The sequence below is a fragment of the Monodon monoceros genome, unplaced genomic scaffold (assembly GCF_005190385.1).
Source record: "Monodon monoceros isolate NGI ecotype Baffin Bay Population unplaced genomic scaffold, NGI_Narwhal_1 Super_Scaffold_3, whole genome shotgun sequence".
Taxonomy (NCBI): domain Eukaryota; kingdom Metazoa; phylum Chordata; class Mammalia; order Artiodactyla; family Monodontidae; genus Monodon; species Monodon monoceros.
The window spans coordinates 14816013-14880876 of NW_021703780.1; the positions used below are offsets into that span (position 1 = coordinate 14816013).

Below are 64864 nucleotides of genomic sequence, written 5' to 3' on the forward strand. Positions count from 1 at the left end.
ACACATAAATTAACATCTTCATTCATGCACCTTCTCCTGCATTTTGTATTACTAAACCCAGGAAGGATTCCCAGAATGTTGATTACCAGATAGGAATGTATTTATACCTGGTGAAAAATTGCTTCCCAAACGAAATTTATAAAAAATGTATTGCCATCAATATAAAAGTGTGGCCATTCTAATGCACCTTTTGTGTTATCGTTTTCTATCAAAAATGCAAAATGATTTTTTTAAAAAGAAATATATATTTTGGTGTTCATCGTAGTTCCTGACTCACAGCTCCTAAAACTCTTGTAATTACGTAAGTGATTAGAGCATAGGAGCATCTTTCACTATAATATTTGGTTTTAATCCTTCATTCCTGAAATAGCTCCAGAGCATTAAAGGGGAACCGAGGTGATTTTTGTAAAGATAACCACAGGATGAGGGCTGGTTGCCAGGGAAACTGACCATGTGCTTACAAGGTTGGAACTTAAAGCTCACCTACCCCCACCACCCCTATCTCAGAGGAGGGGAGAGGGGCTGGAGGCTGAATCAAACACGAAGATGGGGTTTGGGAAGCTTCCAGGATTATGAACATATAGAGGCGCTGGGAGCGTAGTGTATCTGTGGAGGGCATGCAAGCTCTGTGCCGCTTCCCACACACCTCCCTTCCACCTGGCTAACTGAGTTGTATCTTTTTATAATCAACAAGTAATCTAGTACGTAACCTGTTTTCCTGAGTTTTGTGAGCTGCTCTCCAAATTATTGAACAGAGGAGGGGGTCATGGGAACATGTAGGATGACCTGGACTTGGTATTGATATCTGAGGTGGGAAGGGAGAGCAGTCTTGTTGGACTGAGCCCTTAACCTGTGGGATCTGAAGCTACGTCCAGGTGGATAGTGTCAGAAATAGTTAAATTTTAGGAAATCCAGTTGGTGTCTCCTGAAAATTGGAGAACTGCTTGGTAAGGGGGAAACCCCCACACATTTGGAGTACAGACGGATTCAGTGAGTAGTGAGTAGATGGAAAACAAAGTGAGTTTTTTCCTTTAAAGAAGGGCTCCAAACCATCTACCACAATAATATTTATATCTCACAATAGCTCACAGTAATGAATATTTATTCAGCATTGCCTACTTCCCAAGCACAGTTTTGTTATTTAATTCTCGCAATAACTCTCTGAGGTACACACTATTATTATTATCCTTCATTATATGATAGGTAAAAAATAAAGAGAAAATTTAGGTAACTTGTTCAAGGTCAAATATCTGGGAAGTGGTGGCCTTGGGATTTCAATGCACATACAAATTGGAACATGCATGTGAGTGATTTTCCTAAGAAGGATAATAGATTTGCCCCGACTCACCTATATTTTTCTGGCACAAAAAAATAAGATAGGCAATATAAATAATAGTCTGTTACTATTATGCTTTACAGTTTAATGCGTTATGCAGCTTCCATAAAAGAGTCATAAGATACTATGGGAGATAGAAAAGTGGGTTATGATGGGGCATTATTAGTAACATTGTTCAGTAATAATGTTCAGTCAGGACAATGCTCTTGTCAATGAACAAGCACTGATACATTTGTTTGAAAAAAAAGCAACAATTTTCTTTTAGTCAAATTAATATCAAGACAGACTGAAGGCAGTGAGAATTCCATGGGAAATTAGCAAACTAATCTTGTCTGGAGTCAGTTAAAGCCATCTGCAATCCATTGGTTTGATTGTTTGTCTCCCTCTTGGATTGTGAACTCCTTAAGGAATTAGAATCTAAGAAGTGATGGGCACTTCAAAGGAACCCAGTAAAAGGTAGATAATTTTATTCTTACTGTTGTTCAAGATGGTAGAAAACTTGCCCTGCTCATCTGATTATGGCTAGCCCATGGCACAGAACCTGACACCCAGTATCTTCTCAGGGGTGTCCATTGAATGAATGAATTGAGTAGTGGGATCTCTGTCCTTTGCAAAATAGCATGGAAGTAAATGCACAGGTTATCGTGATGTTTTTAAATTCTTTTCCCTTCAGAGGCTGTGACACATTCTTGTGAACATTCTCAGCATTGTCAGGTCTTCATTTGTCACCTGGTCCTGGGATTTTCCAGCTGGAAAGGATCTGCGAGATCATTTAACCCAATTACTGCCTTAGAAAAATGGGCACCTGAGACATTAGGTGGTGTGACTGAAGTCACACAGCCGGTCAGTAACAAAGCCAGGAAGATGGGCTTGATTTTTTTTTTTTTCCAGTTCTATTGAGAAATAATTGACATACATCACTGTATAAGTTTAAGGCGTACAGCATGATGGTTTGGTTTACATGTATTGTGAAATGATTATCACAAAAGGTTCTGCGAATATCCATCTTCTCATATAAATACAATCTTAAAAAAATAAAGAAGAAAAGGAAACAAAATTTTCTTTTTGTGATGAGAACTCCTGGGATCTACTCTCTTAACAACTTACCTATATAGCATACAGCAGTGTTAGCTATAGTCATCATGTTATACATCATTTTGCATCCCTAGTGCTGATTCATCTTATAACTGAAAGTTTGGATGTTTTGACCACCATCCTCCAGTTCCCGCTCCCCCCACCCCCACCTCTGGTAGCCACAAGTCTGATTTATTTTTCTATGAGTTTGTTGTGGTTTTCAATACAGTTATTTATTTATTTATTTATTTTTGGCTGCATTGGGTCTTCTTTGCTACACGAGGTCTTTCTCTAGTTGCGGGAAGTGGGGGCTACTCTTCATTGCGGTGTGCAGGCTTCTCATTGCGGTGGCTTCTCTTGTTGTGGAGCATGGGCTCTAGGCACACGGGCTCCAGTAGTTGTGGCTTGTGGGCTCTAGAGCGCAGGCTCAGTAGTTGTGGCGCACGGGCTTAGTTGCTCCGTGGCATGTGGGATCTTCCCAGACCAGGGATCAATCCCATTTCCCCTGCATTGGCAGGTGGATTCTTAACCACTGCACCAACAGGGAAGTCCCTGTTGTTGTTTTTTGGTTTTGTTTCTGTTTTTTAAATCCCACATATAAGTGAGATCATACACTATTTGTTTTTCTCTGAGTTATTTCACAGGATAATGCCTTCAATGTCTATCCATGTTGTCACAAATGGAAGGATTTCCTCATTTTTTATGGCTAAGTAATATTCCATTGTGTGTATATATATATATATATATATATATATATATATATATATATACTACAACTTCTCTATTCATTCATCCATTGATGGACACTTAGGTTATTTCCACATCTTGGCTATTATAAATAATGCTGCTAAGAATATAGGGGTGCAAATGTCTTTCCAGTTTAGTGTTTTAGTTACCTTTGGTTATACTCCCAGAAGTGGAATTGCTGGATCACATGATAGCCCTATTTTCAATTTTTTGAGGATTCTCCATACTGTTTTCCATAATGGTTGCACCAATTTACAATCCCAGCAACAGTGCCCAAGGGCTCCCTTTTCTCCACATCCACATCAGCAGTTTTTCTCTCGTCTTGCTTTGATGATGGCCATTCCAACAGGTGTGAAGTGATATCACATTGTGGTTTTAACTTGCATTTCCTTAATGACTAGTGATATTGAGCATCTTTTCATGTGCCTGTTGGCCTTTCTTATATCTTTGGAGAAATAGCAATGTAGCTTCTTTGCCTGTTTTTAAATTGTGTTATTTGGTTTTTTGCTATTGAGTTATATGAGTTCTTTCTATGTTTTGGATATTAACCCCTTATCAAATATGATTTGCAAATATTTTTTCCCATTCCATAGGTTGTCTTTTCAGTTTGTTCATAAACAGCTTAAGGTCATTTGTAGTTAAGTCTAGAGGTAAAATGCGTGAATCTGCTGGGTAATACTGGTTGGTACAAAACCAAAATATAAGTGAAAATAAACTAGTCTGCTTGCTCTCGTGAAAGTGATGGCAATTCCAAGAGATGAGACCCCAGAGTGCTAAGATGTCATCACTGGAATGTGTGAACTTGTTTTGAAGGGGACTGTCCACCCCATCTCCACGCACTCCCTAACACCTTTCAGGATGTTAACCCTTGGCCAGGCCACAGGTTTTCCATTCAAAACTCCTTTTCTGTGAAGCTGCAGGCCTGGAGAGTCTAAGGTCTTACTTGACCTCAACTCCAGACGTTGTTTCAAGCCTCTGCCTGGCGCTCTGCCCACGCCTTTTAACTTGATGCTTTGTAGACTTTCATCAACCCAGGTTCCTCCTCCGAACCACAGAACACAGAAAATGATTCCAGTGACTCTTTAATCATTTCTCCCAAGGTTAGCACAGAACTAGCCCTGCTCTAGATGCCTGGGAGAAAAGTTAATTCAGTACACACAATGGATGCCTTGGGGCATTGGGCTTAATTCCCTTGCCGAACCCAGTGAAGAAACGGTTCCTATTGGCTTTCCCTGTAATTCCCGTAATGTGTCAGACTCCAGTGTCTTTGCCTTACGCCACCAAAGATACTAATTCACCCTGTCCCCAGCCCCAACTCCCCCAAACCCCTGCCTCCTTGGGATGTTCAGTAAAGATGATGCTCTTGGCAATGAACAAGCACTGATATATTTGTTTAAAAAAAAAACAAAACAGTTTTCTTTTAGTCATGTTAATATCAAGACAGACAACTAGTTGTTAGCTATGCAATTCTAGACAATTTAGTTACATTCTCTGAACAATTATTACTTCAATTGATTAAGATAGATGTAATATGCCCTTTGTAGAGGACTGAGTAACTTGTGTTATAATCCATTTAAAACACTTAGCATTGTGCCTAATACATAGTAAATATTAAAACATAAAGTATTAGTAGTGATTTAAAATAATAAAATAATATTTATTATAATAGTAATTATTTAAGATACGTATTATAAATTCAATAATTCATGTACACTGAAACCAATAATATGGGAAAACAGATCAGAATAGAAATGCAAGAAACAGAGTCAAATATAAACTAAAATATAATATGTATAATAAGGGGGTTTTATAAATCAATAAAAAATAATTGTTCTAGAATTGTGACAATTATATATTTGAGCAAATTAATACAAGTTTTTCATATTAAAAAAAAAGACAGATGAGTGAAAATTCCATGGGAAAGTCCCAAACTAATCTTGTTTGGAGTCAATTAAAGGCAGCTGTAAATGAAGTAATATTTCCCTCCCTGTGGAAGTGAAAAAACCCTTTTTCCTTCACTGAAAGATTCAGAATATGTGTCTGCTCCTTTGACTATAATTTCTAACCTCCTAGGGCCTCTTAAACACTTCTATAAATCTTTGCTGGCAGGGATTGTAGTTGTCTCCAGAAGGTTTTTAAGATGGAAAGAAAAGAAAAACCTGCAAAATCTTTCTCCAGGGAAGGTGCTTTCATGGGAGCTAGGAGGACTTCAGGTTTCCATACGAAGCCCTTGCTGAGGGATGGTTTATTCCCTACTCCCTTGCTCTGCTTTCCAGGTAGCACTGCTGGTACAGCTTTGTAATTTTAGAAAGCATTTCCTAAAGACTTTGCCAAAATTCTGAGACAAATGGAAGAAATATGGCTCTAAAAATGACTGTTCCCTTTTGAATAAGAAAACCCCACATTTCTGTGGAGGAACTAATGCACTGTAGTGGCCGTGGACAGATGTGTTTCCAAAAATAGATCGTAAGGCAACACTTGTAAGGCTGTTGAGACCCTCGCTGGTTATGTGAATGCTTTCTCCACAAGAGCTCAGTGAAGTTCAAGCATCTATTGACCTTGAAAAGGCTCTGGATACATATGTATTTATTGCCTCCACAGTCTATGAAATCATTATTATAAAAGGTCAAGTATCTTCATATGTTTGACAAAGGGAGAAAGGAGTGATAATAAATTTTCCTGTAAAAGCCTTTAAAACAAAACAACCAAATCCAGTGTATGGAGCATTTGATCCTGATTCAAACAAATCAACTATGAACAGATATTTTGGGGCCAGTCAGTGAAATTTCAATATGGATTGGTTATTAGAAGATAATTAAGTAAAATGTGCTTAAAATTGTTACTTTTGTGAAGTGATAATAGTATTTTGGTTATGTAATTAACATCATTTTTTAAAAAGATGTATGCTGAACTAGTTAAAGGCAAATATCATGATGTCTGGGATCTGCTTTAAATATTTTATCAAATATGTATCACAGATGATACAGAAGTGGCTTCACGTCAGTTAATATAAGTGCTTGTTATGTTGGGGTTTATTATAATATTCTCTTGATTTATAATGTTTAAGAATATTTCATAATAAAGTAGTCTAAAAATAAATACAAATAAAAAATTTCTAAAGAAAGGCTCTAATATTAGAAACAGGTAATTTCTCACAAAACAAGTAGATGCATTTTGCAAATGGAGATAATAATGAACATAAAATAGGTCATTTGCAAACCTAGTGCAAAGCAAATTAGGTTTTTTAATGAACTTTGTCAATAATTCATGATCAGACACAATGATGGTATTGAACACAGGAGCATGACCATGATAAAGAAATCAGAAGGTTAAAATAATACAAAATGTTTCACAATAACCCCTGACCATCTGTCTTAAACAGTTACCTTTCTCCAGGCACCTTCTGTCCTCTTACCCTGGGATGTGCCGCCTTATTCCTGGGTACCTGAGACCCCTGACCTGGGTGCTCTGCTTTAAAGGATGGCCCTGCTCCAGCCATGCCCATTCTCATAGGGTAAGAAGTCCACAGGGCCAAGGGGATGTGACCACTGAGCCCACACCTTTGAATTAGGGTTCAACCTGAGAAGCAGAATGACTAAGGGATGTACATAGCTACACATACACACACACACACACACGCACACACATTTGTGGGGAGGGTTGCAGGGAGAGAGAGTTGTTGTAGGGCTTTGACCTTGCACAGTAATGGGAGTGATTAAGCAGCCTCTGTAAGGCTGTTGTCATCATGTCTGATGCTGTTGCTTGAAGTCCACAGGGCAGGCAGTGAGAAGGGAAGATGGACATAAGTGGGAAGATCAAGGGCAAACTGGAGCCCAGGAGCCCCATGAAGATAGACTGAAACCCATGTCAGTTCTTGTTGACTCTGACCTTAATGGTATGGGTGTCCTGCAAAAGCCAGGGCCCCTGTCACGGAGCTAAACACACACATGCCTGCACTAGGAGTCAGAGAAGCTTGAGGAGGACCCAGGGGGAGATGCAGCGTTTGCAGGCTCCTGCCCCGTGGGCGTGAGGTGAGGCAGCCTACTAGCAACCGTGCACGTGACTTACACAATGGCTGCTGTTCCTTTCACCCACCAAGTCTCCCACAAGACACCCAGGTAAGGGACTTCTGAGAAATAGCATCCAGCCCAGCCAACCTGACACATTAGAAATCCACCCCCCCCAGTTGTTGTCTGCTCTCCAGATACCTGATACCTTGAAATTCCCAAATGGCCTCAATGCTGCTTCCAGAATGTATATGCATCTCCTTCCAGGTTCCATCTTTCTTTGGGCTGCCCATGCTGCTGCCCTGAGGGGTGGTCAAAGGATGAATGTTTTCAGAGGTGTAAATGAACTGTGAATATGCAGACTGGTCCACATGTATGCGGGAGAGGGCGGTCATGATTCAGGATGGAGTGGGACATGGCAAGAGAAGGGGGAGGTCACCGGCCAGCTCTCTCCCAATATTACATTCCTGAGTGAAATCCTGAAGGATGCAAAACTCTGAAATGTGAACACTGCAGACCATTGTGAAGGCATATTTGTCAAGGTTGATGGATAAAACACGTTTTATTTAAGCTTTTTCTATTGATTTGTAAATTTTAAGTATTTAGACTTTGTGAGGGGAGAGTTTCTATGTCAGTAACTGGGAGGCTGACCCAAGCGAACTTATGCTGAGTAATTATCCCCTAGGGACACAGTATCCACTTCTCATTTCTTGAGGATAGTAACAGCATGCATCGTCAGGAAGACACATTCTTTTTAAATTTGTATTTATGCAAATAAATTCGTATTTATTTTTTGAATTCACATCATTCAAAACTCAAAAGGAAAACATGATAATCAGTGAAAATTGTCCCTCCCATCTATGGCCCCCAGTAGCCAGGTTCCTCTCCTCCGGACAAGGAATGTTTCCTGTTTCTTGTGTTCTCCAGAGATATTCTCTGCATTTATAAGCAAATTTGTACATCTATACCCCCCACCTAGAAACTCTGAACCCAAATTTTCACATACTATTTGTACTGTTTGTCACCTTGCCTTTGTCACTTAACAGTGTATCTTAAGGATTGTTTCATATCAGTCCAGGAAGAGCTTCCTTCTTCTTTGGTTATAGCTGCATGATGTTTTATAATTTATTTAATTAGTTCCTTACTGAATGCACATTTAGGTTGTTACCAATCTTTTGCTATTACAGACAATGCCAAAGCGAATGTTCTCAAACACACATATGTCTCTAAGAAAAATTCGTAGAAGTGGGATTGCAGGCTCAAGTGGCTTTTTGTACATTTAAAATTTTGAGATGTGCTGCTCTTCTCCTCTATAGAGTTTATACCAAGTTACACTCCCATCAGCAGTGTAGAATGCCTATTTCCCTCTACCTTTGCTAACAAAGCATGCACGATGGCCTTGAATATGCACCACTCAGACTTCGTGCTGCAGAAAATGTAATTATTACTGCAGTGTTTGGAATCCACCACTGCATGTGCATTGAAGCCAGGCTTCCCATAGGCTCCTCCCAGCCGGTGGCTAAGCGCAGCCAGTACTTTAAGGAAGGTCCATTCCTGCAAGATGTGGGATTCCTCTGTAGGTGACTTCAGCTCAAGGACTCTCTATCAGCCTGGGCAAACTCTCTTAGAACTGCTGAAGCCTGAGACTCTCCCTATCCAACCCTCTCTCCTCCTTCCTTCTCGCCTTCCCAGGGGTCAGATCAGCATCATTGGCTAAGGCTCTCTTTTGCCTTCACTGGAAGGCCCCTAATCCACCTCTTGCATATCTAATCCCATCTTGGTCCCTGCTTCTCAGGAGACCAAAGCTAAGGTAGCATGCTATTCCTCTCTGCCAGTATGATAGTGAAAAACTAGCATCTCAGAAAAATTCTGCTTTTTCACTTTTTAGCATAATTTTAACTTCCATTTTTCTTATTATGAATGAAGTTACATGTTTATAGATTGAAGAACCATTTATATATTTTTTTCATGAGATAGCTCTTCATCTGCTTTGCCCATTTTTCTATTGGTTGATGGTCTTTCTTACTGACTTATAGATGACTTATCTCTTTATATTTTAGGGAAATTGGGCCTTTGTATAATATAAATTGCAAAAGTATTTTTGCGGTACGCGGGCCTCTCACTGCTGTGGCCTCTCCCATTGCGGAGCACAGGCTCCAGACGCGCAGGCTCAGCGGCCATGGCTCACGGGCCCAGCTGCTCCGCGGCATGTGGGATCTTCCCGGACCGGGACACAAACCCGTGTCCCCTGCATCGGCAGGCGGACTCTCAACCACTGCGCCACCAGGGAAGCCCGCAAAAGTATTTTTATAGCTTATGTCTTCCATTTTTATTTAAGGTGTTTTTCCCCATGCAAAAACTACTCTTTTATTGTCAGATTAATATTTCTATTTTTCATGGCATGTGGGTATTGTTTCACATTTTGAAAGTCCTTTGCCACTCAGAGAGGATTTTTAAATTCTCCCAAGGGTACTTTTATTTTATCTTAACATTTAAATGTTTAATCCATCTTGACTTTATTCTGGTATAAGATATGAAGTAAGAATTCAAAAAAATATTTTTTCCAGATGGCTACCAGTTGTTCCAACACAATTTATCAAATTATCTTTTTCCTGCTAATTAGAAATGCCAACTTAACCATGTAGTAAATTTTCATTTGCACTTGGGTCTTTTTCCATATATTTCATTTGATTTGACTGATCTGTCTCAGAGAGATGCTTTGGCCTGTATTTTATTAGTCTAGTATTATTCAAAATAAACAGGCAAATATCCAAGATTCTGGTATGAATTTATTCCAACTCCATCCAGAGCAATATATTCAACAGATCAGTTGTTCTTTGGGGAAAATATTCTAAAATCCAACATCTGGTTAAATCCAATCTTCTTCGTCTTTTGAGGCTAAAGTCCAAACCATAACAACTGTCAGTATTAGTCAATGAATGTTGACTTTTCTATAGCAAAATAGCTGGCTAGTGTCAGTTTTGTTTGTTTTTGTGGGTCAGGTTAGCAGGTTAGTAGGCTATGCTCATAGTTAAGGTAAGAAATTGATCCTGCCGTTTCTCTGCTCGCCTTTTACTTCCTCCCAAAGCTTGGTTCTTGGTTTTCTTGTTTTGTCTTGTTTTTGTTTTCCATCAGCTGCCTATATTCACAATCTGCATCCTTACCCAAACCACCCTTTCGTCGGTACTAGTGGGGTTTTGATTTGTAGGCAACTTGGAGACAGCTCTGAGACTGGGCTTTCTAGACCTCCGGTTTTGGGAAGTGTAACTAAGAACCCCAGCCCTGTGCTCTGAAATCCACTGGTGTGTGTGCTGAGGGGATGCCCCCCAAGGGCTGCCGGGGACTGAGGGAAGCAAAGATGCTAAGGCAGGCCATTCTGTACGACAGGGGATGCCTCTACAGCTGACTGTGGTTTGGGGCTACCCAATGGCTTGCTGAGCCTTCCTTTAATTGCACAGCAGTTGAGGACACTTCTACCCGATCTTCCTTCCCTCTCGCCTTCCCTTAATGTTAGATTTGCGTGATACTGATGGTCCTACGAGCCTTGTGTGGCTTTCTCCTCATTTTCTCTCACATAGGAATTTTTCCTGCTAAACTCCTTGCACATTTAATCCCCATTTGACATGTGACTCTTGGAGAACCTGTACTAACGAGCTTCCTGTTCTTATAGCCATGAAATGTATGTATTTGGTACTTTCCCTCCATACCTATCATAACTGTAGTTGTATGTTGGATCCTTATCTCCTGGCCTCCTGCTTTGGGCTCTGGCTGTGCATTAGGAATCACTCCTTTTCTCAGTTGAGCACATCATCCTGCCTCTGAACTACAGAGATCATTAAATCTGTATGGCAGTAAGTTAGGGCTTTCAGACTTTAGTGGTCACATGGTAAGGATGAATGAAATACTCATCTTAAAAACAATTGGTGGCTGACTAATAATACAAAGAAGTAATTTCAACCTGGGCTTCATAGGGGCTGTACCCAGAGGACAGAGCTGTTCCTAGGGTCTGAGATCACCCTGTTGTCTGTAGGTGAAGCAGCACTAATGCATTATCTTGATCCACCCAATGAATAGACACACCCTTGAATTTAGTTCAACATCCACCCATCTGCCTTTTTAAAGGAAGTTCAGTGTTTCCAAAGCTATTATTTGACTGCAAACATTCTTCCTCTTTTTCGTCTTCAAGGATTTGGATATTCTGGAGAAACTAAGTGTTATCTGAAGGTTAAACCTCCATCATTAATCTTTTCTCTGAGTTCCAGGATAATGTTATTAGTTTTTAAGCATGAAATGCTTCCCAGAAGAACTGCTGACTCCTAGCCTGACCAAATCCTTTCACGTTGTGGCCTGTATGATGCACAATCATTTTGGAATGTCTCTGAGATGACGTCTGCAGGTGAGTCTTCCCTCTGAGTGTCTTTGGGGCTAGATTGGTCATGTCCATTTCATTGCTGATGAAGTGTTGGTATGAAAAAGAATTTTTTAATGGTTTACTTAACAGCTCTGATTAACATTTACTATTTGGATCCTAGTGTGTTGGTTATAGACATTTAATTTATCACCATTAAAATTCCTGCCTCTTTCACTGTGCAGAGAAGAATGTATCTAAGCAACATATGGGTGGGGTTAACCTGAGAAAGAACTTAGGGAGGATAAAATTAAACAATCTCCAATTTGGGGGGAGAGCCTGAATTTTTACTAGGCTACTTTGCTAATTTTTACTAAGTTTGCCTCAAAGGTTCCTATCTGTTTATGGACCATCCCAGTTTGGTACTCAGGCTGAAATGATGTGCAAATCAATCCCATTTTTTTGTTTCCTGGCGCTTCACACTCCAATGTCAATGGGATGTATTCATCCCAAATTAAATTCTCTGGCAGGCCCATAGCACAGGGAGATCAGCTCGGTGCTTTGTGACCACCTAGAGGGGTGGGATAGGGAGGGTGGGAGGGAGGGAGATGCAAATGGGAAGAGATATGGGGATATATGTATATGTATAACTGATTCACTTTGTTATAAAGCAGAAACTAACACATCATTGTAAAGCAATTTTACTCCAATAAAGATGTTAAAAAAAAAATTCTCTGGCAGGTTACTTTTGACATGAGACCTCTTGAGAAGCCAGTGCTGTCATGCCCAAGACTGGCACTGCTCACTGGGGTGAAGAGCCATTGCCACCTATAGATGAACTTGAGTATTAATGAAGAGACCCACCATCTAGAACTGTCTCAGAACTTTAACAGTCCACCATTTCACCAATTTTAAAATGTTGCAAAGAAGAAACTCTGATAAAAAAAAAGAGAGAAAAAATCCCCACCCATTCTCACACCACTTTAACTTTGCATCTATTTTCTAACTATGAAATCCATTCCAACCTGTATTGATATATGCATGTCGCTTTCAAATAGTTGGACCATAGTCTATACAGAATTGTAGCCTACATCTTTTACTAGTTTCAGTGTTAAGACGTAACCATCACATTTATTCTTTTCAGTAGCTACATAATATCCCATCATTCATATGTAATTTACTCCATCACTCTGAACTGTTAAACATCTAGGGTTTTGGTTGGGGGGTGTCTTTGATTTTTTAAATATCCTACTGGACTTCCCTGGTGGGGCAGTGGTTAAGAATCTGCCTGCCAATGCAGGGGACACGGGTTCAAGCCCTGGGCCGGGAAGATCCCACATGCCGTGGAGCAACTAAACCCACGTGCCACAATGACTGAGCCCGCGAGCCACAACTACTGAAGCCTGTGCACCTACAGCCTGTGCTCCACGAGAGAAGCCACCACAATGAGAAGCCTGCGCACCTCAGCGAAGAGTAGCCCCCGCTCGCCACAACTAGAGAAAGCCTGTGCACATCAACGAAGACCCAACACAGCCAAAATAAATAAATAAATAAATACCCTGTTTTTATAAAAAAAGAAACATTAAAAAATATATATATTCTATTAATGCCACTATAAACATCATTATATGTCGCTTTTTCAAAACGTATTTCCCTTGTGATCAATTCCCAGAACTAGCACTAGTGAATTAAAGAAGGTAAATATTTTAATGACTTTTGAGAGGTAGACAAACAGTCCTCCAAAAAATACAATAGGTTTACAAGTCTATTAGTATGAATAGCATATGACATATATTAAAAAAAATAAATCAATATGTGTTGCTATCAAGTATAAAGCAGAATGTAATAAACTGCCAATGAGTAGTTCAAATTAGCAACACATAGGGCAGGCAAAAGGCTTGGGGGGGGCTGCTGTGTCTTGACTGAGGAGGCTCTGAGGGTAAGAATGTCACGTGTGAGGTATTAACCAGGCTGTTGGCAGTTTCCTTTCGAAAAAGATCATGGCTCGATTGGAATTGGGAGAAGGTTGTGGTAGTCGTAGCAAGGAAACTCATATCAGGGGAATTAGAGCAGTGGAGTGTAACAAGGATGGGTTTTAGATCCAGACAGACATAGGTTGAAATCCCAGATCCATTTTTTTAATTGTATGGCCTTGGGCAAGATACACATCCTTTCTCAGGCTCACAGAGAGCTTTGTAAGATGACAGATGGTATATGTGAAGAGGAAACATCTGATGACTGTGATCATCATCATCAAGAACAGTCTGACCTTGTTAGCGGTAGAAGACGGAACAATCCAGAGACTGTCACAACTTTGATTATAAGATCAGAAAGCATACAAAGGGCTGTGGAGGATGAGGAGATGAAGAGGAAGAAAAAAAGGATGAGACAGAAAAAGGAGGAGAGAAGGGGGTGAAGGAAGAGGAGGAATAAAAAAGATGGAAGAGGAGGAAGTAGAAGAGGAACTAGAAGAGGAAGCAGAAGAGGAAGCAGAAGAGGAAGCAGAAGAGAAGGAAGAAGAACGATGATCTGGAATGGGGTGAAGATAAGCCAATGAACTGGGCTCTGAGGTTTGTTCTTTGTGATAGCCCTCTGCTCATAGCCCTGCAGAGGGTGTTCTAAAAGTTGTGGCCATTTGAGTTTAGTGTCGTGCGATATCTATATCTGATGTGGGGAGAATAATCTTGAGCCAGTTATTAAATAATCTTGAGTCAGTTATTAAAAATCTTGAGGGGTTTTTAATAACTGACAGGTCTGCGTGTGTGATAGGGCTCGCTCCCCAGAGTGGATCGTGGTGGCTGGATAAATCCATTACATTTTCAGGAATCAGACAAGGGGACTGAAACTCAGGCAGACTTCAGTCTCAAGAGGAAACTGGGGAATTAATTAGGAGGCTAGGGCAAAAATACCCAGGTTTACAGACTGGAAAACAAAGATAGGGATTAGGGAGAGGTAGCAGGTCCTAAGCAAGAGGATACCAAGGCATTGCCCCGCACAACACACTGGTTAAACATTGAAAAACTAATTTCAGACATTATCTGCTAGTTCATTCATTCATTTCTTCAACAAGTTTTGACTGAAGGCTTAGTACTGGGAATATAAATATGAAGAAGTAATTGTATCACATTTAAGGAGATCTCTGGTGCACGAGACCGATATAGAAATACAGAGTGACCAGTGCAAGGACACAAAAGATGCTATGGTGAACTTAAAAAGTAAGGGAAACTTATTATGGATCTCACTATATTTGTGTTGTATACTCTTTCTGGCTTTTTTTTTTTTTTTTTTTTTTTGGTTGTTGTATGTGGGCCTTTCACTGCTGTGGCCTCTCCCATTGCGGAGCACAGGCTCCGGACGTGCAGGCTCAGCGGCCATGGCTCACGGGCCCAGCCGCTCCGCGGCATGTGGGATCCTCCCGGACCGGGGCACGAACCCGTGTCCCCTGCATCGGCAGGCGGACTGTCAACCACTGCACCACCAGGGAAGCCCTCTGGCTATTTTTTTAAATGAAATAACTATTAAACTCATCTTGTTACAAGAAAAAAAAAAAGAAAAAAAAAGATGCTATGGTGAGCTTTACAATGGAGATGAAGCTTGAGCTGAGTCTTAAAAAAGAAAAAATAGAACAGAAAGAAACTAGAAACCTCTTACACTGCTGGTAGGAATGTAAAATGGTGCAGCCATTGTAGAAAACAGTTTGTCAGGTCCTCAAAAAAGTTAAACAGAATTATCATATGACCCAGAAATGCCACTCCTAGGTATACACCAAAGAGAATTGATGTCTACACAAAAACTTGTATGTGAATGTTTCTAGCAGCATTATTCATAATAGCCAGAAAGTGAAAACAACCCAAATGTTTATAAACTAATGAACAGCTGAACAAAATGTGGTCTATCCATACAATGGACTATTCTTCAGCCATAAAAGGAATGAAGTACTGAAATTATGCTAATTGATAGAAGCTAGTCAAAAATGTCACATATTATATGATTTCATTTACATGAAATATCCAAAATAGAGACAGAAAGTAGATTAGTGGTTCTAGGGGCTGAGGGGAGGCGGGAAAGTAGAATGGCTGCTTACTATGTATGGGGTTTCTTTTGGGATGATGAAAAAGTTCTGGAACTAGATAGAGGTAGTGGTTTCACAACATTGTGAATGTACTAAATGCCATCAAATTGTATAGTTTTCGGGTTTCCCTGGTGGCGCAGTGGTTGAGAGTCCGCCTGCCGATGCAGGGGGCACGGGTTCGTGCCCCGATCTGGGAAGATCCCACATGCCGCGGAGCGGTTGGGCTCGTGAGCCATGGCCGCTGAGCCTGTGCGTCTGGAGCCTGTGCTCCTCAACGGGAGAGGCCACAACAGTGAGAGGCCCGCATAATGCAAAAAAAAAAAAAATTGTATAGTTTTCAATGGTTAATTTTATGTCATGTGAATTTTATTCCAATAAAAAATGAACAGAGATTTGCCGAGTGAACAAGGTGAAGGAGGTTCATACCATATGCTAAGGCCCAGAGGCACAAGGAAGCATGGATTATTTAGAAACACGAAAAACAGTAGTGTGGCTGGAACACACAGGACAGAGGAGGAGATGAGACTGGAAATGTGGGTGGAGGCCAAAAACGAAAGGGGTATGGGGGCTTTATTTTGAGGAAATAGGCACCTCCCAAATTAAGGCTCAAGAACTGGGTGGGGCTGAGACTGCAGGTGAAACACTCTGTCCAAAGTTGGGGTGACCAAATGGCTGCTTATCGTTGTTCACAGAATGTTAGAAATGGAAGGGACTCAGAATATTCAGCCTAGTCTTCCCCAAGGTGGAGTCATGAGACCCTGGTCTTGTATGCTACTCTGGGGGAGAAGAGGTTCTGTATCATGTCATTCACCCACTGCTGTGTCCCCAGCATCTAGAACACTGCCTGGCACATAGTAAGCACTCAATAAATAATTGTTAAATAGAGTAAGCTTGGGAAAAGCTGCATGCTATATTTCCCGCTTGGAGGGCAACTCTGCACGTTAGCGAAATAAAGCCCCTGAAGAGACCAGTACTAAAGAAATCAGTTTTCACTTTCATTCATCCAGCATTTCCAAGCTAATGTGTCCACGCGCCTCTTTGTCACAATGCTTGTACACATCCTGTGGGTCTAAGGCTCTGAGGAAAAGTTTGGGAAAAGATAACCTGGTTCGTCCTCTTTATTCTACAGGCAAGTCACAGAACATCAGATATGGAATTTTAAACCAGGCCCAACCGCAAAGAAAGTCAGAAATGTCCAAACTGCAAGGACCTGAACCCCAAGAAAAACAAGACCTAAGATCGTAATAAATGTTTCAAGGGGTCATATTGTCCCCTGGTTTGGATGGAAGCAGAGATGTCTGGGCAGTATCTTGTTTCTCCTGCCAGCAGGATCTGAGCCGTGCCTTGGCTGAGGAAAAGCTGTTTCCACCTGCATACCCTCCGGGCCTTGATTATACTTCCTTGGATCGAGGAGCAGTGGAATGCTTAATCTTACGGACCCCAAATCAGACACTGGCTCATGCAACATCAGTGTTTTTTATCTGTAAAACTGAGATAAGACACTACCTACCTCCCCATCAGAGGATTTTCTATGAAACATTTGAGATGGGTTTTTCACTCAGATAGGCCTCTTTTACAATTTTTTGTAATTTCTATATTCATTCTAAATAAATATTTGGCATGGTAAATTTATATTCTCTTTCTTTCTTTTTTTTTTTTTGGCTGCGCAGTGTGGCTAGCAGAATCTTAGTTCCCTGACCAGGGATCGAACCCGCACCCTTGGCAGTGAACAAGCCAAGTCCTAACCACTGGACCGCCAGGGAATTCCCCCTATGTTGTCTTTCTTAAAGAGCCGCTCCTCCCATTTCTGACCCCAAGCAACTTGGATTCCACACTCATGAGGCTGTTAAATGACCAGACTGGAAGCTCCATGAGGGCAAGAATCCCCTGCACCCAGCACTCAAAGCCTATCAAGAAAGATTTGTTGAGGTTGACTGTTTAGAGATCATGTACATTAAGCATTTGGCAACTGGTCCTAATTACATGGAGTTTTTTTTAAATGAGTGTCAAACAGAGGCAGAAAGGAAAATTGCACCCAAAGATATTTATACGCAGAAATATGTAAACATCATTGGTTTTGAACCAACCCACAATACTTCTGAAGAATATTCAACAACATAGGAACAAATTGCAGGTTTGGAAATGTAAACGTATCCCTTTGCTCCAGAATTTATTTTCTCTTTCCATCGTTTACTGTTACATAGTCTATCCCTTCTCCTTTGGAAGGTAGCTGCTGCAGGCTGCCCTTATCTGCAAGAGTGTGACAAAGGGCACTTTGATGTCACATGAATCATATTCTAAGCTCCATCCAGTGCAGGTGAAATCATTAGAACAGCAAACACTCTGTCTGATGTTCCTGAAGAGATGGGTGATTTTCTCACTCAGTAATGATTGACATTCTTTATAGTAATGATGGGCCCTCCCGTCTGAGGGCTTCCAAGGAAGCCAATCAGGAGAGAGTTGGAGGAGTAGGACTAGTGGCGTGTGTGTGTGTATAGTGTGTACAGTGTGTGTGTGTGTGTGGTGTACATATGTGTGTGCCTTCTTTGTTAGAGCTGCCTCTGTAAATGGAAACTCAGCTGAACCCCCTGGGAATAGCAATTAACAGCAGCAGTCAGTGCCTGAGCTGTTAATATAGTGAGCACTAAGACAGTGCAGGCATGAGAGGCTCTGCTCTCTTTCCTCCTCCGCGCCTCCCACCCTCTCCAGAATCCTTCCTAGAAGGCACTCACCCTTCTCATCATTATCCTAAAGAATGGCTGGCATGCGAGGATGGCTGGAGCTAACCCCCGCCATTTATGAGTTCTTAAACACTGCTCCAGTCTAGTCAGAGGAAATGAAAGCAGAGGGACAGCCCAGCTTATAAACACTGAGGACAAGACGTCAGTGCCATCCGCTGCTGGACTGAAACACTGGGTTATTTATCACACAGAGCCCCATCTGTTCAAGGCAGAGGAATGCTATTTGCTTGGGGAGGAAAGGAAGAATTGATAGCAATATTCCCCAGCTTTTTCATTAGAGGGTTTGAAAAATAGCCTTTCAAATGAGAGACGCCTTTAAAAAAAAAAAAGAAGAAGAACTATTCCAATTGAGTTATGAATTTAAAAGCATCACTTGGCTGAGGTTTGTCAGCTGCTTTAGTCAACCCTAACGTGCAACAGGACTCCAGACCTTTCCTTTGAGAATTCTGCTCTGTGAATGAGTCCCCCGTATATTTGACAATTTTCTGCTGGCACATAAAAAGAGATTTGGCTTATTATTTTATGGTGAGCAGAATGCAAAGGGCAAAAGGAAGGAAAATAATAATGGCTTTCAATAAGAGAAGAGAGCATTGGCAGAAAACACAGCATAACCATCTCAGTCCTCAGCAAGGAGCGTATCTGAAGATAATTATCCAAAACTAACTAAGTCCTCCCTTTATCCCCAGTTTTCAGAAAATTCATGATTAAGTGCCTTAGTGTGGGCCTTATTATCACCCTCATCGTCATCTTCGTTATTATGCTGGGCTTTTGTAGTATAGTAAACATGTTCTTATTTACCAGTATCTTTCCTTGAAGAAAACCACCTTACTCTACTCTGTGTAGTACCAGCGGTGGTGTCCCCTCCTCCCTGACTATAAGGGTATATGGACTCCATCCAGCCACAGTGACTGTCTCAGGGATGGCTTGTGACCCCAGCTTCACTACTCAGAGTCTCTCCTGGAGACAGAAGCTTGTTTCACTCTGGAGTTGTTAAGCTAGAAAGATGTGAGCCTGGGGTGGCTGTGTAAGTTATTTTCTGTTGTGTTTCTGACATCACAACGAAAAAATTCTGACAAATACAGTCCATTTGATAGATTCAGAAACAATGTTCAGAGATACCAGAGGATTTGACTAAGGTCCTATAATGAAGCAAGTATTTAGGTTCTTACTGTCTAACCAAGATATTTTAAAATTGAGCAAGCTAGTACCCAGTGTCTTATTCTAATATAGGCAGCTTTTCTTGGAAGTGTTGGGAATAGATCACAGGTCACCAGATTTTTACTCCATGTTGACCTCAAGGGAGAGTTCTTGGATTCTGGTATGAATGGTCAAGGCCAAGGTTATTTTATGGCTCTGGTGTGAGGGAATGGAAATTTGGTGGGACAGACAGTAGAGCTGTTCAAAGTAAGTGGCAGGTCCTTTTCTAGGATTGACCCATTTGGATTGGTTTCCCCTAGATAGCTGACTGGCTCGAGGCTGTCTCCCACCTGGGGGACCCAATGGATAATTTGGGGAAAACAACTTAGATAGGTTTTGCTCAAGGCTTTAGATTCAAGTAGCTCTCTTCTTTCATTGATGCACTTTCCTTAGGCTTGTTTCTCCTTGTCTCTTCTTGCCACTAGAACACTAAGATTTAGAGAACTGATATTAAAATGAGGGCTTGGGGCAGGGATGATAAACGGGTTTCAACTTGTTTATCATCCAGTCATTTTTTTGTAGTTACGTAGAGGGCTATTTTGAGGACCCTTAAGATTTATCCCTGCTCAGCAAGAAAAAGCAAGCAACATGATTGATTAGTAACATATTCCGAAATGGCCACTGTTCTAGGTGGATTCCACAAAAACTAACTCTGAGATTCAGAGAGTTGCTTGCAGGAAGCATCTTTGAGAACAACACTGGTAAGGAAATAAGGGAAGCAATATGAGACGTTGCAGTGGCAACAAAGGTCTTAGCCAATTTCATGGGGGGATCTCTGGACCTAGGTTGTCCCAAATCAGGCAAAGTGATAGGCTTGAACACTACTCCCTTTCTCCAACCCTCCCTAACAGTGACCCTGGAGGGCTGTAACCTTGGGTAAGGCCATTCTTGGAGAAGGATGCAGTTGTAAGCCATCAGCGGCCAACACTCCTAGCACTTGGGAGAATGCATGCATGGGTCCTGAAAGGGAGATCTGGGTAGCATACCACAGTAGCCACTACAGCCACGGAAGTGGGAGTGGCTATGCATGTGAGAGATATTTGTTCATTCTGGCCTAGGGAAGAGCCTTAGCCAGAGAAGCAAGATAAGACAATGCAACAAACAAGGTCCAGTTTAACTCACTAGAACACAATACTGACGCTCAGGACCCAAAGTCGTTTTCATAAAGTGTTCCTGAGCCTGTGCATATATGTCCCTTGAAAAACTCACATGGGAGGACAGCTGCTCAACTGGAGAGGACTTAGGAATTTGGGGCCCTGAATTCTGGGGGTCATTTGAAGCCTAGAGGTTCTCTCCAATTCTATTTATTCTCAATTCCCTCAACATTCCTTACACCCTCTCCCAAACTTTTTTTTAACTAAAAGAAAGTCCAGATATAGCTTGTCTACAGGGCCAGAGTTAGAATCAGAATGGTCTATACACTCACAAGTCAAACAAAATAAAGAACACTGTGCTTATAACAATATTTTTAAAGGAAGAAGGAAGCAGTTTCTAAAACTTAAGTGAAAATATTACTCTTTCTTCAAAAGGAGTACATTTCTAGGTTTTTTTTTAACATTTAAGTAACTGTTTTCAGTGTTGGCTACCAATAGCCTAATACAAGTAAAGGAATTACAGCTGATCCATTCTTATCATTTATGTTTCTAAGAGTTAGGGATGTTAACAGGAGTGAGAGTAACTGACACCCCTGGGAGTCAGCTTTGATTCCCCTCCACCCCTTGTCTCCCATTCCAAAGGGGGTTGGGAAAAAGTCCTGATTTGCAGCATTTGCCTATTTCCGTGGTGTAAATACTCTCAGCATCACGACTGATTCCAAGTAACAGAACAGAGCTGGGAAGCGATGTACCCAGTCAGTCCTCTTGAGCTGGTACTAGCCGACTCCAGCTCAGCAGCACGGTTCTGACTCTTCTCCTTTCCCTCTGCTACTGGCTTTGCTTAGGCTCAGACTGTTGGCCAAAGAAGAAGCCTAAAGAGGTATTTTGTTTGGCTGCCACAGTTTTGGGTTTTTTTTGCGGTAGGCGGGCCTCTCCCGTTGCGGAGCACAGGCTCCGGACGCGCAGGCTCAGCGGCCATGGCTCACGGGCCCAGCCGCTCCGCGGCATGTGGCATCTTCCCAGACCGGGGCACGAACCCGTGTCCCCTGCATCGGCAGGTGGACTCTCAACCACTGCGCCACCAGGGAAGCCCTAATTTGTATACTTTTAAAAGGGTGAATTTTATGGTATGTGAATCAAATCTTAAGAAAGATGTCATTTTTAAAATACAATGGTGGGAATGTAAATTGATACAGCCACTATAGAGAACAGTATGGAGGTTCCTTAAAAAACTAAAAATATAGCTACCATATGACCCAGCAATCCCACTACTGGGCATATACCGTGAGAAAACCATAATTCAAAAAGCCACATGCACCCCAGTGTTCATAGCAGCACTATTTACAGTAGCCAGGTCATGGAGGCAACCTTAGTGTCCCTCGACAGATGAATGGATAGAGAAGATGTGGCATCTATATACAATGGAATATTACTCAGCCATAAAAAGGAACGAAATTGGGCTGTTTGTAGAGATGTGGATGGACCTAGAGAGTGTCATACAGAGTGAAGTAAGTCAGAAAGAGAAAAACAAATATCATATATTAACGCATATATGTGGAATCTAGAAAAATGGTAGAGATGATCTTATCTGCAAAGCAGAAATAGAGACACAGACGTAGAAAACAAATGTATGGATACCAAGGGGGAAGGGTGGGTGGGAGGAATTGGAAGACTGGGATTGACGTATATACACTACTGAGACTATGTATAAAATAGACAACTAATGAGAACATACTGTATAGCCCAGGGAACTCTGCTTACTGCACTGTGGTGACCTAAATGGGAAGGAAATCCAAAAAAGAGGGGATATAAATATATGTATAGCTGACTCATTTTGCTGTACAGCAGAAACTAACACAACATTGTAAAGCAGCTAACCTCCAATAAAAATTAATTAAAAATAAATAAATAAATAAAATACAGTGAAAAGCCATCATCAGAAAGGTTTAAGCAGGAGAGTGGCATAACTTGTGCTTTTAAAAACCATGCATCTATGTGGTAAGGAGAATGGGGATGTAAGAGTAAAAGTGGAGAAACCAGTCAGGAGATTAGAGCAACAGTCAGTAAGAAACTAAGGTGTCTAAAACGATAATAGCTATAGCAAGGGAGACAAGTGGAAAAGCTTGAGATATATTTTGAAGGTTGAACCTACTAGATTTGTTTTTGGATTGAATGTGGAGAGTGAGAGAGCAGGAGGCGTTGGGAATGATTCATAAGTTTCTTGCTTGAACAATTGAAAGGACAGCAGTGCTATTTACCACCGAAGAAAATTCACTTATGTCTCACCAAAGCCCTGTGACTAAGTCATACTCTAAACATTTCTTAAAGAAATTGAGGATCAGAAGTTATTAAATGAAAATTTCCCCAACCAAACAGCCAGTAAGTCTCTTTACTATACCTGAAGACTCTCATTAACATCGGGAATTTGCATTTAAGAAGATAACATTTGGGAGGGGAGGGATAAATTAGGAGTTTGGGATTAATATTTACACATTACTATGTATCAAATAGAGAACCAACAAGGGCCTACTGTATAGCCCAGGGAACTCTACTCAATATTTTGTAATAACCTATAAGGGAAAAGAATTTGAAAAAAAATAGATATATACGTATGTATGACTGAATCACTTCGCTGTACACCAGAAACTAACACAACATTTAAAATCAACTGTACCTCAATAAAAAAAATTTTTTTAATTTAAAAAAAGGAAGATATTTTCAGAAGATAAAACGAATTTTTTAAAAAATAAATTGAGGTACATCTTTGGCTTTTACGGCAAAAAGATGAATGTGCACGCATTTGGAGCCTGATTTTGACTAAGTTGAGGAACTTTTCACCGTGAAAGAAAATAAATTAGATTTTAGCATTCATATTTGAAAAAAGAAAACAAGAGAATCATCATTTGTTGAGTTCTGACATTTCCAGTCACTAAATGTTAGAACTTAGAGGACAACTCCATCGTTCAGTGGGTGAGAGACGCAGTTCTTGTTTCTTTGACAGCTGAAAGTATCTGTTCTCTCTAGACGCTGGGTTTTTACTGCCTCTTTGGGTATGTCACAACCAGCTTCTGTTATTAACCTTCGCAAGCAATTTTGGACAAATATTTCATTCTTAGACTAATCAATGTCATTAACATAGAAGAAAGATCGTGCAGATGCCCTAATTTTGCTCCCCAATATCAGCCAAAGAGAGAGGCATCCATACGGGAAAATAAGGGTCAGGATTCAGAGAATTGATAAGATGAGAAGAAAGTGTAGAGAAAGCATCACACAGAAGCAACTGCACAGAAGCAACTGAAGTAAGCGTCCACCATGTGAGGGTGTTTGGAGAGGCCAGAAAGACCTGGGACTGTACTGAAACTTGACATTGCGACATCTAAGTTATACCACTTAGGTTAAGGTAGGGTTTCTCGATCGTTTCAAGCCTCTGCTCTCTTAGATAAAACTCCACTTCCATTTCTCACCGTCTCCATCCTGTACTAGCCGAGATTCTCACATAGACTCCTGGGGTTTATCATACTCAGTGCTTTGCCACCAGCCAAGATTAATTGAACTTCACCACTGGGACTTTGAATTACTTAAAATTTTTTCCAGTATAAATGTTGGTTATAATATTTAATATGCCAGGCTTCCCTGGTGGTGCAGTGGTTAAGAATCCACCTGCCAATGCAGGGGACACGGCTTTGAGCCCTGGTCCGGGAAGATCCCACATGCCGCAGAGCAACTAAGCCCCTGCGCCACAACTACTGAGCCCGTGCTCTAGAGCCCATGCGCCACAACTACTGAGGCTGTGTGCTACAACTACTGAAGCCCGCATGCCTAGAGCCCGTGATCTGCAACAAGAGAAGCCCATGCACCGCAACGAAGAGTAGCCCCCGCTTGTTGCAACTAGAGAAAGCCTGCACACGGCAACGAAGACCCAGTGCAGCCAAAAATAAATAAATAAAATAAAAATTTATATTAAAAAAAAGTGACACGTCACTTAAAAAAAAATTTAATATGCCTTTCAAATAGCAATCAACCCCTGCCTCTGCAGCCTCATAACAGAGAGACTATTTCTCTTTCTTTTCCCTTGTTTGTTCTCCCTCTCCCTCCAGTTTGAAAACCAAGAATTAAGGAATTATCAGTGATTTCAGTGTTGATACAACATGGAAGAGGAGAGAACGCGAAACGTGTCACTTGCACGTTTAGCAGGGAGAAGAGCATCAGAGAAGATCTAAAAGGTGGGCTAGGGAGTGACAGCAAGTTCTGGCTGGAAACAAGGAAAAGATGGCAAAAGATATGAGGAAGTGGGGCTGCAGGCAGTGGAGGTGTTCCTTCTCCTCCACACCTACCAGACCGGTGCCCTGGACAGCTTGCCACTGCCAGTCTTGATCTCCAGGCGTTAGGATTTGAGGTTAGGTGTTCTGTAGAGTGTGAGAAGCTCAGTAATTTCCCAGAAGGGTGGGCTGCCATGCACACCTCCTGTTTCTGGTATAAGTCAATGTGTCTCAAATGCTCTCCAGTGAACATAGACTGTATGTTACTGAAATCGGCCAGGAATTTAGGCTGGAAAAAGAAAGCACAATCCAGCATACTATGAGGTTGAGGGAAGATTATATTATTCTGGGTTAGATAGTTTGGATGCAAGAAAGTAAAATTACCTTGAGAAAAATGGGAGCTATTATAGCAATTCATAGGCACTGTCCCTAAACCTGAAAAGGAGCCAGGAATGGGGGCTGGTCCAGGGACCTGAGCCTCCTGCAGTCTCTCAGGGGACACTCGGTCCTTCTTATCTTTGGCTTGGCCTCATGGCCACAAAGCTACCTTGGGTATCTGTCTCTGCATTTTTTGACTTCTGTCCTTCCAGCTGCCAACTCCCTTTCTTGCTGCTTTTTAGTTCAAATTGCTGGCAGAGAGCAGCTGCCTGGCCATGTTCAGGCTAAAAGTCATGGCCAGCCCAGGAACAGCCCATACCTCTTTGGGTCAGGCACCCCTTCCTGGTCCTACCAGCCATGTCCAGGAGAGGCCGGTGGAAAATATGACTGCCTGACTCCATTTGGGGTGCCCCCGCTTCCCCAAAGGTATGTCTATGTTCTAACCCTGGGAATCTATGAACGCAACCTTATTTGGAAAAAGGGTCTTTGCAGATGTAATTAAGGATCTTGAGAAGAGATCATCCTGGATTATCCAGGAGGCCCTATATCAAATGACAAGTATTCTCATAAGAAACAGAAGAGAACACACAGACACAGGAAAGAGACCATGTGACCATGGAAACAGAGATTGGAGTGATGCAGCCATAAGCCAAGGAATGCCTGGAGCCACCAGAAGCTGGAAGAGGCGAGGAAGGATTCTCCCCTAGAGGCTCCAGAAGGAATGTGGTCCTGCTGACACCTGGATTTCAGACTTCCAGCCTCCAGAATTGTAACAGAATAAGTTTCTGTTGTTTTAAGCGCCCAAGTTTAATTTTTTGAGGCAGCCTCAGGAAATGAGCACACCCCATATACCCATCATGCAGATTCAAATCACAATATTTTCATGTTTGATTTATCTATTCTTTTTCTTCCTTTCTTTTGCGCTTTCTCTCTTTCTTCTGAAGTGTGTTAAAGCAAATTCCAAATATCATGTCCTTTCACCCCTATATACTTTAGGATACATCTCAGAATTTATGGACATTTTAAAATTTAACCACAATGCCATTATAACAACTAACTAAAAAGCAACTAAATAACTAAAAATAAGTCTATGGTGTCCAAAATGTCTTTTAATATTTTCCTTTAACTCGATCACTGAAATAGTGTTAGACATTACACCTCTTTGAATTACCCTCTGTTTTCTATCTATCTTTCTAGAAAAGAATTGCCTAGGATTAAATGCATTATTACAGGTTTTGGCTTGTAGATGTGTGGTGTTCTTCCCCATTCAATGACGAAAAATTCCTGGAATTTTTTCCCTTGTTAAAAATAAAGATTTCTTTTTTCATTTACAATATGAGCTTTTGTCCAGGAATGACATTCAGAAGTTCCACTTCAGAGTCATATTGGAGGTGGACAAGAATAAAGTCATGATAGAGAAAAGTAATCTGGATTCTAATATTTTCCCCAAAATATAGAAGAGTACTGCTTTGAAAAATGAAATAAGGGAAAAAGGTGAAAACTAGGAAGTTACTCTACATTGGATTTTAAATAGTTTTTTCACAAGTTTCTCTTTTCTCTGAAAAACTTCTCCATCAGTTTCAAAATGAAAATTTTATGCTCTGAATAATGGCATTTGGCTGTCCTTTCAAGGAGAAGTATGATACTAATGGGCTGTATTCCAGTGTTTTCTCTTATAGAGATGCACTCCTTTGGCACTTTTCTTGTGTTCCTAAAATGACGTTTTTTTCTAAAGAGATTATTAAACTTTTCCTCTGCCCACTAATAAAAGGGATTCAGGGTAAATAATTTTTATGAAAAGAGAGGACACACAACCATTTAGGGGGTATGGTATGAGAGGTACAAGTAGGATCCTTTGACTGAAAAATATACTCTCTATATCCTGGGTTACTATCTTAGAAGTTTCTTCATGCTAAGGTACCCCTTGTCAAAATTTGCATACTCCTTGGGAAGGTCATACCTTTGCATGTTCTAAGATGCAAGCAAGAAGGTCAAGATTACTGTGGCTGACCACTAGCTGAAAGTTAGACTTTCAAAAACTGAGTACTGAATATTTCAGGGAGACAGAAGAGAGGGTTGTGTCACAAGAAGTAGAAAAAGGCAGCCTGGATAACAGAAAAGTGTGAGAATTCCAGAGATAAAACCCTCCAGATTCTTCTCCCGTTTTTCCCCCTTCAAGCTCCATGTCCTGGGCTCAAGGCTGACTTGGCCATCAGGGTAATTGCTGAGTTTAACTTTTTCTGTCTGAAAACAGTGGAACTTCGCCATCTGAAGTGGGTTTGGTCAGATCTTGAGATCTAGCCAAGTGACTCTCCCTCCCTTGTCTCCACTCACATATATTCCATGAATGGCTTTCTTTCAACAAGGCAACTACACCTCCCTCCTCTAGACTTTGAAGCCCTTTGATTTATGCGACTTGTTTGTGCATGCTTAAATGAAACCCTTGGCAGAGTAGAAGAGCTTGTTCAAATCTCTTTTCCTGGTAGTATTTTCTTCTATCATAACCCAGTCAAGAGGAAGGAGGAGTGTATCTGACAAGCACACAGTTTATAGCATAAAGGGTTAGGAACTAAGAATGATGCAGCTTGAATTCCATCACTTGTCTCCCATCCTTGGTAACTTTCTGCTTTAGTGTTCTCAACACTCTACCAGAAGGAAGGGGAAAATAGATCAGTAGAACGTCTTTCTAAATATAGGGGAGGGCTTCCCTGGTGGTGCAGTGGTTAAGAGTCTGCTTGCCGATGCAGGGGACACGGGTTCGTGCCCAGATCCGGGAGGATCCCACATGCCGTGGAGCGGCTGGGCCCGTGAGCCATGGTCACTGAGCCTGTGCGTCCGGAGCCTGTGCTCCGCAACGGGAGAGGCCACAGTAGTGAGAAGCCCGCGTACTGCAAAAAAAACAAAACAAAACAAACAAAATAAAACTACAGAAGGCAGAAAAATAGGATAAGATTTTTTAAAAAAACAAGTGCAACAAACAGAGAAGAGTGACAAACATGGTAGATATTAATCCAACTATATCAATAATCACTTTATACATGAATGGTCTAAATAACACCAATTAAAAGATACAGACTGTCAGAGTGAATTAAAAAATAAGATCCAAGAAACCCACTTTAAGTATAAACACAGAGACAGGTGGAAAGTAAAGGGTTGGAGAAAGACAGACCCATGCCAACACTCACCAAAAGAAAGCTGGGGTAGCATATGAATTTCAGACTACAGAATAAGGGAAATTATCATGGATAAAGAGAGGTATTACATAAGGATAAGGGGGGGTCACTTCTTTAAGAAGGCATAACAGTCCTTACTGTATATGTGCCTGACAACAGAGGATCAAAATACATGAGGCAAAAACTGCCGAGAGACATAGACAAGTCCACTATTATAGCTGGAGGCATCAACACCCTCCCATCAGTAGTTAGGACCCAGCAGGCAGAAAATCAGTAAGGACATAGCTGAACAGAGCAGCTCCGTCAATCAACTGAACCTAACCGACATTTACAAAATATAGGTAACCTGACTTTAAACAAAATTGGAAATATGAAAAAAACAATTAGGAAACCAGTAAGTTTAGGTGCAAAATATACAAAAGAATTCTTCAATTTACTGAAGTATGTATGTCTATTCTTTATTGCACCTAATAATTTTTACAGCTTTCCTTTAAACATTTAAATTATGAATCCATTTAGAATTTTCCAGTTTACCTTATCAAATTGTGAAATAAATCATCATAACCCTCTATAGATAGCTGGAAAAGTTGACCTCAGAAGCACCAGTGGATGTCACTGGTGATGTGACCAGCATACAACCTCCTAAGCAGCTCTCGCCCAAAGAGTTTCTTGTAATTTGTGGGGTTTTCCCCTTCCTAAGTCTGAAGGAGAGAATGACAAAGGGGTGCTGTTCCTCCAACCTGGAAGTCCCACTCTTTAGCGGCAATTAGGGTAGAGAGTGCTTAGGACGGTCCTTCTCCAGGGCCTCCCTGCTTGCCAGGCTGCTTTTGTCTGGTTAACACCTGACCTTCATTCATTCTGCCAATAACATTTACTGAGCACCTGCTCTGGGCCAGGCGCTGCCCCAATTGACCCCAGACATTCAGATCAATTGGTGGGTCATTAACGTCACTATATACAGCAAAACGATGACAGGTTTTAAAAAACTGGAAATTCTCAAAAAAAAAAAAAAAAAAAAGGAAATTCTCAGCAAAAGTTGTTCGCTCTATTTTGCATCTATTATCAACCATACAATTCTCAGGTGGATGGAATGAAAGTCACAGCAAATCAAGGCCAGCTTTTTATCTATTTCTTCCCCTCTTCCTGTTCTCTGGCTGCACAGAAGCAGAAGCTCCAGTTAGCTAGTTGGGCCTTTTTTTCCTGAAGAACTTAATGAAATTTTCATTAAACTCTTTATTAAACTTTTTTTTTCATTAAACTTCCAATAAGTTCTCCCAGCCACCTCAATTCCTTGGCAAGCTTCCTCCAGGACTTTAGGTAATTGTACTCATTCATTCCTTTATACATTCAGTACTCAGTGGGTGCAAGATGCTTTGTTGGGGATTATCCAAAATGCAAAAATAAATAAGCCTCAGTCATTGCTCCTTAGTGGTGTGCAATCTATCATATTCCTTCCAAACAGTTCCGGCAAGATTCTTACCTGTGTCCTGCATTTCACAACTTTGGTTACTTTCACTCAATTATGTTTTCTTCCTCGCTTTTCACATCTTTTGGAAGCACTGTAAGGGAATAATATAATAATCTATCTTTGTATATGTATTTGTAATTCCATAATCATCAGAAACCAGAGCAAACCAAAACCCTCCTTAGCACAGTTTTAAGAATTGGGAGGTCTGGGTTTGAGCCCCATCCATGCCTGTGTAGCCTTGAATCAGCCACTTAACCTCTCTGAATCTCAGTTACTTTGCCTGTCAACTAGGACTAAATATTTCTGCCTTACCTACTGCATAGCTGTGTGTGTGTGTGTGTATCAGATGAACAAATGTACATGCAATCATTTTCTACAATATAAAATGATCCACAGACGTAAGTTGTTATTAAAACTTTGTAATGGAATCAACTTCAGGGTTTGCTTATGTGTACAATACAAATGCCATAGAAATAGTAACTAAGGGCAGAATTTGACCCAGGGCACTTAACTACAGCATTTTTATTTTAAGGGCAGAAGGAACAAAATCAAAGACTTTCTATTCAAAGCAGAAGACTTTCAAACAAGAGTCAACACCAGCCAAGGACATGGTTACTAAGTGGCTCTCCTTGAGGGAAATTCAGAGCGTGAAGGCAAGCTTCAGAGAGCAGGAACTGAAAGAGAAAAGTCTGTAATGTTATCATCTTCCTCCTCCACCCTTGCTTAGAATTCCTTATCTAATCAACTGGAGACACAAATCTTAACAGTCAAACAATAAAACTGGGATGCAGTTTAAGTATGGATCATGACGGAGGCCAAAACATATCCCAGTCAGGTGACTATCATCGTGCCCAGAGGGCAGTAGACTCCACTTTTGCTTTAAGGGAAACATAAATCAAATGCCTTCTCTCCCAGATTTCTGAAGTGTTCTGTGGTTAAACCTGGCTAAAATACACTGCTAAAAATGGCATTTTGTTCACAGAAGCTAACAAAGAAGCAAAGTTTATGCTTAATTCCCCTGACATGAACCAGCAAGCAAAAGGGAATGCAGTGAAGTGGGGGAAAGGAAGGACTGCAGCCACTCCTCATTTTTCCAGCTTGACTCCTGTGTGTTACGACTGGTTCCAGAAAAGCAGAAATAGAGAGGTTAGTGGAAGTTTGCTTGGTGTAAGAGATAAAATGAGAAGTGGTGAAGAGAATCGGAAAATATTACTTCAATTAGAAAAAAAGACGAGGGACCTCCCTGGTAGTCCAGTGGTTAAGAATCCATCTTCCAATGCAGGGGACACAGGTTTGATCCCTGGTCAGGGAAGTAAGATCCCACAGTCCATGGGGCAACTACTGAGCCCATGCACCACAACTAAAGAGAAGTCCATGAGCTGCAATGAAGAGTCCGCACACCGTAATGAAGGAGCCCACATGCCGCAACAAGGATCCCGTGTGCTGCAACTAAGGTTCCCATATGCTGCAACTAAGACCTGATGCAACCAAATAAATAAATATTTAAAATTAAAAAAAAACCACAAAGAAGAAAATCTCAGACCCATTAGGATGGCTACTATCAAAAAACCAGAAAATACCAAGTGTTGGAGAGGATGTGGAGAATCTGCAACCACTGTGCATTGTGGGTGGGAATGTAAAATGATGCCAGTCCTATGGAAATAGTATAATGATTCCTCAAATATTTTAAAATAGAATACCATATGATCCAGCAATCCCACTGCTGGGCATATATCCAAAGAACTGAAAACAGGAACTCAAAGAGATGTTTGCACACCTATGTTCACAGCAGCATTATTCACAATAGCCCAGAGGTAGAAGCAACCCAGTGTCCATTGATGGATGAGTGGATAAACAAAATATATGCTAGATACATACAATAGAATATTATTCAGCCTTAAAAAGGAAGGAAATCCTGTCACATGGTATAACATTGATGAACCTTGATGACATTATGCTAAGTGAAATAAGCCAGTTTCACTGGCTTATGAAGAAGAAGAAGAAGAAAAAAGACAAATACTGTATGATTCCACTTGAATTTGACTGTACCTAGAGCAGTCAAATTCACAGAGACAGAGAGTAGAATGGTGGTTGACGAGGACTGGAAGGAAGGAGTGACGGGGAGTTGTTGTTTACTGGGTACAAAGTTTTAGTTTTGCAGAATGAAAAAGTTGTGGAGATCTGTTGAACAACAGTGTGAAAATGGGCCTGACACTGCTGAGTTGCACACTTAAAAATGATGAAGGCGGTAAAATTTATGTTACGTGTTTTTAACACAGTTAAAAATAAAACATTATTTTAAGAAAAAGAAAAGGAAAACCTAAATGAAACCTCACTGCCCAGATTAACCTTATACTAATGACCAAGCTCTATGCTTATACAGTCTGATGGTTTCCCATGCCTGTAAGGTCCAAACCTTTTAGAACAGCACTGGTAGTCAACAAATGTTTAATGTCAGGCAGATCACGTCACTCTTCTGCTGAGAATCTTCCAGAGGTCTTCAAAGGACTGGCATTGTCTCCCCAGCCTGCATTCCCACTTCTCTGTCCTCATCTCCTTTCACTTTCCTCTCAGTCACTCCACCCCAGCCTCCTGGCTTCCTGACTGTTCCCTGACCCACTGGGCATGTCCTCCCTGTAGGGCCTTTACAATGGGCTGACACCTCTGCCTGGAATTTTCCTCTCTCAGATTCCCACCTGGCTCACTACCTGACCTCCTTCAGGCCTTTGATCAAAAGCTCCCTTCTGGAAATGCCCTTTCTTAACCATCCTTGGAATTGCACCCCAGTCCATCTCTACCCCAGCACCCACTAACCCGTCCCATCTTTATTTTTCTCCATCATGCTTACTACCAGGTAATATATATTTTATTTATTTGTTTGGTCTTTGTCTCTTCACTGGAATCTAAGCTCCATAAGGGCTAGTATTATTTTACTCTTTTATTCACTGCTTTAAAAAAAATCCTCAGCACCTTGAACAGTGCCAACCCATCGTGGACTTCCAATAAATAGTTGTCCAATTAATTAAATGATTGAGTGACCACAGAAAGCACTTGCAATCTAAGATTATTGAATACTTTCTAATTATAATCCAAATCTTTTTCCTGTGACCACTATCCTGGGCTTGGGGGAAAAAAATTGCAGTACAAGCTCTTTTTTGTCTTCACTGCCCAGAATGTAACCGGTACTCAGTAGCAATTGATTGCTGTTTTTTGGTTGGCACACTCTAATCATTTCCTCTCGGAAATTAAAGCAAAGGTCATGTTGGATAAGCACTCAATTAAGTCTTTAGATGAGGGCAATATATAAACAGACGACTTAGTCCATGTGCGTAGTTAATTCTCACGTTACTTTGCAGATTGCTTTAACACTGTGGTAACATGATTCCTGCTAACTTGCTACCTGTATTCCATTATGAGTCTCAGTCTTTTAGTAAGCCCCCTCCCGACATTTGATTGTGAAAAATTTTCAACAGTATAGGCAAATTGAAAGACTTCACAGTTAATCTCTATATACCTGTCCCCTAGATTCTACTGTTAACATTTTAGCATACTTGTTTAACAATTAACTGTGCATCTATCCATCTCTAATTTGGGGGAGGGGGGGCTGGGTACAGTGTACTGCATGGATGACACATGACAAGGTAGGGCTCCTCAGCCCCTCCGTGTCTTCAGGGGTCTGGGATGGAAACTGTGTTTAGGATGGGAGATTCTCAGTGTGTTGGGGAATCCAGGTGGGGCAAGGAACCCCCAACAGCTGAGGGCCTCTCTCTTGCTCTCATGATCTCACTGGGGCTGGTGGTCCAGGGGGCTCTTACTCCTCAGAGGCCCCATGGACTATAAGTCCTACCACTCTGTTGCTGTAGCCAAATTCATTATCATACCAGGAAATGAGCTTGACAAAGCAGTCATTGAGGGCAATGCCAACCCCGGCACTGAAGGTGGGAGAGTGGGTGTCACTGTTAAAGTTGCAGGGGCCAACCTGGTCCTCAGTGTAACCCAGGGCGCTCTTTAGGGGGACCTCTGATGTTTGCTTCACCACCTTCTTGATGTCATTTTGGGCTGCTTTCCCTAGATGGCAGGTTTGATCCGTGACCAACATGTTGGGGGTGGAGACATGGAAGACCAGCCTGTGAACTTCCCATTCAGCCCCTGGATGACCTTGCCCACAGCCTTGGCAGTGCCAGTAGGAGCAGGGCAGCCCCACAGCCATCACACCACAGCTGCCCAGAGGGGACGTACATGGTCTTCTGGGTGGCAGTGATGGCACAGATGGTGTTCACGAGTTCTGGTTTTCCTTAACCCTAGGGCAGTAGTTCTCAACTAGAGATGATCTGGGGCCTTGGGGGACATTTGGCAATATCTGGAGACATTTTTGATTGTCGCAAGTTGGGGATGGGTGCTACTGACAGCTAGCAGGAAGAGGACAGTATGCAGTACACATCCTAAAATGTTCAAGACAGCTCCCCTTCCCCCAGCCCTCAGTCCCCACAAAGAGAGCCCAACAAGTCAATAGTGCCAAGGTTAAGAAACCCTACCCTGGGGCATAGTCCTTAAGATTCTCAACTGAAAACTGGAGTATTAACCATGGCTCCTCCTCTCTGGCAGGTCTTGAACTGCAGTTTTTGTCTCCCCAGTGCTGTAAGCCTGCCAATCCTTTGTTTACCCTTAGAGCCTCGCAATAGCTACTTTCTGCTTGGCGGTTTTGCCTATTGTCCTGCGTATACACAGTTTACGAACCAGCATATGTTTTCAGTGGAAAAAACAGTGTTGAATGTTGGTATCACCTATGCAGGATCTTGGCCCCTGAATGCCTGCCTGCTTTGGTTGGCTTCTGATACCTTAAAAAACCTGTTGTTTGTTTGCTTATTTATCCATTTTGGTTGTTGTTATTACTGGTTTGCATTTTATCCAGCTTTTATATTTTTTCTTGTTGGCATGGTTATTAGGATCCAAGCTACTCTGTCATAACCAGAATTGTAAGTCTGCTATGCATACATGCAACCGAGTCAGTTTAACTTCATTTTGAAAGTCTTTCAGTTAACAAATCTCCAATGATTATTCTGATCACCAGTTATTTGAATAAAAACATGTTTAGGTTTTATTTTCTGCCCAGATATATGATAGGTGAAAATATTTAAATGATAATATACCTTTCAAATATTTGCTCAGTGTAGAAAATTTAGAAAAAAACAGAAAGGGTAAAGAAGAAATTTTTTAAATATATACTTTCCATCACCCAAAACAGCCATCAACAAAGTTTGTTATTGTTCCTTTCAGTGTTTCCTCTGTACATTCCTAACAATGTTTTATTCAGGACTAACTCATAGGCCTTTATTAATTTATTTTGCATTTTTAAACAGTTTTATTGAAGTATAAGTTATGTACCATAATATTCACTTGCTTTAAGTGTGCAATTCAATGATTTTTAGTAAATTTACAGAGTTGTACAACCATCGCCACAATCCAATTGTAGAACATTTCCATCCCACCAAAAGGAATGTCTATTTACAGTAACTCCTTGTTTTAGTAGGTTGGCATTTCTCCCCTGGTTTAGCCTGTAACTTCTGGTCAACTCTGGTTTTCTGTTTCTCATGAGCTCTTACAGAGGTGCCAAGGGAAGGCAAGAAAGAGGTGGGCATCTTCTGGGAGGGAAAGGCCAGGGACAGACCTGTGTCTGACAGCCAGTGTGGCAGCCATGGAGATGCACTGGTCAGGTCTCCCTTTGGGAGAACACATGGTGGGGAGTGTGGGTGGCTGACAGCCCACAGCTGTGCAAGGTCCCCTGGGCTCCTTCAGCCAATGACTGAGCATGTGGGGGTGATAGAGCCAGAGGATGCAGGAGTTCTCTAAGGCAGCATTTGCTGCCAACCCAATCGGAAAATGGGCAGAAGACCTAAATAGACACTTCTCCAAAGAAGATATACAGATGGCCAATAGGCACATGAAAAGATGCTCAACATCACTAACTATTAGAGAAATGCAAATCAAAACTACAATGAAGTACCACCTCATACCAGTCAGAATGGCCATCATTTAAAAGTCTACCAATAATAAATGCTGGCGAGGGTGTGGAGAAAAGGGAACCCTCTTACACTGTTGGTGGGAATGTAAACTGGTGCAGCCACTATGGAGAACAGTATGGAGGTTCCTCAAAAAACTAACAGTAGAGTTGCCATATGATCCAGCAATCCCACTCCTGGGCATATATCCAGACAAAACTATAATTCGAAAAGATACATACACCCCTATGTTCATAGCAGCACTCTTCACAATAGTCAAGACATGGAAACAACCTAAATGTCCATCAACAGATGAATGGATAAAGAAGATGTGGTGTTTATACACAATGGAATACTCAGCCATAAAAAAGAATGAAATAATGCCATTTGCAGCAACATGGATGGATGTAGAGATTATCACACTAAGTGAAGTAAGTCAAAAAGAGAAAGACAAATACCATATGATATCACTTATATGTGGAATCTAAAATGTGACCCAAATGAACCTATCTGTGAAACAGAAACAGACTCACAGACATTGAGAACAAGCTTGTGGTTGCCAAGGGGGAGGGGGGTTGGGAAGGGATGGACTGGGAGTTCGGGGTTAGCAGATGCAAACTATTACATACAGAAGGGATAAACAACAAGGTCCTACTATATAGCACAGGGAACTACATTCAATGTCCTGGGATGAACCATAATAGAAAAGAATATAAAAAAGAATGTATATACGTGTATAACTCAGTCACTTTGCTGTATAGCAGAAAGTAAAACAACATTGTAAATCAACTATACGCCAATTTTTTAAAAAATAGGAGGGATATTGTAACATGGAAAGCAGTATGTGACAAGAAAGAAATAAGACTTTTCCTATCAGTGGCCCCTCACACTAGAGCAGATGACCCCTTGGGTCAGGAGTACTTCAAGTGTGGCTGATGTGAGGAAAGCCATAGACCGATCCCTTTAAGACTCACACTAAATTCCATCACCAGCATGGGAACAGTCCTCTCCAGCCAATATGGCAGATGCAAAGTTTAAAAAGCTTGGGTTGGCAAGAATGTGAGTGAAAAATAAATTCCAGCAGAGTCCTGGTGATTGTGTCATTTGTTGACTGACATCTGAAAATCCTTGGCAGTGTTTTAGGGCATATTTTGCTTTAACAAGTAGGGAAGATACTTTAATTGGTGCCCTTTATTTATAATTTTTGTCATTCATGTCTGTGGAAAATTCCAACATCTTCCACGTTACATCATTTCTGGACATTTGGCAGCGTACCAGACCAGCAACTGTTTCAATAGAGAGAAATCTCTTCCCTCACTCAGCAAACATATTTTACTTCTTGGAAGATTGCTCTCCATGAATACTACCTGATAAATCTTAATATGATTTTATAGATTATAGCTATCCCTCTTATAACTGGTTTTTCTATCATCCCATTTTTAAGGGTTAGTCAACATTTAATGAGTGCTCATGGATGTCAAATTCCATATGAAACAGGACTGGGTTTGCTCAAGGGTGATAAGAAACAGATGTGGTCTTTGTACACAGAATGCGTTATTTTTATTTTTTGAAATCAGAATTTAAAAATTAACTTTACCAGGGTGACCTATTTATTTTTTTATTTATTTTCTATTTATTTTTAAATTTATTTTCTATTTATTTATTTTATTTTCTATTTATTTTTTTATTGTGGTAAAATATATATAACATAAAATTTGCCATTTTAACCATTTTGAAGCATGCAGTAGCATTAATTATATTGACAGTGTTGTCCAATCATCACCACCATCTATTCCAAAAACTTTTCATCACTCCAAGCAGAAACTCTGTAATCATTAAACAATAACTTCCCATTTCCCAGGCAGCCACCATTCTACTTTCTGCCTCTATGAATTTGCCTAGTCTAAGTATTTCATATAAGTGGAATCCTATAATATAAGCTTCTGGCTTATTTCACTGAGCATAATGTTTTCAAGGTTCATCCATTTATGATACATGTTGGATCATGTATCAGGATTCATTTCTTTTTATGGCTGAATAATATTCCATTGTATGTATATACCATATTTTGCTTATCCATTCATCTGTTGATGGACATTTGGGTTCTTTACATCTTTTGACTATTGTGAATAATGCTGCAATGAACATTGGCATAGAAGTGTCTGTTTGACTCCCTCCTTTCGATTCTTTATGGTATATGCCTAGAAGTGAAATTGCTGGGTCTTATGGCAATTCTGTGTTTAGCTTTTGAGAAACCATCAAACTGTTTTCCGCAGAAGCTGTACCATTTTACATTCTTACCAGCAATGTACAAGGGTCCCAATTTCTCCACATCCTCACCCATGCTTGTTATTTTCTGTTGCTGTTGTTCTCATTGCCATCCTAGTGAGTGTGAAATAGTATCTCATTGTGGTTTTGATTTGCATTTCCTTAATGGCTGGTGATGCTGAACATATTTTCATGTGCTTATTAGCCACTTATATAGCTTCTTTGGAGAAATATCTATTCAAATCCTTTGCCCATTTTTTAATTGGCTGTTTTATTGTTGGGTAGTAAGAGTTCATTCTATATTCTGGATACTAGACATCTACCAGATACATGACTTGTAAAAATTTTCTTCAGTTCTGTATGTTTTCTTTTAAATTTCTTGATAATGTCCTTTTATGCATAAATGTCTTTAATTTTGATGAAGTCCAATTTATCTATTTTTTCTTTTGTTGTTTGTGCATTTGATGTGATATCTAAGAACCTACTGCCTGAGAACCAACTGAATAGCACAGGGAACTCTACTTGATGCTCTGTGGTGACCTAAATGGGAAGGAAATCCAAGGAGGAGGGGATATATGTATATGTGTGGCTGATTCACTTTGCTGTACAGCAGAAACTAACATAACATTGTAAAGCAACTATACTCCAATAAAAAAAATAAAAGAATCCATTGCCAAATCTGAGATAATGGAGATTTACTCCTATGTTTTATTTGAAGAGTTTTATAGTTTTAGATCTTCCATTTAGGCCATTCATCAATTCTGAGTTAATTTTTTTATATGGTGTGAGATAGGAGTCCAGCTCTACTCTTTCACACATGGATATCCATTTGTTGGAGCCTATTTTTCTCCCACTGAATGGTCTTCACATTCTTGTTGAAAACCACTTGGCCATAGATGCATACATTTATTTTTGGACTCTCAATTTTATGCCACTGGTCTATGTGTCTATCCTTATGGTAGTACCGCATTGCTTTGGAAATTGTAGCCTTGTAGTGAGTTTTGAAATCAAGAAGTGTGAGTACCCTAACTTCATTCTTTTTCAATATTGTTTTGGCTATTTGAGATCCTTTGCACTTCCATATGAATTTGAGGATTGGCTTTTCAATTTCTGCAAAAAAAACAAAAAAGCCACTGGCATTTTGATCAGGATTGCACAGACTCTGTCAATTTGGGAAGTATTGACATCTTAACAATGTAAGTCCTCCAACCCATGAACACAGCATGTCTTTCCATTTATTTAGGGGTTCTTTCACTTCTTTGAGCAATATTTTGCAGTTTTCAGAGCACAAGTCTTACATCTTCTTGGTTAACTTCATTCCTAAGCATTTTATTCTTTCTGATGCTGTTGTAAATAGAAGTTTAAAAATTCAGCCTTTTTGAGTGGACAGTCTGATGAATTTATAAACAGTAAATTTATACTGTTATGCAAGGCTCATCACAATCTAGTTTTAGAATACATGCATCACCCCAAAAAGTTCCCTTCTGTGTATCTGCAGTCAATCCTTGCTCTCACCTCCTTATCCCAGGCAACCTGTGATCTGTTCTGTCTCTATAGTTTTTTATGTTTTAGACATATCATAAAGTAGGTGCTTATATTTATATAAAATGCAACTATAAACAATGCATCATCTGCCTCTCTGTTCCCTTTTTCTCTCTCTTTCACCCAGGACAAAAAACCATCCAGCTTAGGACTCAAAATGAAAAGCTGCTCAGCATCACTAATCATTAGAGAAATGCACATCAAAACTACAGTGAGGTATCACCTCACACCAGTCAGAATGGGCATCATCAGAAAATCTACAAACAACAAATGCTGGAGAGGGTGTGGAGAAAAGGAAACCCTCTTGCACTGTTGGTGGGAATGTAAATTGATACAGCCACTATGGAGAACAGTATGGAGGTTCCTGAAAAAACTAAAAATAGAATTACCATATGATCCAGCAATCCAACTACTGGGCATACACCCAGAGAAAATCATAATTCAAAAAGACACATGCACCCCAATGTTCATTGCAGCACTATTTACAATAGCCAGGTCATGGAAGCAACCTAAGTGCCCATCGACAGAAGAATGGATCAAGAAGTTGTGGTACATATATACAATGGAATATTACTGAGCCATAAAAAGGAACGAAATTGGGTCATTTGTAGAGACATGGATGGATCTAGAGACTGTCATACAGAGTGACATAAGTCAGAAAGAGAAAAACAAATATCATATATTAACGCATGTATGTGGAACCTAGAAAAATGGTACAGATGAACTGGTTTGCAGGGCAGAAGTTGAGACACAGATGTAGAGAATAAATGTATGGACACCAAGGGGGGAAAACGGCAGTGGGGTGGGGATGGTGGTGTGCTGAATTGGGCGATTGGGATTGACATGTATACACTGATGTGTATAAAATTGATGACTGATAAGAACCTGCAGTATAAACAAACAAACAAAAAACAACAATTAATACTAAACTTTCTTTGGGTTATTTGTATGGAAATATGCTGATATAAATGTTTCAGACATTACATGAAATTTCTAAAAATCTTTAAAAAAAGGGGGGGGGCTTCCCTGGTGGCGCAGTGGTTGAGAGTCCGCCTGCCAATGCAGGGTACACGGGTTCGTGCCCCAGTCCGGGAAGATCCCACATGCCGTGGAGCGGCTGGGCCCGTGAGCCATGGCCGCTGAGCCTGCGGGTCCGGAGCCTGTGCTCCGCAAAGGGAGAGGCCACAGAAGCCCGCGTACCGCAAAAAAAAAAAAAAAAAGGAATTACCCAGTGGATGTGACCATTTTAAAGAACATTCAGTCCATTCAGTCAAGTGAGCATTTAGTTGGTAATCTTGAAATGGGTCCTTTACAATATCATATGAACTGTAATGAATTTTGTCCTATGATAAATTAGTGATAAATGATCCATTTTAACAGAAGGAGAAGAGTCATTTTAAGAGTCATGCCTTTTAGTGGCCTCTTTTCCTGGAAAAGTGGATCCTAAATGCTTTATTCCAGAGATTTACTGTGATGCCCTGTTTTATCATGGATAATAATAGATGACACCCTATCTTTATAGTGGGGAATATATCTTGTTTTTTTCTGGCTTAATATTTAATACATTTTCTCTTCACTTTGGATGTGATGGCCATGAGGGGTTAATGCCCCCTCAGAGCTGGGCCATTATTATTTGTAGTAGCAACAATAACAACAGCAGCAGCAACAACAAAAATAATAAATGTCCATTTATTATGAGCCATATACTACGTTAGGCACTTACATTTATCTCATATAATCTATATAACTTTAGAAGTAAGTATTCTTCTCCAAATTTTACAGGTAATTGAAGCTCAGGAACCTGATGTAACTTGTCCAAGGTCATACAACTAATCAGTGGAAGAACTAGATTTGAATTAAGAGACATGTGCTTCTAAGTCTCACGATCCTCATCGCTACAAAACACCGCTCCTTGGGGCTTCCCTGGTGGCGCAGTGGTTGAGAGTCCGCCTGCCGATGCAGGGGACGCGGGTTCGTGTCCCGGTCCGGGAAGATCCCACATGCCGCGGAGCGGCTGGGCCCATGAGCCGTGGCCGCTGAGCCTGCGCGTCTAGAGCCTGTGCTCCGCAGCGGGAGAAGCCACAACAGTGAGAGGCCCGCGTACCGCAAACAAAAACAACATCAAAAACAAAAACACTGCTCCTCAGTAGTGCTAACAGGGATGGCACTAGGCAAAAGTAATGAAAATACAGAATTTTACCTTTAATATGACTCCAGTGCCTCTGCTCCCATATAAGGAAGAGGCAGACCTAATGTCTTAAAGCAAAGAAATGGCTCTAATAACGGGCGGATAGTTGGCAGCATTCAGACATGTTGGTGCATCTCTATTTTCACGCCATGCAAGTAGCCACCATTTTGGCTATGATGAGAAGCATCCCTGGGTTACTCTTCTTACTAAATAGTAGGTTCTGGTTACTAGTTGCACAATGGACTTTTGAATAGCTGAAAAGAAAGGTCTCTCTACAGCTTCACAGGAGGGAAGACTGCTGGATGTTGCACAAACTTTTCTGAATCAGAATCCACAGGTTCCCACTTTAATGTTTTCCAATGCTGATTTTTAAACGGCACAGCAGTTTGTGTTACCAGTACAAATAGTCCACTTCGATTAGGGAACCCAAGGTGGTTGTTAGGCAAGGGGATTTTCCCCATAGTAGTATATTACTGTCATATATTCTCTGTACTTGTAGAAGTTGCTCAGAAAATGGTGCAGAGTAGTGGTGATGAAGATTTACTTCATGTTTAGCAATAGTTTGTTACAAGGAGGAATTTCAGATTTCAAAGAGTTTGTTACATAAGAATTTCAAATTGTTTCATGCACAGTAAATCTTCCAAATAATCCTCTGTGGAAGCCAAAAAAAACCCCAAAACAACAACATACATCCTGGCCTGTCCAAATGACCTCATCTCTTACAGCACCCACTAGTTACCAAATAAGAAAATCCTGGCTCATCCTTATGTCAGAGGAAGATATCAATAACCAGGCTAACCAGAGCAGCTCTGAGTGGGTTAGTTCTTGAGAAAACACCAATGGGTGTGTCTTCCAGGTATCTGAGGCTGGTGATTATGTGCTGAGTTTCTATTGGACAAATCTACTGCAAAGAGAGACTCAGAAGGACCGAGGACTGTTATGGGTTCTTTCACTGCATTGAAAACCCCAAATTACAGACATTGTCCAGCCACTGTTTAGAATCCATTAGAAACTGCTGTGTGTGGCTAGCTTATTAGAATAAAGTCATGCTGGGAGTGAGGTTCAAAAGCTGCAATTGTGTGAAATGTGAGGTTGCATTATTGTAAAGTGAATGAAATGAAAATAGCAGCTGGGCAGAGGATGAGAGCCAATCACCAGCTGCCAATACTGGATTTAAATACAGCTCCACAGTCCAAACCTAAACCCTCAGGATGACGGCCCACGCATCACAGTAACTACACAGTTTCCTACACTCCCCTTTCCCCTGGAGCCTTTGTTGATCTTCCCTTTGAATTCCCAAGACACAATATTTTGTGTGTTTGTTCAACAGTTCTCCTAAGGAGGTCCAATCCATTGCTAATAATGACTCAAAGTGCTTTCACTGGCTCAGATAAAAAGCTCAGTTACATTAACCTACTTCTTCCTGCCAAATACAAAGGCAATGCAAGGCTCAGATGTTACTAGGAGTTGCTAAGCACTTTGCTATTCAAAAGAATAAGAAAACCAGGTTTCTAAGAAGACATCAAAACCTCTTATCCTGAGGTTTATAAATTGTTCAAAGGGTGGGAGATGGGATTGTACTTTTCATTGGGATGAGGGACTGAGAACCTGGAAGTTTGAATTGTCTGAAATTAACTGGGTAAATATTGAATCAGAATTCATTTGAGTTGTTGCTGTATCCTTGTCAGCTCTCAAGGATACAACAAATATTTATTAAGGACCTGTTATTTGCCAGGCTCTGTTCTAGGTGCTGAGGATAGAGCAGTGAACAAAATGGACAGAAGATCCCTGCTTCTCTCTCATTCTGGTGGGAGAAGACACACAATAAATGAAACAAATAAATTAAATATAAGTGGTACATGGTACTAAGGAGGAAACTAAAACAGAGGAGGGACAGAGAGTTCTAGGTGAGGAGGGATAATCAATGGCTATGATTTTAAATAGAGTGGCCAATAAATCCAAAACAATTAAGAAAATGATAATAGGAACATACATATCGATAACTACCTTAAATGTAAATGGAATAATGCTCCAACCAAATGACATAGACTGGCTGAATTGATACAAAAACAAGACCCGTATATATGCTGTCTACAAGAGACCCACTTCAGACTGAGGGACACATACAGACTGAAAGTGAGGGGATGGAAAAAGATATTCCAAATGGAAATCAAAAGAAAGCTGGAGTAGCAATTCTCATATCAGACAAAATAGACTTTAAAATAAAGACTATTACAAGAGACAAAGAAGGACTCTACATGATGATCAAGGGATCAATCCAAGAAGAAGATATAACAATTGTAAATATTTATGCACCCAGCATAGGAGCACCTCAATGCATAAGGCAAATGCTAACAGCCATAAAAGGGGAAATCGACAGTAACACAATCATAGTAGGGGACTTTAACACCCCACTTTCACCAATGGACAGATCATCCAAGATGAAAATAAATAAGGAAACACAAGCTTTAAATGATACATTAAACAAGATGGACTTAATTTATATTTATAGGACATTCCATCCAAAAACAACATAATACACATTCTTCTAGTGCTCATGGAACATTCTCCAGGATAGATCATACCTTGGGTCACAAATCAAGCCTTGTTAAATTTAAGAAAACTGAAACTGTATCAAGTATCTTTTCCGACCACAGTGCTATGAGACTAGATATCAATTACAGGAAAAAAAAAAACTGTAAAAAATACAAACACATGGAAGCTAAACAATACACTACTAAATAACCAAGAGATCACTGAAGAAATCAAAGAAATAATCAAAGAATATCTAGAAACAAATGACAAGGAAAACACGATGACCCAAAACCTATGGGATGCAGCAAAAGCAGTTTTAAGAGGGAAGTTTATAGCAATACAATCCTACCTCAAGAAACAAGAAAAAGCTCAAATAAACAATCTAACCATACACCTAAAGCAATTAGAGAAAGAAGAACAAAATAAACCCAAAGTTAGCAGAAGGAAAGAAATCATAAAGATCAGATCAGGAATAAATGAAAAATAAATGGAGGAAATGATAGCAAAGATCAATAAAACTAAAAGCTGGTTCTTTGAGAAGATAACCAAAATTGATAAACCATTAGCCAGACTCATCAAGAAAAAAAAGGGAGAAGACTCAAATCAATAGAATTAGAAATGAAAAAGGGGAAGTAACAATGGACACTGCAGAAATATAAAGGATCATGAGAGATTACTACAAGCAACTATATGCCAATAAAATGGACAACCTGGAAGAAATGGACAAATTCTTAGAAAAGCACAACCTTCCAAGGCTGAATCAGGAAGAAATAGAAAATATGAACAGACCAAGCACAAGCACTGAAATTGAGAATGTGATTTAAAATTTTCCAACAAACAAAAGCCCAGGACCCGATGGCTTCACAGGTGAATTCTATCAAATATTTCAAGAAGAGCTAACACCTATCCTTCTCAAACTCTTCCAAAGTATAGCAGAGGGAGGAACACTCTCAAACCCATTCTATGAGGCCACCATCACCCTGATACCAAAACCAGACAAAGATGTCACAAAGAAAGAAAACTACAGGCCAATATCACTGATGAACATAGATGCAAAAATCCTCAACAAAATACTAGCAAACAGAATCCAACAGCACATTAAAAGGATCATACACCATGATCAAGTGGGGTTTATCCCAGGAATGCAAGGATTCTTCAAAATACACAAATCAATCAATGTGATACGCCATATTAACAAACTGAGGGAGAAAAACCATATGATCATCTCAATAGATGCAGAAAAAGCTTTTGACAAAATTCAACACCCATTTATGATAAAAACTCTCCAGAAAGTAGGCATAGAGGGAACTTACCTCAACATAATAAAGGCCATATATGACAAACCCACAGCCAACAAAGTTCTCAATGGCAAAAAAATGAAACCATTTCCTCTAAGACCAGGAAGAAGATAAGGTTGCCCACTCTCACCACTATTATTCAACATAGTTTTGGAGGTTTTAGCCACAGCAAAAGAAGAAAAAGAAATAAAAGGAATCCAAATCGGAAAAGAAGAAGTAAAACTGTCACTGTTTGCAGATGACATGATACTATACATAGAGAATCCTAAAGATGCTACCAGAAAACTACTAGAGCTAATCAACGAATTTGGTAAAGTAGCAGGATACAAAATTAATGCACAGAAATCTCTTGCATTCCTATACACTAATGATGAAAAATCTGAAAGAGAAATTAAGGAAACACTCCCATTTACCACTGCAAGAAACAATAAAATACATAGGAATAAACCTACCTAAGGAGATAAAAGACCTGTATGCAGAAAACTATAAGACACTGATGAAAGAAATTAAAGATGATACAAATAGATGGAGAGAAATACCATGTTCTTGGATTGGAAGAATCAACATTGTGAAAATGACTCTACTACCCAAAGCAATCTACAGATTCAATGCAATCCCTATCAAACTACCAATGGCATTTTTCACAGAACTAGAACAAAAAATTTCACAATTTGTATGGAAACACAAAAGACCGTGATTAACCAAAGCAATCTTGAGAAAGAAAAATGGAACTGGAAGAATCGGGCTCCCTGACTTCAGACTATACTACAAAGCTACAGTAATCAAGACAGTCTGGTACTGGCACAAAAACAGAAATATAGATCAATGGAACAGTATAGAAAGCACAGAGATAAACCCACACACATATGGTCACCTTATTTTTGATAAAGGAGGCAAGAATATACAATGGAGAAAAGATAGCCTCTTCAATAAGTGGTGCTGGGAAAACTGGACAGCTACAAGTAAAAGAAAGAAATTAGAACGCTCCCTAACACCATACACAAGAATAAACTCAAAATGGATTAAAGACCTAAATATAAGGCCAGACACTATAGAACTCTTAGAGGAAAACATAGGCAGAACACTCTATGACATAAATCACAGTAAGATCCTTTTTGACCCACCTCCTAGAGAAATGGAAATAAAAACAAAAATAAACAAATGGTTGTGACCACCTAGAGGGGTGGGATAGGAAGGGTGGGAGGGAGACGCAGGAGGGGGGAGATATGGCGATATATGTATATGTATAGCTGATTCACTTTGTTGTAAAGCAGAAACTAACACACCATTGTAAAGCAATTATACTCCAATAAAGATGTTATGAATAAATAAATAAATAGAGCGACCACGGAAAGCTCCACTTTGAACGTGGAATGTGAGTGAAGACTGAAAGAGGTGAGGGAACAAATCATGCCAGCACCTGGGGGAATGAGCAGGCCCAGTAGAAGGAGCAAATGCCCTGATCTGGGAGTGAGCCTGGTATGAGAAGCCTCCAAGAGCCAGGAATGCTGGAGGGGAGACTCCAGAGGGAAACTGGGAGGAGATGAGGCAGAGGGCAACCCGGAAGGGGAAGATCACGTGGGGTCTTATAGGCCATTAGGATGATTCTCACTTTTTCCCAGAGTGGGATGAGAGCCATTGGAGGCTTTTGAGCAGAGAAGGGACATGATCTGATTTAGGTCTTGAGTATTTTTGTCTCTGACTGCTCTATTGATTGCACAGGATAAAATACTTAGCACCCTGCTGCTATGTTATAATATATATTATATATATGCATAATGTGCATTCCACGAATGTGTATGTTTTGGTGTATTCCAAACACATGCAAGTTATTCCTGAGCTGAAATTTGGAACATTTCTTCATATAGCTCTATGGCCCCAAAGTAGCACCTTCTTTAACCTACGGACGCCTTGAGATTGTTCAGCCATTCATTCATTTACCAAACTTTTATTAATGGGTGCTACGAGGTGCCAGGCACTGTTCCTTTTAAGCACTGCGGACGCGGTAGTGAATGAATAAGATAAAAGATGTCTGTGCCTCAATGGGGCTTTCACTCAAGTGATAGGAGGGCAGAAAATGGACAAATAAGATATAAATAAACAAATACATATATAAAGTCAAGTAGTGGCAAGTGCTAAGAAGAAAATGTAGGTTAAAGGGCATTGAGTGGCAGAAGTGAGGGCTATTTTATTTAATGAAAAGATCATGAAATAACAGTTTCGCATCACTGTACATTATGACTGCATGTTTCTGAATGGAGAGATCGGTGAACTGCTTTACTATGACACTTGAGGGCTGCGTACCCGCAGCTCTGACCTGAATTTATCCAAACTCTCGAGGGAAGTGAACTCAGTGTGATGATTGACAGTGGCGGTGGCCAGTACAGGAGTGCAATCGCAGTCCCCCCTTCCTGGGAAGGGCACGTAGCAGGACATGATCCCTCTTCCAGTTCCCGTTAAACAAAACAGCTATAATCCCATCCCTCCCCCTCCCCCTCGAGGTATTTGTGAATGGGCCAGTGCCCAACGTGGGTCCCCCAACGAGGGAGGGGGGAAGCAAGTGATGGGTGGGGGGCAGAAAGGCTCCCCTCAGCACCTGGCCCCATGGGGCTGTGAGGGGCTACTTTAAATGGAATGGTCAGTGATGTACTTCTTTAGCTCAACACTTGTTGAGTTCTTACTATGGTCAAGGCACTGTGCTAGGTTCTGAAGCATTTTCTATACAATCCCTGCCCTCAAGGGACTTAAAATCCATAGTAGATAGAATTCTATGGTGGCTTCTAAGATTCCTTCCCCTGGTACACACACCCTGTATAATCCCTGAGACTTGTGACTATGATATGATAATCACTCTTTTGATTAGGTCATGTTATATGGCACAGCTGACTAAGAAAGGGAGATTACCTGGGTGAGCCTGACTGAATCATGTGAGCCTTAAAAAGGACTATGCTCACCCTGAAGAACAGACCGGAAGCACGAGAGGGATTCAATGCCAGGAAGGTTCTCTGCTGCTGGTTTTGAAGATGGAGAGGGACACAGGGAAATGGCTTCTAGGAATTGAGAGGGACCTGAGGTCAACAACCACCAAGCAGACAGAGACCTCAGTCCTACAACTGCCAGGAACTGAATTATGTCAACAACTTGAATGAGCTTCAAAGCAGATTCTTTCTCAGTCAAATCTTCAAATCAAGCCCAGCTGACATCATAATTTCAGCCTTGCCGGAGCCTGAGCTGAGAACTTGGCCATGTTGTGCCTGGTTTTCATACTTACAAAACTGTGATATAATAAACCAGTATTATTTTAAATAGCTACATTTGTGGTAACCTGTTATTAAGAAATAAAAACGAATATAGACTCTAATAAGACTTCTGGTTTCTGGTCCAGCATATAAGAAGCAGGAAGTCACCCCTCTATCCTAACAACAAGTAAAAAGCTGAACAAACTTGAAAATCAACTCTTTTTAAATCTGTAAGAGAAGTAAGGTCACAGGACAAAATGCTGCCCCCAGAATTAGATAGATTGACAGGCAAATACAAAGAATCACAACTTACTGGAGCAGAAACCTTCGCGGGAACCAGGGCTGGCCGTAGGGAACTTGAGCTGTAATTGACAAATTGCTGGAGGTTCCATGTGGACAAGACTAAGAGATAAAAACTCCAGTGGGACCCAGTCATTGGGGGGCCACCCATACTTGCGAGTTTTACCTCCAGGATCTCTACCACGTCCTCACGGTGAATTTCAGAGAAAAATCCCCTCATGCTTCCAGCAGGAGGAGGAAAACGGAACCATTTTGAAACACACCTGAGCATTCTGTTCTTAACAAGCTCTGCTCTCAGGAGAAACTATTTAACCAGAGCTAATCTCCTGGGGTTTTATCAAAGCCTAACTGATTGGTGGAGGGAAATACTTAACCAGCTGCCTCTAGCCTTCCACGTGGGAGAAGAGACATACCCAACTCCAGCCCACTCTAGCCATCCTGCCCACCTGAAGAGTAGGGGGTAACTGAGAAGCGTTGTGAAGTTCACAGTCCAGAGGCATAGGCTCACTAAACGACCAAACCCTGGGACTTCCCTGGCAGTTCAGTGGTTAAGACTCCATGCTTCCACTGCAGGGGGTGTGGGTTCGATCCCTGGTCAGGAAATTAAGATCCCACATGCTGTGTGGTATGGCCAAAAAAACAAAAAAAGACCAAGTCCTAATCATAGGACTATAAAAAAACAATGCTTCCCTTTCCCTCACCCCTTATCACCGCATCACTGAAGGCCTATTTACAGGAGTTTGTTTGTTTTTTTTTTTAACTCAGTACATCATATCCAGCATTCAACAAAAAATTATAAGGCAGACTAAAAGCCAAAAAACACTGAAGAGACAGAGCAAGCATCAGACCAGGCTGAGATATGGCAGAGATATTGGAATTATCAGACCAGGAATTTTAACTAAGTATGATTAATATGCTAATGGGCCTAATGGAGGAAATAGACATCGTGCAAGGACAGGTGGGTAATGTAAGCAGAGAGATGGAAATTCTAAGAAAGAACCAAAAAGAAATGCTATAGACAAAAAAAACAAACCAAAACAAACAAACAAAACCATTGTGACCGAAATGAAGCATGCCTTTGATAGCCTTATTAGTAAACTGGATGTGGCTGAGGAAAAAAATCTCTGAGCTTGAGGGTATCTCAAAAAAAAGTCCAATACCGAAAAGCAAACAGAAAAAAAGACTGAAGAAAGAAAAACAGAACAGAATATCCAAGAACTGAGACAGCTACAAAATGTGTAACATATGTATGTGTAAAATGGAAATACTGGAAGGAGAAGAAGGAGAGAAAGGGACAGAAGAAATATTTGAAAGAATAATGATAAGAATTTCCCCTGAATTAATGCCAGACACCTAACCATAGATCCAGGAAGCTCAGAGAACATCAAGCAGGATAAATACCCCCCAAATTACATTGAGATATACCATTTTCAAACTACAGAAAATCAAAGATAAAGAAAAAATCCTGAAAGAAGCCAGAAGGAGAAAAAAAACAGCTTATCTAAGGAGAAGCAAAGATAAAAATTACATCTGACTTCTCCTCAGAAGCTGTGCAAGCAAGAATAGGGTGAAGTGAAATACTTAAAGTGTTAAGAGAAAAAAAACACCAACCTAGAATTCTGTACCCTATGAAATTATCCTTCAAATGTGAAGGAGAAATAAAGATTTTCTCAGACAAACAAAAATTGAGGAAATGTGTGCCAGCAGACCTTCTTGGAAGAAATGTTAAAAGATGTTCTTCAGAGAGAAGGAAAATGCTATAGGTCAGAAACTCGAATCCAGATAAAGAAATGAAGAGCTCTGGAGAAGGAATAAGTGAAGGTAAGTTAGAATCTAATTAAGTGGATATGAAAAGTATATCAGCATCTATATTACAAAGGGCACTCGAAAGCCGTGGGGACAATCTTTGCTTTTTGAATGACATCATCTCTTATTTTCTCCTAGACTCTCTGTAAGGTCGGATCTTAACAAACGGCACCGCGAAACAGAGGAAAGCTTCAAGTGAGCTTTATTAGGGAGCGCTCCCGGGCGAGGTTCACTGGTCCGAGAGAAAGGGGTCAGAGAAGTCGCACCCGGGCGAGGGTTGGGCAAGATTTTATAGGGGAAGAAGGGAAAGGGGTGTGGTGAATCTGGGAAGGCGCAGGGTATTCCTTATTTGGTGGTCTTTTCGGGTATCCTGGGGGACCATTAGTCCCGCCCCTCGAAAGGCGGGAAGGCTGGGCTGGTTTCAAAGTCCCCAGGTCAGTTCCTGGAACTGGGTGGTCTGGAGAATTTCGTTCTGATGCAACCTGTGAATCTGATTGTGTTCCCCTGCCTCGAGCCAGTTGGCCTTACACTCTCCACTCCAGACTCTCGTTAAATGTTGAATTTAGCAGTCTACTGTCCATTAGATGGCCCAGAATGCCTTCTCCTCCATCATTTCACACCACTCCTTCAGCCCAGAATAGAGCAGCATCATTACAGACAAGATGAGCCATGTAGAGGCAAATATTTTAACTCTGGCACTTATCCACAGAATCTAGAGACAATGAAGTTATCATAAACTTCAGAAGACTGCAATCATAGCATGTCAACCCCTTACCAAAAGTGTTCAATGGCTTCCTATTTCTTATGGAATAAGGTACTAGATATACAGACTGATTATCAAGCTCTTCAGAGATATGACCCCCAAATGCCTATCAAAACCATCTCTTGCTATTTTACATGCCCTGTGCTGGCACTTGTCTTTGCCATCTCTGTTCTTTGCTCAGCCTGGTCCCTATTCCTGGAATGTCCATCTCCTCTTTATCCATTTATCAAATCCTGAGGCTCAAAGAGGTTCAGTAACTTGCTCCAGGTCACAGAGATTGGGGGTAAATCTCACTTTTTTCAGAAAACATTTACAGGTCAGGATCAGTCTTTTCCTCCCCAATACTTTTGTTAACACTTTGACCTAGTACTTATCAAACTGTACCTTGTCTTTCAAGTTATTTACATGTATAAGAAGAGATTCTTGCGTAAGCAAATGACTCCAGAATTATCTTAGGCTGAAATCCTCACTCTGTCACAAACTATGTGACCTTGAACCAGTAACTGGACCTCTCTGAGCCTCAGTTTTGTCACCTGCAAAATGGGACATATGAAAATATCTACCTCTCAGGAGTTCCCGTTACATAATAGTTTACTTCATGATACAAAAAGAACTTTTTTCAAATTTGTATATCCTTTGGCTCTTAACACAGTGTCCGGTAAGTCATATAGCTCAAAAAATGCTGATTGAATTAAATACCCTGGACATTTTTGGATCATGTTGTTAAGTCATTGAGTCTTTTTAATTTTTAAACTTCACTTCTCTCCAAGTTACAATAAAACTATTAGGTTCCTTTTCTGCTTAAAATCAATACTTATCCCATGAATAACAGGCATATTAAAACCTTTTAATTTTTCCTTCTTTTTCTCCAGGGACATGGTACGTTTTTAGTATCATGGCACTTCCCCACTCTTCCTACTGATGCTTCCTGGAATTACCTCCCAAATAAACTATAGTCTCAGGGTCTGCAAAGGAAGAACACAAGTAGGGCCAGCTTCATGGGTGTGCAACCTGTGAAGGGCCTGTATCTGGTTTAATGTTCTACCATTGCCATCTTGAAATTATTAATAATTTTGAACAAGGAGCCCTATATTTTTATTTCACACTGGGCCCTGCAAGTTATGTAGTCAGTCTTGAACCCAACCTAAGGCAGTGGACTAGCCTTCCATTTAGGATCCGTGTCCTGAATATCTACTGTATTATTCCTGGCCTCTGGGATTATGAGTCATCATTCTATTACAAAGGCATGATCGACAACTTAGAGAACAACTGAATTTCACTCTTTTGTCAGGGGTTATACTTGACTTTGTGCTGCATGATTTTCATTGGTGATCACATAGCTTAGGTTGTGATTATTCCTTAAAGGTCAAAAGAAAGATTATTATATTTGTAATGGGTTATCATTAATGCTCCACCAGGCCTGTGTTCATTATTGCCATTCCACAGACTTTTATTTCCCTGCAGAAAAATTTCCAAGAATTTCCACTTCTCTCAGACCTTTCAGTCGTTCCTAAATGTGTAGAGGCATTTCGTGTGGGAATAGTCAGCTGGCTCGGATTCCTCTGTTTCTCATCATATTTGTATTAATATAGACTCTCAATCCATAAAAAAATCTGTTCTCATGAGGAAGTGATTAAAAGAAACGTGGGAGAGTGTTTCTGTGGCACTGGGCCTGCTCTCAATGACAAAATATGTCGCTTAAAATTCAGACTTTGGCCAAAAGATGGAACTCTTCTCATTTGCTGGTTGGCCAAACCAAAGCATTTCACACCTCAAGTGGGCCATGTTTTGAACTGACAGGGAATCCTCTCCCTCAGAGAGTCATTACACCTCTTCAAGAAATCTTTCTACTTTCCAGATATAACATCGATAGATAGCCTTACTCCTTTCTCTCCCACAATGATCAAATAAGATAGTTTTGGCCTTTCCAACTAAAAATATCCTCCCAACAGAATGTCTGAATATCAAGGAATTATTGAATGCAGATGGAAAGTAGAATCTGAATGCTCTAAACTTGAAATGGAAAAAAACAGAGATTTCTGCACGGAGGGAAAGGTGGACCAGATGAACTTCGGCTAATTTCAGAGTTAATAAGGCTGGTCAGGAAAATTACAAAAAGCAACAGCCAAATGACCTTTGGGGAAGTAAAGTCTTTGGAAAAATCTGCTGAGAAACAACAAGCTGATGTAGCCATATGGAAATGGTTGTTGGGGGTCTCTGTGGTAGATGCAGATTTATCCTTAGTCTCAATATTCTGTTATTTCTTCCCTCGTCTTTGCTCACGGTGGTCACTCCCCCTCAACCCTCTAATCCTCTCTGTAGATGTAATTTTCTCCAGGAAGCCTCCCCTGCCTTCTGCCACTGCCCGGTCCTGGGTTGGCCCACTATAATCAAGCATTGCTCCACAGTGCTCCCCAAACTCACCGTGCCTGTATCTTTCTTCCCCCACTGGAGTGTGAGCTCCTTAGGAGCAGGTGTGATACCTTATTCATCTTTAATTTGCATGTAGTTGCAGCTTCTTACTAAACCTGCGTGGAATGACTATGTGACTGGCTTTATTGCCTGATCTCCTGCCCAAGATCACCTCCCAAGGAACTGTGGGATCTCCTTACCAAGAGCTGTGACCAGCAGAGCCTCTCCAAGGCGGAGGATGTAAAGGAAGAGGCATTGAATGCACAAAGAGATCAGAAAGTGAACTCTTCCCGGTGAATGAAAATAGCAGCTGGTCAAAGCCTAAGTGCGATCTGAAGGGGAACGTTTGCTATCAGACCACATCCTTAGACTTGGCTAGTTCTTCCTTATTTGAGGGTGTATTGCTTCATTTTGTCAGATGTCACACCTGCCCCATGAGGAGGAGTTGTTTGCTTCTATTTTTAATGAGGAATGAAGTAGGTGCCTGGAAGGTCCCTGAGCCCCCTATTGGGTGATGGGCTTTCGTTACAGATGTAATGGTATCTTGGTAGAGTGGACTTAAATGAATACAGGGTCTGAAGGTAAACAGGAGGCAGCGACTCGAGTTCATCATCCTCCAGGCTTTCCTGACAGATGAGAAAGTGGACACATTCTGGGAGCTGACATAGCCAGGGGCTTTCAGTTAAAACTGGATTCAAGGAATTCCCTGGCAGTCCAGTGGTTAGGACTTGGTGCTTTCACTGCCGAGGGCCCGGGTTCAATCCTTGGTCGGGGAACTAAGATCCTGCAAGCCGTGTGGCGCGGACAAAAACACAAACAAACAAACAAAACCAACTGGATTCAAGTTCCAGTTTCTCGGATTTTTTAGGCAAGTCAGCCTTGTTCAAGCTCCCGTTGATAACGTTAAATGACAATTATATACAAAATACTTAAAAGGAGATAATCAGTCAATGCTTCCTCCTTCGCTGCTGTACTTGTTTGGCCCAAGGTCACTCACCAGCAGCCTCTCTCTGGCCACCTCCCTTTGAAGACTGCGTTTCAATCCTCAGTGGCTTAAGAATCACCCGAGATCCTTGTTAAAAGGCAGCTTCTGGGCACCACCTCCAGAGACCATGGAACAGTTGGTCTGGGTTACAGCCCAGGAAGTGTCATTTTAAACACTTATTTCAGGTAATTCTGAGTCAGGTGGATTGCTGTCCACACTTCTGGAAACGCAATTTGAAAATTTCCAACTGTTTCTTTGTTTTAGCACAAGACTACTTTCCTTTCATTGTCAACAGCCGGAAGAAAAACCCCGTTCAGCCAAAGTATTTAATTAGGTGCTCCGTCCCGGTAAGTGTTGAGAAAAACACAGTAAGCCGAGGCGGTGTGGAAATGGGGGCAGAGGGTAGGGAAAGCTGGCAGTCTTCACTGGCCTACAGATTGCCGTCCGTACTCCTTGGGGAGCGGTGAGCAGGGAGAAGCAGAGCAGATGGCTTATGTTGGACTAGAGAGGCAAGAGGGGAGATTGATGGGTCTGGAGAGCTTCCAGCTTATACCAAGTCAGAGCTTAGAAGTATGGCTTTATTATTTTCCCTTGAGGGCTATAAACTCCCTCTCCATCAGACCCATTCAAATTTAAACATCAGGAACTTCCCTGGTGGTGCAGTGGTTAAGAATCCACCTGCCAACGCAGGGGACACAGGTTCAAGCCCTGGTCCAGGAAGATCCCACATGCCGCGGAGCAACTAAGCCCATGTGCCACAACTACTGAGCCTGCACTCTAGAGTCTGCGAGCCACAACTACTGAAGCCCGTGCACCTAGGGCCCGTGCTCCGCAACAAGAGAAGCCACCGCAATGAGAAGCCCGCGCACCGCAACAAAGAGTAGCCCCCGCTCACCGCAACTAGAGAAAGCCCGCGTGCAGCAACGAAGACCCAACGCAGCCAAAAAAACAAACTTTAAACATCAGTCCTCATACACAGCCCGAAGCCAAACTGAAGAGACTTCGCTATCACCAGTAGTTCAGGGTTGCCCAGAGGCTTCATTAGAATGGAAAAGTGAGGGGTGAGTAGACATCTGCTCAACCTGCCTCTTGCAAAATCCTCACTGAGGCCTGCGGTCCACGGGGCCACGGGCTGCCTCATCTTCCCAGGTCCTCAGTAGGGCATTTTGCCAAAGGACACCTGGCAGGGGCTCCCCTGAAGGCTGATAACTATCTAAGTGCAGGCTCCTCCTGGCATTTCTCAATTCTTATTTTCCACCCTTCCCCCTCTTTTTAAACATCACTGGAATTGGAAGTTCATTGCTCTTTGAAGAAATGCAATATGTTGCTTTCCAAGTTCCCCTGCCCTGTGCAGCTTCTTCACTTTGTCCTCCACCACCAAGTCACTGGCACAGAAGACAAATGGTTTTCTCAGCTCTGCATCTATTCAGCAAACATTTTTTTTTCAGCTGTGGCAAAATACACAATATCAAATTTACCATCATCTTTAAATGCACAGTTCAGAAGTGTTAAGTATATTCATGGTTGTACAATTCATCTCCAGAACTCTTTTCATCTTGTGAAACTGAAACTCTGTGCACATTAAACAACAACACCCTGTTACCTGCTTCCCCCAGCCCCTGGCAAGGCCCATTCTGTTTTCCATCTCTGTGGATTTGACTGAGTCATACAGTACTTGTCCTTTTGTGACTAGCTTATTTCACACAGCATAATGTTCTCAAGGTCTGTCCATGTTGTAGCATGTATCAGAATCTCCTTCCTTGTTAAGGCTGAATCATATTTCATTGTATGTATAGACCACATCTTGTTGATCCATTCGTCTATCAGTGGACACTTAAGTTGCTTCCACCTTTTTGGCTATTGTGAATAATGCTGCTGTGAACGTGGATGGACAGATATCTCTTCAGATCCTGCTTTCAGTTCTTTAGGGTCTCTACCTAGAAGTGGAATTGCTGGATGATATGGTAATTCTGTTTAATTTTTTGAGGAACTACCATACTGTTTCTCACAGTGGCTGCACCATTTTACCTTCTATCCAGCAGTGCACAAGGATTCCAAGTTCTCCCCATTCCAACAACACTTGTTATTTTCTGATGTTTTGATAACAGCCATCCTGATGGTGTGACGTGGTATCTCATTGTGATTTTGATTCGCATTTTCCTAATGATTAGTGATACTGAGCTTCTTTTCATCTGCTTGCTAGCCATTTGTGCATCTTCTCTGGAGAAATTCAACAAACATTTTTTTGTCATCTGCCTATCCAACAGCCATTTCCTCTTGTCCCCTGGCTGACCTCTGATTTCATTTCTTCCTGATGTGGCTCAGGGATAAGTCCTGACTAATCTAAGTCAGTGGTTCTCAATCCCGGCTTCACACTAAAGTTAAAAATACCCATGCCTGGATCCCCTCCCCTGACCAATTAAATCAGAATGTCTGAAGGTGGTCCTGGGCACTGGTATTTTTAGAAGTTTCCTACTTAGACTCAAATATTCAAAAATGCTGCCAAGAGTACAAACGATGGTTCTAAATCTATCACGAGTGGTAGTCTCCCTTCTCTTGCCAGTGATTGGCTTAGGACTGGTTGTATGTCTTGGTCTAGTCAATGTGACGTGATGGCTTCTAGAAAAGAGTTATTTTCCCTTAAAATGAAGCATGGCACAGGATGGGAGGTGGGGTGGAATGGTTCCTCTTCTTCCATTGAGTATGACTCTTAGAATGAGGGCAGTCCTCTTGCAACTGTGAGAGCCACGAGCCTGAAGGTGTCAGAGCAGGAAGATATGATGAACATGGGTAGCTGATGTTGTTGAGCTGCTGACTTTACCCACCTTAGAGCCAGCCTACTTCTGGAATTCTGATGCAAGATAATAAATGTCCTTATTTATGCTAGTCTGAGTTGGGTTTTCTGTTAGCTGCAGCTGAAAGGTATCCTGATATTATATTACTATGTGCTGGGAATTTCAGGAAGGCATAAGGCTATCCTTATCTATTATGATAGAAGAAAGGAACAGAGACATTGTCTTGAACAGACTCCAACCCCGGACTCTCACGGTCAAAGTCCGACGCTCTACTGTCCAAGGTTTTCAGGTTTCATTCAGATCCCAAGAGAGACAGAAAACCAGGAAAGTTGGACAAGCTATACTATCAAGGGCCAGACCAGAACTGGAAACATCCTGAACTTAATCCAGAATCTGCCTCACATTTTCCTGTGGAATTTTCCTTGTCCCAGCCAAGTCCTTAAATCTGGGTCAGTTATAGAGTTTAGATGCAACACGAGAAGGGAGAGAAGTTGTGTTTACCGAACATTCTGAGTCCAAACCACATAAGTCTTTAGAGATTAAATTTAACACCTTGATGTGATACCTGAGACCAAACAAGTAATTTATTTAAACTAATGGCCAGCCACGTAGTACTTATCAGGTTACCTGAGTCTCAGGTACATAGCAGAAGTAACCTTCTTTAGCTTCTTCTTTCCTGGATCTAGGTGTTATCAGATCAGGCGTCATTTCTGCTATAGTTTCCTTCAATTGCACCTGTGAGAGTGCCTTATGAGTAGGCAGTGGGTATCACCATTTGGTGAGTCCCAGAGGCAAGGCTGGGAGAGGGGTACTCGGGATATTCTGCTGGCTGGTCACAGTTCTCTACCAATGTGCCAATCAGAGTTTAACGTTCCTTACAAACAAATCTCAACACACACCACAATGCTTAAAGATGACACATGATCAGCTGCTAGCTGACAGCACTGTGTGACAAGAATCAGCCATAGGAAGGTCTGATTCAAGATAAAAGAGTAAAAGAGGTATGTATGTCTCTAGGAAAGCCATTAAAGTAGAAAACACTAGAAGTACACTTACCATCAACATTTCCGAATATATTTTCTGATTTACTCTTATAGATTGTATCAAAATTTGAAATGAACATTGATGAGTATAAAGGTTGTCCAAAGCGCCACCTGTCAATAATTCACACCTGGCCTTGGAAATGGACTTTTTGGCTTTGTGGTCTCCACAGTGAGGCCACAGACCTGAAACTCCTCAAAAGAGAGATTTGCATAGAATGCATCGCAGTTTCAGAATGAATGTGAAAAATGTTGGGGAAAAAAGTGTGAGAAGGAGAAACATCACAAGGTATTCATTTAATTGGATCAGCATGAATGTTGGTTCTGACACTGTTTATCCTACAGAAGAAGCACGGTACTACTTGAAACTCTGCTGTGAGGTCTGTGAAGAACATTGAAAATTAGGGGATTTTAAGTGTAAAAACTGTAAATGAAGAGAAATCATACCCATGTGTAAAACATGTTCAAAATTACTGCTAGAATTTTGTGGACACAACAAGGCAAATGTAGAAAACACAGAAGAACACTTGGGAAAGATAAAAGACAGCAACGTGCTCAGTGATAATTGCTTCAGGTCTTAATCAGGGAGGCTGATTCTTCCCGTCAAAGTGTAAATGCCATCCTGGACAGAGTGCTGCCTTATCAGGAGAGAAGAAGCTAAATGCAGAGGTGTAACTGGGTGTTTTACCTGATGTCTGGAGAGAGCGTCTGGATGGTTGGATAATTTGCAGAGACGTTCCGCTGCTGGCCTTGTGCCTGGAAAGACAAGGAGAATTCAACAAGGGGCACAGTGGCTCTCGTGGCACTTCTGGGCAAGCCCTTGAAGGTATCTTTCCCACAAGCCCACCTGAGGGTGTGGGAATACTGAGATACAATTAAGTCAAGGCTGATCTGAGTGAGCCCAAGTTGGTCATTCTTCCTTAGACCCGCCAGAAACATTGTCTCATTATAGCTTTTTACCCCCCCCAGCTAAAGGCCACACACAAAGAGACTGAGAAGGAGAATTAAAACCAGAAAAGCAACCAAATGTAGAAACTTGGGGGGACAGAAGGCTGGGAGGGAGGATTAGAATAGAAGGTAAGAATTAAAAACTGGAGACCCAGAAAGAAGAACACCAAAGGAAAGGGCAGAATGGAATTATGGGAAAAGGCAGCTATTCAGCCTTGGAAAAAAATGTGAAAATTCAGGCTTCTAATACAGCATTACCCATAACAGCAGACCTGGGGTCAGATCAGTTTGGAAAACACTGTATCCTGTTTCTAACCATTCCCTATATTTTGCAATTTATAGCACAAAATAGCTTATTAATGGCTTTGAGATCTACTGCAATAAAGAAACCCATTTAACTCATAAATTCATTTAAATACAGAACCTCTTTTTCCATATTACCCCCATTCTAGTAACATCCTGTAGGGCTAGAATTCTACTCTACATATTTGTCACATGCTTATATACGTTATAGTATGATAAGGAAAAATGGTGGTTACGAGAAAAGTGTTTACTTATAGGAAGAAGCGAGATACAATGGGAAAACCAAACTAGGTTAGGAGTCAGGAGAGCTGACGTCAGCTGCTGACTCTCTCCAATTCTGCATTTCTCTGTAGAAAAAAATGCTGTGTGCAGCTTACGTTGCTGAAAATCCAAAATCAGAGAGAATTCAAACAGCAGCAAGGTTTAGAATTCTGGTTTTTCTCCTAAGAAGATTAATCACTTGTCCAAGTTACTTAGCCTCTCCGGGCTTCAATTTACTCATTTGGAAAGTAAGGGACTTAGACATCAACATTTCTATGATCCTACCAAACTTTAAAATCTTATGTATCAAAGGAGCTCTGATAATTCAAAAAAAATCCTTTCAATTGGTATCAGGCGACTCTCCTCCCACTTCTCAAAAAAGTCAAACAATTTATTAGTAGTTTGACAACCCACTCAAAACTCAAGGGAGCCAAATCATTTTCGTCTATTGTGGATCTCTGAGCATAGACTGAAAACCAGCTTTGTGCTGACTTGACATAAGGTGTAAAGAAAAGTCCTCGTAATATGTGATGTTTTCTAGAAGCCTCTACCTTGGACTCTCTTGAGGCTCCTTTAGATGAAAGTCACAGACACCCAGCTCAAACTTATTTCAGGAGAACAGGGAGCTCGTCAGCTCAGATAACCACGACATCCAGGGTTACGTCCAGCTTTGAGAACAGAAAAATTGGGGACTCAACAATGCTACATGGATGTCATCCTCCTCAGTCTCTCAGCTCTGCTTTCTTTTCTATGGGCTGAATTCATTGTCAGGCAGGCTCTCCCTATGTCGGAGCACAGATGGCTTCCTGCAGGTCTAAGCTTCATAATCATTAACTTCTATGCTTAAAAACAGAGGTATTGCCTTACTCCCAAATGGTTCAAGCAAAATAATGCTTCAAAATAATGCTTCAAAATAATGCTAAGAATTATTTGAATGCTTACCCTGTGTTCTGCTGCACACGTATAAACTTATGTAGGTCTCACAACTCTAGAAAGTTGGTACTATTAAATTTGCGTTCTACAGAAAGAAACTAAGGCTCAAAGAGATTAGTTTATCTATTCTCTGTCTGTATGACCTTCAGCAAATTACTTAACCTCTCTGTGCCTCAGTTTCCTCATCTGTAAAAACGCCAACAACAGCTATTTCCTAGGCTATAGTGAGAATGAGATAAGGCTACATAAGAACTGAAGGATGGTACCCAAAGTAGAGTCACTGCATCCAGTGAGAAGCCAGTCATTCTTGGTACCATTTCCACTTGCTATTCTCTTATCCTCTGCCTCTTTCCCTGTAATGGTCCAAAAAACTTCAACCTCATACATTCCATGGTCGCTAACAGCATTAGGTAAGAAAGTGTCACAGTAGGTCACAGCTAGAGACCGAGGGAAGGAAGCCTAAAACAGCAGAGCGAGGGCAAAGCTGGAACCAAGATGCAGTATCCAGGTTGGGATGATAGAGCTGAGGGTAAGAGCTAAGTCAAGGCTGCTGATTTAGCCTAGATGGGAGCCAGTAGCGAGGCCTATACCCCGGATGGCAGACCCCAGGCACCAGCAGGCAAACCTCTAACTAGAAGCTTCTAATACTGCTCCTGATGGGGTAGGAGCCAGCTTCAGAGTGTACCAGCAGAACAGCTGCAGGTGGGAGCCCGTTCTCCCCCGAGGGAGACGGTAATGAGTTAACCTGGCTGGAAGAGAGAGCGTGGAACCCAAGTGAAGGTCACAATCTGACAGGAAGCCTCTCACTGACGGTGATTACATGAAGAGATGGTGCTAAATACTATTCATAAATTATTTGGCAAGCTTCACAACAAAAATAGGACTTTATAGACAATTTAACACATGCCCTGGCAGAAAAAAAATATTTCTGAACTCAGTTGTGAAATATCCCATCAAATCAATGCATTATTTAGGGTGGTTTCCATCAGAATTGGAGAAGCTTTTCTGAATATCCTGACCAAGTGCTGGGTGCCTGGAGCCGAAACTATTCTAGGGCTCCCTATTTCTCCAACACTGTTCTCTGAAATTAGTCACTGTTTCTGATCTCTTTTAACAGACGGTTTCCGATTCATTAAAAATAGCTCCAGGTGGGGCTTCCCTAGTGGCGCAGTGGTTGAGAGTCCGCCTGCCGATGCAGGGGACACGGGTTCGTGCCCCCGTCCGGGAAGATCCCACATGCTGCAGAGCGGTTGGGCCCGTGAGCCATGGCCGCTGAGCCTGCGCGTCCAGAGCTTGTGCTCCGCGACGGGAGAGGCCACAGAAGTGAGAGGCCCGTGTACCGCAAAAAAAAAAAAAAAAAAAGCTCCAGGTGAAAACTTGCAATGTCTTTATTTTCAATATTTTGCCTCTATCTGATCCTGTGGTTAGTGCATGGAAGCGATGCCCCCTGAGTTGCTGAAGCTGGAGGACGGGAGGACTCGAGTAACACCCTCATGCCAAGATGTCTGGCAAGGTCCTGATTTAACAACAAGCAGGTGCTGAGCATCGAGAGATGTCAAGAGCACAGGAGACAGGAGGATGCCTCCAACGACAAGAATCTCTGAATTAGTGAAGTATTTGTTATGTCCATTTGACTCCTCCTCCCATAAAATCTGTGGCTGCCAGGATGATGGGAAAGCACTAAACGTGGGAGAGGATTATAAAATGTTTCACTGCGGGATGGATTTTATTTAATAATAGATAGGCTTTGTTCAAATGGGGCACTTTTGACCCGGGCAGATATTACTAAATTTACTACTGTGGTGTTTAGCTAAATGTAAAAATATCAGAAAGTACCCCCAGATGCTCAGAAACACAACTGTCATTTTGTCTTCTTTATATGGTCCCAGAATCCTGACTGGCTACATCTACAGAAAAGTAGACCGTGATGTCAGGACCATGAAGAAACAACACAGGCTTAAATACAACTGTTTAGTTTGTTTTGGATGAAGTGACCAGTATTTATGACATTAATCAGTCTGGAATTCTAGGGTGACATCATCTCTTCCAATATGCTGGCTCTGTTCTGGCCATCTGGGGCGCTGACTTTTCCTAGCGCCTTGAGCACGTGCTTTCCAGAGCACTTACACTTCTGTGCTGTGTTCTTCTGATTAGCTTGTCCATCTCCCCTCCAGACCATCCGTGCTTAGAAACCTTCATGTCCTCACTGCTTCACACCTTGCTCAACACAAAATGAACACATAGGAAATATTCAGTGAATAAATGCTTGCCAAAAAAAATCAAAGAAATTTAAAAGTTATTTTTTAATTGATAAACTTCCTGTTCCAGTATGGCTGAGTAAACTCCAACTGGCTCGTCCTTCTACAGAAAACAACTGTAAACTTTGGACACACACACACACACACACACACACACACACAATAAATCTCCTAGGCCACTGGATTTCACTGGTGAACTCTATCAAACATTTAAGAAGAAATGACATCAATATCACACAAATTCTTTCAGGAAATAAAGGAGGAAGGAACATTTCCCAACTCATTTTATGAGGCCAGCACAACCTTAATGCTAAAACCTAAAGACATCACCAAAAAAGAAAAACAAACTCCATGAACTGATAAATTTCGTCCATGATCAGAATGCATTTGGCTATCCTCACGTGTTTGACGTGTACAAATAGTGCTTCCAGCAAATTTATATAAAGTATTTCTTACTGATTTGTCAGAGAAGAAAAATTACTAATTTTAAGATTTGTATTTTAGGGCTTCCCTGGTGGCGCAGTGGTTAAGAATCCGCCTGCCAATGCATGGCACACAGGTTCGAGCCCTGGTCCGGGAAGATCCCACATGCTGCAGAGCAACTAAGCCCGTGCGCTACAACTACTGAGCCTGCGTTCTAGAGCCCGTGCTCCGCAATGACAGAAGCCACTGCAATGAGAAGCCCGCGTACCTCAACGAAGAGTAGCCCCCGCCCACTGCAACTAGAGAAAGCCCGTGCACAGCAACGAAGACCCAACGCAGCCAAAAACAAACAAATAAATAAATTTATCTAAAAAACAAAAAAAAAGATTTGTATTTTAGTGTCCACCTGTATAATTTTGTGGAAATTAACTCCAAAATGTAATGGAATTGGCCTCCTGTATCACCAATTTCAGTCCATCCAGATTTATCCATCAGTGGTTTGAAAATGGAAATAGATTATATAGAACAGGGAACTATACTCAATATTTTGTAATAACCTATAAGGGAAAAGAATCTAAAAAAGGATGTATGTATATCTGAATCACTTTGTTGTACACTTGAAACACAACAGTGTAAATCAACTGTACTTCAATTAAAAAAGAAACAGGCAACCC

General features: G+C 41.1%; 1 pseudogene; it reads right to left on the bottom strand.

Moving 5' to 3' along the window:
* Positions 1-33705: 33705 nt before the first annotated feature.
* LOC114907106 lies at positions 33706-49483 on the bottom strand (annotated as a pseudogene).
* Positions 49484-64864: the final 15381 nt, after the last annotated feature.